At 43.5% G+C, this 68359-nt stretch overlaps 1 protein-coding gene across 3 annotated transcripts; it reads left to right on the plus strand.

Annotated features, from left to right (window-relative positions):
• Window positions 1-28421: 28421 nt before the first annotated feature.
• NR4A3 (nuclear receptor subfamily 4 group A member 3) lies at window positions 28422-57512 on the plus strand. 3 transcript variants are annotated; one of them, XM_061364702.1, is made up of 8 exons: window positions 28422-28555; window positions 31021-31179; window positions 33663-34549; window positions 36758-36887; window positions 37845-38017; window positions 43373-43572; window positions 44773-44951; window positions 54417-57512. In XM_061364702.1, the coding sequence occupies exons 3-8, from the start codon at window positions 33665-33667 to the stop codon at window positions 54677-54679; spliced, it is 1830 nt and encodes a 609-aa protein (XP_061220686.1). In that variant the 5' UTR covers window positions 28422-28555; window positions 31021-31179; window positions 33663-33664; the 3' UTR covers window positions 54680-57512. The 3 variants fall into 3 exon arrangements, with proteins under 3 accessions (XP_061220686.1, XP_061220684.1, XP_061220683.1); XM_061364700.1 differs by lacking the exon at window positions 28422-28555 and adding an exon at window positions 29637-29993; XM_061364699.1 differs by lacking the exon at window positions 28422-28555 and adding an exon at window positions 31906-31984 and having other exon boundaries at window positions 30680-31179.
• The last annotated feature ends 10847 nt before the right edge of the window (window positions 57513-68359 follow it).

A 68359-nucleotide genomic window follows, 5' to 3' on the forward strand; every position in this document is an offset into this window, starting at 1 on the left:
TGTGGTTTTACCAATTCTACAATACATGTCATTAACATCTTTCAAAAACCTAACTTTGTAAAACTCTCCTGGATGGAGACAGGAGATAGGAAAAGGTACCATCTTCTAATGTCTCCTTGATCACTACAACCACTTAAATCTGATCATGGACATACCTTTAGGTATCTCCTGTTCAGAAACAAAACAAAGCAAAGCTGCTCCTGGAGTTAGTATTAGAATTCATTTTGCTGCTTCTCTAAGAGTTATTATCATATCCCAGACTTGCTCTCTACTACGTTTCCTTGCACATTAGAAATTTTCCCCATGTAGTCCTAAAATGTGATAAGGAGCACACTAGAAAATTACCTGTTTGAGAAAGCTGGGGACAAATCACATACTGAGAAGCTAAATAGTTGTGTATGTTTTGAAATGTCAGAAAGTCTTATTTTTTCTTAACAGAGTTTTAGTTTCCTATCCTTTTCCTGTCCTTGGCACTTCTGTTTCCACCTTCCTGCCTTTTCCTGTACTCCCCAGGATGAATGACATTTCTTTGAAGACACAGGAAGGAAAACTGTCAGCAAGAAGCAAAAACAATGCGAAGTACTGGCCCCATATTCTGTGAATTGTCAATGCTTTCAAAGAATGTCTAATTGTTGAAAACTACCCCATCAGAGATCCTGAACACCCTTAGAACAGCCTCCTTCCTTAGCACAGCGTAGAAGCCCCGTAAATACTGCTTTTGGAATTTTGCCATATATGTATGTTTCTTCCCTTACCAGACCCATCATCACAAATCAAAACTACACCTGCTGGTAGCTCCTCATTCCCTCAAAATCTCCTTCAGCTTGCACAGAGCATGACACTATAAACTCTATCTATACCTAGCCATATTAATCTCACCATCATACTATTTGTATTTTTTCCTCACCTGTCAAATACATACAGTTTCTTCTTTATTGTTTCCTGTCTAATCTTTCATTTATGGCTGAAAGAGTTAATTTAAATATGTGATACAAAGACAGCAATAGTCTTTATTGTGCTAATACATTTCATGAACGGATTTCCTTTGAAGCAAGATGTTGTGATTCAAAATAGTCTCTATACTGAAATGCTTCTGAAATCACTTTCTATCCCTGAGGAGGTCTAACCTTTTCTGCAAGTGTTATGCAGTGTGTATACATATATATATATATATATATATATATATGTATGTATGACCAAGATGGTTTTTGCACTGTACTCTGAAAAGCAAAAGATTACATATATTAATTAATCCAATAGTATATAGAAATAAGAAAAATCAGCTGTAAGCTACAGTCATGCTAAAGTACACCATCCTCTTAGTCATGAGTCTTGATGTGCCAAGCCACTCCATTTGCTGATGCTAAACAAGTAAATCTACAATCACATTTAAGCAGACATGAAGTTTGTCTTTTCAGAATACTCACGTTGCCTGCAGGCTCCTGTACAGATGTTGCAATAAGTCTGTTGGATATTAAAACTAGTTCAAGTCATAAAATACTTTTCACTTCCTTTTCTGAGTATCCCTTTGCAAATTTCAAGCCAGAAATAAAACCAATGCACAGTCAACAAAGGATTAAGACACCTTTTGTACTCTTCAGCAAAAGTAAACACAAATATCTGTCCTATTTATTCTAGTATATTTACTATGAGTAATCTACACCATTAAAATATATATATTTTGACTTAACATTTTTAATTATCTTTACCTATCTAAAGCAACATTACTGAGAAACCACATAAACACTTCCCTACACAGGGAAGCCATGTAACAATTTCAATAAGCGGTGTGATGCTTTTAGCAAAAGTCTCAGGTGAATACAGAACTCCTAGCACAGCGATACTAATCTGGGTATTAAAATTCATTATACTGCCACAGCCTATTGCTAAAACACAAAATCATGCTATTAATAATTAGGTTTGGAGAAGGGAAAGTTGCATTTTTTTTTCCCATACTAATATAAATTGAAGCAGTGAGAACAAGCTTTTCTGCATACATGTATCCTCTTTCAGAACTAGTTGTGTGGGTTGAAGTTGCTCCTCATAACCCATTAGCTGCAGGTTACTGCTTGCAGAGCCCTGCTAACAAAAGAGACTGTATGAGCCCTCCCGCATTCACACTAGCCCAGTCTGCAAGGTTACCAGATGTCTTAATCAAACCTTCTAGTTGGGGCTGTAGTGGATAAAGTAAGCACACACTTCCATTACAAGATTTACCAGGGTGACACCCTCCAGCAGCAAGATCAGTAAGGAAGAGATTATATATTAACATCCCAACCAGATCAGGTATTTGCAAAGTCAGCAACTGCCACTACAGTCCAAAGCAACTATGACTCAAAACAATGCCTGTTGGGATCCAGCATTTAGCTGTGCTGAGCATCCAAGGCATCCACCCCAGGGTGAACTACTGAGGTCTGAAGACACTGATAACCTTATACTGCCCCAAGGATAGAAACTCCCTTGCCATTAACACACAAATACAAATAAATCAGTATTTGCTTCACTGATGGAAGCCTGGCTCCTGACTCCAACAGGGGTATGTTGTTATTGTGTCTTCTTAGAAAAAGTAAAATACACACTCACATTCTGTGCTAATGATCTGAAAAATAAGAGGGTATCAGTGAAAGCTTGAGTATTTTGGTCCATTATTCTGCACTGGCATTACGGTACCTCAGTATGAAAGCAGTGTCATATGCAAACAGGTAAGAAATCGTTCAGTTACATCAGAGACCAACCTAAAGGCAAAACTACCATCATCTTTGCTTTACAAGGTTCTCCCAAACTATTTAGTAAATTTTCTTCTCCAGTCAAATGTACAGCCCCTTAGTCTGGTTTGAAACATTAGTCACCCATATGACGTCATTTAAATTCTTTGCTGTGTGTCCACACAAATACAAAATCACTAACACTAAAATGTTGGCTTCAGAAGTAGAAAAGCTCATTGACAAAAAAAAAAATTAGTTGCTCTGATATACCAGTTATACATCTCCGTCATCGGTTTTTAACATCATGCTTCTTCCACTAGTTCCATAATAATATGGCACTCCTTACTGTCAATGGCCAATCTTAGGTAGTTTTTAGAGTATTCTAGAGTATACTGAGGTGCTCTGTTGCAATACTTTGAGTTAAAAGAGGTATTTTTTTATCAAAGCCTGTAGTGATAGAACAAGGCCTGTAGCGACAGGACAAGGGGCAACACCTTCCAACTGAAACTAGGTAGATTAAGAGTGAACATGAGAAAGAAATGTTTTACGATGACGGTGGTGAGAGGTTGCCCAAATTGTGGATGTGCCATCCCTGGAAGTGTTCAAGGACAAGCTGGATGGGGCTTTGAGCAACCCGATCTAGCTGATGGCAGAAGGGTTGGACTAGATGGTCTTTAAAGGTTATTTCCAACTCAAACTGCTCTATGGTTCTGCAATTCCATGATTCTATGAAAACCGGAACACTTTCCTTGACATATTCCCATGACTTTGTCCAGAACATGAAAGTCTTCTTGCACAGCTCTGCTGAGGAAGAAGACAATTATTTTACCTTATTTTTTTATTCTAAGTGGCAATCACAATAATGAATGCATCATTGTAACCAAAACTTATTTGATAGTACTGACACAGGCACTGAGTCACAGTTGTAGGTCATGCTCTGAATACTTCCCTTGAACAAATGGCCAATGGTACTCAATGAACCTCAGGTCACTCCTTAGCTCAAAATCATCAGCTGGAAAGGTGCACTTAGGATTGCAGAGAGGACAGAGGACTGAATCTGTTCCATTAAGACTGAGGTCCCAAACCTTCATGTTCCTCCAAAATTTAGATGTGCTCGTAAGAAACAAGAAACAGTCATCATTGTATAGCTTAGGTCTACAGTGTCATGGGAACTCACAAAATAACTGATATAGTCACCCTACACACTATACTTAAAAATCTCCAGTTAATAACTGAATGGAATTTTAATAGTAAATAAATACGCAGGCTGCTAAGCTTTAACAATTACACAGGGTTGAAGGTCAACAATTTTCCAATGCTATTGGAATAGCAAATATATAAAAATAGATTTGGCTTCATGATAAAACAATTCTGTATTTATAAAATTAGCACTGCATTGAAACATCCTTCTTTCCACAACATCATAAATGTACTTACCATTCCATTCAGGCATGTGAAAAGGACTTTCTGATGATTCCTCCAAATTCCTCCCTTGTCCTTCCAGTGTTTCGTTTTCTATGTTCTACATTAAGTTGTGACAAAATGTGTGTATGCACCACTGTTATTAAAACATGAGATATTAACTGATGGAAGACTGCTGCTTCCCAGAGCACTGTTTTCCTGAGATCAGTTAGCAGGTATCTCAGAGATTGCCTTCATCCAAACTAAAAGGATTCTTCAAACTCTTTAAACTTTTCCTACACTGTTAAGGGTGAAAATAAAGACATTTTGCCATTAGACCAATGTATGCACATCCTCAGGAAAAAAAGGACTTGCCTCAGTCTAAAACTCTTTTACTGCCATTATTAATGCTACAACACGGTACTGATTTCCTCCTTTTAATTGTTTATTTGGTGAATTGAAACAATGATTTCTAGTGGCTGAATATATTTTATACATGATCATAGACATATAGTGTCATATAACACAGTAGAGACATAGATTTCTATTGGAGAAATTCAGTGTCGAACAAATGTCCTTGATTGTTGGCACAGAGAGTTATTTGTTCACTATTTCCTCTTCCTTTTTTCCAAAGCTTTACTTAATTATACTTCAGGAAGGCTGTTAAAAAAGTTCACTTTTACTTCGAAAAGTATCTCCATGGAAAAATAGATTAGCTTCTCATTAGCTTTATTTTATTACATTTCAAATCCAGAACCATAATTTTCTATTCCAGCATATGGGTATCACAGCAAACAATAAACGCATTACTGTAGCATAATGAATTACTGTTCGGCATCTGAGCAACAGTAACTGACCCCATGAGTGCTTTCACCAAAATCAGACCCATTATTTTCAACACTGATGAGTATGTACATCAGGTTCTCCTCAGAACCATCACAAAGCATTGTGTTTTTCCAAAATATGAATTCCCTGTAAGAGGGCAACCTAGATTCTGCATTTCTACCTGAATTATCAACAAAACCATGTACTAAGCTTCATTTCATGTATTAACTGAAAACCACTGAAGACTGTCTTCAGTACCACTCAAGGCCTGACAGAAAAATTACGTGGTTGCATCAACGCCTAACATGTCCTGCAAATTCTTTACTGTGGAGACAGCATAAAAATGCATGATGAATGTCATCTGATCCTCCCACCTCAGGCTGCAGTGAAATGGCTCATCCTCATCACACATAGACAGAAATCACTTGATATGAGGGTCTCTGGAGACCCAGCAAGTATGGAAACAAAGGATGCCAGGCTTAGAGCACCATTCTTTGAAGGAAGAGGGAAGTTTTGCTACAAACAGGTGTTTATTACAGCTAAGTGGCAAGTTTATCTTACAGTATGGGCTATTTTTAGGTATTTTTAAAATTTTATTATCCAGGAAGAAAACTACTTTAGAAGTGCTGCCAGCACTTCCAGGATTGCACTGAATTAAAACAATGTGGAGCAATACAGCCTCAAGTACAGCACAGATCCATATAATCCTATCTTACTGTGTGCTCGCCTCTGCCTCTGGCAAAGTCCATGGAAGGAGAATGCTTCTGCTACACTTTGATTCTAGTTTTCTTTGTAAACTGCCCATCTAATTCCAGATTAAATTACAGATTCAGGACAGTGACTAAGGCTGTACAAAATCAAGACAAGAACAAATTTAGTGGGGAGCTCCACCTAGCTGGCAAAATTTCTCTATTTGGCCCAGTTTAATTTCACATACAGCGAGAGAAGCTACTTCACGGGGCAAGCTCTTTCCATACAAAGCTCCCTACAGAAACCACAGAGCCAAATGGGTATCCCTCCAAATGCACTGGCAGGACATCACACTAGCGATGAATGCATTGGAGTCCTGAAACCGAAGGTTCCCCTTCCAGAGGTTCTGTTTAGGAGAGTGTCAGGGAAAACCAATTCTGCTGGCACATTCCTCCACCTTTCTTCCCTCCTTAATTGGGAAGAAGGAAAAAAAAATACTCAAAAACCAAAACAAAAAACCCTCACAAAAAAGCCCACCAAAAACATAGAGGAGCAAGAAGATCAAAGAAAGAGAAAGTGTTAGACATGGATGCTAGGTGCACATATCCAAATGCACGTTGCATCTTCGATCCTTTGCCTCTGTAGAGAACTCAACTTCATAGTCCTTTGTGCTTCAGATTTCCAAAAAAAAGAGTGGTAGAGTTGCATGTGAAGGATCCACAAAGACAACTTCCACTAAATAAATCCATTTTACAGGTAAGCTCAGAATGCCATAAGGTTAATACGCATTCTCCTTCCTTGACAGGCTGACTATCAGAATAAGCTCTATGAAAAGGGACCTGGGTCTTTCACAAGCTCTCTTGTGGATTTGTTTGTTGGTCTGGATTGTAAGGAGCTTTTGCACTGTTTTAATTACAGCATAACACAGTTATTGACAGAAGTCATTGCTCTCAGGGATGAAGTTGTTTATGAGGCCAGTGGAATTTGAATGCTAGGACAGAAACCTGAAGTCAGTTGAATCCTGTATTACAGCAGGTCAAGACAAAACCAAAACGTAAAGGAACTTTTCCCCAAGTCACAGAACTACTGTGTCTGCCACGTAACCTGCCATTTCAGTCCATTTTGGCTCCTGGAAATGTCAGACACTGAACAAGAAAACTTTTTAACTGCTTGAAGAGGGATCCTGGGACCTAAAGACCAGCATGTCTGACCTCTCTACCAACCAAACCTGTAAAAGCTACTAAATGAAGAGAACTGTCTAATTTCTTAGGAGAGGAACATTTCCTTCGTTGTAATAATGAAGACTTGGTGACTCAGGGAGTGATATTTGAGCAGAACACCAGCTTTCTCACCAGTTCATAACTTCCTTCGCACTGCAAGAAGGCAGGCTTATGTGGATCCCACTGGTCCAGCATAATTAAATTTGGTCAAATATATGCTAAACAGTTTCTTGAAAGAACTCTGGTCAATGCATGAATAAATGTGCAGAGCAAGCTATTGTCAGAGTCTATAAATTGTTAGTTTCCATGAAGAGAACAGGTTTTAAGGGGGTTATTTTATATACATAAAGAGTCTACATAAGTTTCAAATTCTGGAGCCTTCCCTCCTAACCACCTCCCACCCCACCCCCCTCCCCCCCAGCATTAGTGGACACAAGGACCACAGAACCATGAAGACAACTCTCATAGACTTAAATTTGCTCTTTGTTCCACTGGTGCACATTTCTTCTGGGCCTTCAAAATAAAAAGTTAAAAGTCAGTCATCTAACTGTAAAATGAGCACTTGCAGCCCTCAGCAAAGACCAAACTACAGGAGGTAAAAGTAGCACTATGAGCACAGCAAAAATAAATTCAGTCCAGTAACCTGAAGAAAGAAATTACTCAAACCAGCACACATATACAAATTATTTTATTATTATTATTACTTTTAAGAGTTAAGTATCACTTTTCATTGTTCATGAATTGTAAAAAGCGGTACACTTGCATGGAGCACCTTTGTTCCTTGTATGGACTATTCCCCTAGTTATCTAATCACTGCTTTTTTTGAGGATGGGAATTGGAGCAGCAGTACTCAGAACTTTGTCATAGGCAGAAGTTTTAACCACAGAATTTCTATTATTGCCTTCAGTCTGATTCAGGAAACATTTTCCACAGGACAACTTCTTGGTATTTCCTAAGAGATGCTGAGAAGACTGGCACTAGAAAACACGTATTTCGGTATTACCTCACTTGCTTTGTACAGGGTGTTATTTAAAAAAGTATAAAAAAAGACAAACAAAAAATCCCAAACAAACATTGGAAGGAACAGTTTTCTTTCACTTCCAGTGTGATTCAGTCTTGAAGAGGTAATAACCAGCAACTGTATACATTTCTTATTATTAGACTGTGGCGCAGCAAATGCACCTGGTGTACTGCACAGACAGGTATTCACTGCCTTGGTAGTTATGTTTTTCTCCAAGTCCATAAAGTTAACAAATTCAGAAAGTTCAGAAAAAAAAACTTTTTCTTTCCTGTCTTGCTTTTTAAAGTCTTCAGGGACAAAAATAAGTACTCTCCACCCCAGGACTCATTCGCACGGCTGTTACGATTAGCTGCAATTCCACAGACAGAAGTGGCTCCTGTAAAGTGTTCAGGAGAACTGGTAAGGGAGCTTTGGCCGCAGTATCACCAGAACACAGACAATACCCAACTCTTGATCTTCACTAGCTTGAATTTAGACAGCACCATCTCCTGTGTCTCTAAATGTCTTCAAGAAATTGGTGGTTGGCTGAAAAATCTCTAAGAAACTCAGTGAGGGGGGAAGGCTTTGCAGTGAGGCATGAGATTGAAAAACAATCTTTGACGTTACTAAAACATTCGTCGACTACGTGCCCTCGGATCACCCCACGGATCATCTTCCACAGCCTACTGAAAGCATACAAACATTTTTATATTATAACCACCCATCAAATTAGCATGTGGCAGGCAACAGCGCAGGCCATGGTCTTCTGTATGATTTTACACCAAATTTCAATTATTTCCATCTTTTTATATTCAGGAACAAAGCCTTCCTTCTTTTCCTCAACTGTTACATGCACACACCATGTCCTGTCAACAAGATGCCTCATCTGCTAAAAGCCACACTGCGAATCACCGCAGTGACTACTGTCAGGGCTGAGACTGTAAGGCACACTCCCCGTGTCACGCCATCGTATCACTGTGGTCCCTGACCGTGGTCCACATGGACTACTTCAGGAGAAGCACAGCACCATCCCCCTTTAGCTACAGGCATTTTAAGGTCCTTGTGAACCAGAAGCAGCATCACCACCTTGGTGTTTAGTAATCCTTGGTGGCCCTCTGTCCCCCTAATTTGTCAATCACTGCTTTAACCTGTTTATTCAAACTACCTGCAGGAACAAATGTCACAATGTAATTACTTGCTTGCATTGTTTTTCCTTTAAAAGTACCTCTTCTTGTTGTTTTTAAACTTGCACCCTGAAGACCTCATCTTCCTTCACTGTTTAATACTAAAGCATTATTTGCTCCATGCCTTGCTGTCCATCACTTACCCATCTGCATAGAGCCATCATATTCAACCCCTCTCCCCTAAAAATCTATTATTTATGGTGAAAAACTTTTCAGCCCGTGTATGAAAACCATTATAATGATCCTTGTTCCTTTACTTGAGTTTCTTCCAAATTCTCCTCTATCTTCCTTTCGATAAGGTGACCCAAAATCCATGCAGTTTTCAAGAAATGCATGGATTCATGTAACAGCCTGGTAAGTCTTGGGGTGGTTTTTTTGTTTGGTTTTTCTTTTTGCTCTTTTGACCCCTTCCTAACATTGTTCTGCTTGCTTTTTTTGACCTCCATTGGGTGTCAAGCTGACATTTCCACAAACTATTCACAATGACTCCAGGATCCCTCTCGAGTGATAACAGGTAATTTAGAGCACATCACTGTGTATGTATAATGAGTTGTTTTTCTCCATGTGCATTATTTTGCACTTATCAATTCTGAATTTCATCTGCCATTTTCTCACTCAGTCAGGCAGAACTGCAACATTTTCTGCACTGCTTTACAGCCAGCTTGAGTTTTGATTTCTCCGAAAGCTTTGTCATACCCTCCATTCTCCTCAGACTGCTTTTAAACATGAAAATACAGAGACAGCTGCACAGTGTCAGATCAGTGATCTCCCTAACCAAGCATTCTGTGCAACAGTGACAAAAAAAGAGATACTTAGGCAGCAGCATCGGAACACATCCCTGGAAGAGTCTTCACTCTCAGCCATTCCTGAGTTTCCACGCTGCGTCTTTACAGCTACTCTCTATGGCTTGCTTTTCCATGCGGCTGTCTCCTTGGACCCAGGCAAGTTTCTAGTATTTGTCATGTCCCCAGGCGAGGAATTTCAAAGCTTAGCGATACACTGTGCAAAGAACCACCTCCTCTTGTTCTGAACCTGACACCCACCAGCTTCCTTTGGCACCACAGCCACTCGGTCTCTAGTCACCCTCTAATGACACCCATGATTCCGCGGACTTCTGTTGTTGAAGACTGAGCCATTTGTTAGCTATTTCAGAACAGATTTACAGTTTCTTTAGGCTCAGGCCCAAAATATAACTATCGAGCAAAAGGACTACAACAGCCAGATGGGCCATCAACGTTGTCCAATACTTTTCCTGGAAAAAAATTACAGTGGGTATTTTCTCCCTGCTATTTGATCACCTTACTCCCATTCAAACGCAAGCTGTAACAGATCAGTGAGGTTCTTGTACCAAGAACAGCTGCAACACTCCTGCAATAGTTCATAAATTTTACTGTTGCATTTCAACAATCAATAACATGTCTGTAAATTGGAAAAAAAACAAAAACAAACAACCTACATTAAGAATAGATGTGCAGAGGAAGGAGGGAAGGGGAGGGAAAAAAAAAGAAGCTAAAGTTTTAGAAGCTTTAGAAACATTCTTCTGTGTTGCTTTTCCGCTTGGCTTTCTGTTGTCTCCTCTTTGGGATTTTTCCTCACCCAGAAAACAAGCCTAAGCAGCATTTCTACTGCTGGCCATCAGAGTGAAAGTTCTGAGGACAGAAGTCATGAGGCAGTCCTGTGCAAAAACTGCACAGGAGTAGTGAACAACATCTACACCAGTTCTTCTGTACTTTTACATAATTATATTTGGGCTTTGTAAGAAGAAATGAGATCATCCCTGTCGATACCTTAGGGATTTCTTGCCCCACCCCCCACCTTGGTCATTGTGGAAAATCAAGATCGAAGCAAGTGAATTTTACACTTAATTCTGAGGACAGGGAGGTTTATAGTCATTCTGATGTGTTCCAGGAATGAATCCCTCAGTTGTGGGCTAGCTGCAGAAGCAGTTTGTCTCTCCCATTCATTCCCCATTTTGCCAACAATGCCATTGTTCCAGTGGAATGCAGCTGTCATGAGCAGCCGTGACTGCAGAAGGTGTTCCCTCAGGCAGCTTGGGCCTTCGCCATCAAGCATTGTAAAGTCTAAGACCAAAACCAAAACCTTGAACTCATCTTGGTACTCAGCGGGGTTACAGTGCAATGAGCAGAGCTTCAGGGTGCTATGCTTTCAGCAGCCTGTATTACGGAGGAGATGAATTGCTCTATTTTGCGTCAGCTTTGCAAATCTATACCATATGACTGGCTACTAAAAGTCAGTAGCCAACTAGAGCACAAGGATTTGCAGCTTCTAAAGTTATTGTGAAATTAAGGGGGGAGGGAGTGGTTCAGTATTTATACAGGCGAGAGGCACAATCTGAATTCAGGAAACTGTTTAAATATAAATAAATCTGTACAATTATGCATCCATGACTCTACTGAATCCCACATGCTGTTCAGCCAAGAATTTATTTTAGCTTAATGCTTAACTCCTTCTTCAGTTTTAAGAAACAATTAGGACAGTTTTCAAGAAGAAAACATTCACTGCTCATGTAAAGATGCGAGCTTGCGTGTATGCTTTCACATTTGCTATTATTGTATCAGGATGCACGAACTGATTTTTCTACAAGGGCAATTCAAACCTCACTCGGAAGCAGAGGTTAACAATGTTTTGTCTACATTGACGAATTTTGCAAAAACAATCTCTAAATCAGTCTTTCTTAAAAATTGCAGCACTTCAGTATGACATTTTCATGCTTTCCTCTGATTCTTAAAACTCTCCCATTGCACTTTCTCCAGCCTCTATGACCTGTAAAAGATCTTCAATATTACCAAGACGTCTTACCTTGCATTCCTCCCATTTTATCAGTCCAAGTTCTAGCAACAACTGCCAAATCATTTACCTTGTTCAACCACCCTGCTCCTACCCATCTCCACCAATAACTGGCCCAATGTCCAGATGATCACAGCCAAGAACAATCACTTATCCCTCTATCACCCATTTTTTTTAGCTTTTCCCATTGTTGACCAAGGAGATTCAAAAGAAATTAAAGCACTGCAGATAGTTGTACTGGTTATTCCTACCTTTCATTACTTTTGTAACACTTCTTCCACAACTAAAGCACAGGCAGTGCTAATTAAGCACATCATGCACTTTTTTTAGTATCAAAGTAACTGAAAGAAAGCAATAAACTCATCCAAGTACATTTCTGTAATGAAATTTCTGAAAAGCATGCAATACCTTATCACTTTGACCCACGGAATTACAAGGGCTAGCATTATAATTACCAGTGTCCCTCCCACAAAGACCATGTTGCCACTCCTCACATACTTCCAAATACCTCCAGTCACCTTGGGGAATGCAAAATGGAAGGCAGTCACCAGTCCTCCATGACTACTTGACACTCTATGACTCTAGAGGCCTTAGGAATATTAAAGACAGACTCTTTCCCTCAAAGAAATAAGAGAGATCATGTCTCAGACTTGCATCTCCTTCCCAGTGCAAGTCTTGGCTTTGCCATGGAACACTGAGCAAGATGCGGATCAATTAAGCAGGAAAGAGAAGTTCTACTTACTAGTAGAAGACACCATCATAAGGAAAGGCATGCACAAATCTCATCATACATAAGTAGCTCTGTCTCGGTTACATGCCAGATCCCACAGCAAAACTTCTTTCTAGTTTCTATTCATGACTGAAGTTAGTTCTGAATGACAAAGTCAATAGCAGAAGAGTGCATAATGAAAACCAAATGTCAAAAAATGTTTAGAAAAAGGCTGAAAGCAGCACAAGAAAAAGCCACATGCTTTAGACATTAACAGGTTTCATTAGCACTTCTTCCACAAGACAACCAGCTTGGGGGAAAACAAGTAAATACAAGTTTTATTAAAACCCTAGAAAGCTAGCAAATCAGTCCTTATTTTTAATACAAAAATAACCAAACAAAACTAGTCAACTAGGGAAGTGTGAAACAGAAACTCCAGAACTGGCCTATTGTGGAAGGAAGGAGACCCAAACCAGAGGCTGGAAACTCTAGAGTATAAGGCAGAAGAGATATTATAGTGAAAAGAACAGAAGGCAGAGAAACCAAGAAGGGCATTTTTAAGTGTGATCACAGACGTAAGCTGAAGGTTGACATTAACAAACCACATTATCTTGTGCTCTTCTGCTTACAATGTCCCACTCAAACCATGAAGTTATGCTGGTTTTGCTTCTTATGAAAAGAAAAAGAAGGCAACAAAGAAAACAACCTAAAGCTTTTTTTTAGAACACAGAACCCCTGCACACAGCATCATTACAATCATATTCAAGAACTGTACCAAGCCACATTTTTTACTTCTTCAAAACCAGATTTTAATATAATCATGTGAGTTGTTATATTCCATCCAAACATGTTTTTCTAACTTAATTTTCTTCACTTCAACAAATTAAACATTTTTGGAAAAGCAGCAATGTGAATTTGCTCAAGATAAACGGTAGCAAAGCTGCTCCTAGACAACATCACAGAACTAATAGAATGGGTTTTTTGCTCTTATTCAGAAAAGACATGCTGAATTCTGTAAAACAGACTGGAATGATTTCACTGACGAAAGTCTCCCAACTCTACTTGAAGTTAGAGAGCAAACCTTTAAAAAAGATATTCCAAAGAAGGCATGATTTTTTTTGTGAAGTACTAAATGTACAATATTGTCACATTAATATCAGATTTTCTTGTGATCCAAGTGTTATTTTTATCATTTGCAATGACAGAAACACCATCAATTAGCTTGATCATAGACTGCAGAAGACGTTTTGAACACAGACAGCACCACTGCAGAGGACGTTTATTCCCAGCACTGAGAATTGAGAGAATTAAGCCTGGGGAAACAACTATAAAGGAGACTAGGTTTTTTGCTTCATTACCGTACTCTCAAAGCCATTATGGCTTTGTGCCATATTCATTTTCTCTGCTTTAACTTGCCTTCTATTCAAACAAGTCATCACTACACTGGTAGAATTACTACCCATGCACGTGAACTACAGAAGTCATTTTTTGTTTTAGGTTGGGACCCATCAAGATGACCTCTACTTCCACCTCTACTTCCCACCTTTTCCAACCTCCTTCATTCAAAGCCTTGGGATCCAGCATTGAGAAGTGACACAGTGTTAAAGTCAGCTTTCCTCAGCCTACTGTTGAGTGTCTCTTTTTTCCACAGGAAGAGAATTCACTGCATAGCTAAGTGCTTTTGCTATCAAAAAACTTTAAATGTCCAACAAGTAAAGCACTTGATCCCTGCAGGAGGCCTTTAGGCATTAAATGACAAAAGGCTCCTTAACAAAAAGCTCAAGATCAGTTTAATGGAAGCTTGTTAACAATTTTTTTGGTGAAATACGTCTAAAGATCTCAATTTGCCCACCAGTGACACTGTACAATAGCTCTCCCAAAGTTGTCTTTGAAATATCACAGGGTGGAAATATGAAATCAGCTTCCCCTGGAAAGGCAGTTCTGTGACTCAACTCCACAACTTTGAGAAAGACAAGTTAGACTGAGAGCTTGTTCATAAGAAAATCCTTTCATCCTTTTCACCTGCCTCTGAACAGCTGCAAATGGCTTGGAGTTCATATTTTGTGAATGACTAGGTAAAGATACCAGCCATCCCACTGATAATGTTGCAGATAATCTATCCTACTGCAACAGTGAAAAATATCAGAGGAAATCTGTCACAGGTAACCAAGCTGCTCTTAGTTAAAGCTCACCTGTGCAGCCATTGTGATTTCTAGGAAAAACTCTTCAGCAAACTACAAACCTTACAGATAAAGCAACTGCAGAACCACTGAGTTTCTCTCAAAGAATGAAGTTACTGAAGAAGCAAGCCATCCTCCTTGAGAACTGAAGCTGGCATTACCATCAAATCTGAACTCCCCAGAAAGCTGACAGTCTCTACGATATTCCAGAAGACCACGTACATCAGAGAAAGGTATACCTCCAAAAACCTGCAAGATTCTGAAATGCTCCAACATCTCCGAGAAATTATTATGTCCAATATGCCCTAGAAAGATGACAAAACATTAGGATTGACAAGTATCATGATTCATCCCACCGCTAGTTGTAAAATTTTCAATTTATCTGACAACAGAAATGAACTTGTCTGCTCTACCAGGGCTAAAAACTTACAACTCCCCAAATGCGCAGAACTCAGTGGAAACTTTGAATCACTGAACTGGTTAATTCTCTTAATGGGAGAAGATTTGTTTGGTGTAATTCGTTTGATATAAAGCACAAGGTGAGTGTAGCACCAAATAATTTATAACCTATAATTTAAGCAAACCAATCAAGTTTTAGATGTTGACCTACAAAATTAAGCACAAAAATACCACACTAGAAAACCTATTAAAGTGGCTGGATTTCCCAAAAGCCCAAGCACTGGAAGATTTACATTAATTATGGTTACATTAGTTAATGCTATTTACATTTACTTTGTTACTCCTTTGCAAAGACTTTTTGGAAGAAAAACACACATTGGTGCAAACAAATAAGAGGCATGAGATGACCAGTAACTGTGTGATCCCCTAACTAGAAAGTTTAAAACTAAAGCTAGGTAATAATTTAGTTATAATATTATTTAGCAAAAGTTTAAGTAGTAGAATTAGATTGATTTTTCTAGAATTGTTTCCCAACAGGTTGTTCAGCCAGTCAAGCAGGCCTATCTTTGAACTTAGTCCTATAAATTTAGGATGCAAGCGAGATGCCCAAACACCAGAGGCAAACACGCTTCCCCCCTTTCATCAAAAGGGGTTACTCAGCCATCTAACACTGCTGTGAACAGACCCATAGCTACTGACATCTAGACTGGCCCAAGCATTTGTCTACCCACTTAAACCCCAGGGACACCATGTAATCACAAGAAAGTTGTCTCGTGCCTAAAGCAACAGGCAGGTATCTTAGCGATGTGTCCCATTACTAACTAAGCCCGAATGCCTGCCAGTATCAGAGGAGCAATAATAAGAACCTTCCTTAGTGTACTACAGGCAGAATCAGTGCAGTTGATCCAGCTGCTCACTTATCCAACATCAGCTCAAGAGCTGTGGGGGCGGTAGCTCTGGCAGAGGAAAAGGCAGCAAGCCACTGGGGGAAGACTTGCATCTTCAGCCAGCACAGCTGCTTGCAAAATGAACTATCTTGCTACACCCCTTGCCCTGAGGGGCCTAACACACACTGATGACATTGAGACCAGCCATAACAGCCACTTCTACAGGAGACTGGTTGATACAGCACCTGCCCAAGCTCCCCTCTTTGACCTAAAGGGATCCAAGAGCATTGCCTACTTCCCAGGAGATGGTTGCAGCTCAGCCAAGCCCATGAGACACCCATTGTGCAGTAGGGAATACATTACCTGTATATCTAACAAGAAAATAAAGTACATATGTATTCCCTGAAATTCCATCTGGCATCTCTCTGTCAGACTAGAAGGATGTTATCGTTTCTGCTGCATGCTCCATCTCTACTCCAGACAGACTCATACCAACTGTAGAGCAACTACTGCATCACTAACTCACAATCAACACGAAAACAAACAATAACCTAAAACACAAGGCTGCACACTGCCAGTCAGGCTTTGCTACACAGCCAGGCGAGAGTGAGAGAATACCACACCACCTGCTGCTGGAATGCACTTCACCCTCCCAGGAAGAGAGGTGTCCTTTGGTGTTCAGCTCCCCTGCTCAGAGGAGCCGAGGCGCGGGCACCGGGACGGGGCTGACCCTTTCCATCTCTAACAAAGAACCCCACGCACCCCGCGGGCACACCCTTCCACGGCGCCGCGCCTATCGCCCCGGCCTGACCCAGAACCCTGTTACAAGTGCGCAATTACGACGTACACAACGAGCCGTGCCGCATTACTGCCTCACTAAGAGGAGGGAAGCAGGCTCTACGTGTAAGCAAGCACCGACTGAGCAGGCCCGCCCTCCCTACCCCCTCACAGCCGGAGAGGGCTCCCCTCCGCAGCACCAGCCCCCCGCGGCACCGCCCAGCAGCCACTCGAGGAAACGAGGCAGCGGTCACCAGGGCAATGGGGGCCGGCAGCTCCCCGGGGAAGCTCCGAGAAGCAACGGCGGCGGCAACTGCACCGCCACGGCCCGCGCCCACCCCTGGCACCCGCCACCGGAAGTTTATTTATAGATTGGCCGGATACGTGCTGACGTCACGGAGAGCACCGCCCCCGTGCGTCAGCGTAAGGCGTACGTAATGGGAACGTGACACACGCACGGCGCGGGCTATTTATAGCCGGTAGAAGGCGGAGGTGGGGGAAGGAGGTGCGCGCGCCGTTTGTTTGACATCCGCACGCGCTGCGGGGGGGCGGGGCCACGGCCACGCCGGACAGGCCACGCCCCCTTTCCCCTTCAACCTCCCACCCCCCTATAGCGGAGAGTGGGGGAAGCCGGGCAGAGCGCGATGGGGGCGGTGCGGGGCTGTGGCCGGGGCGCCGGGCGGGGGATTCCCGCTCCTCATCCACCCCCACAGCGGGAAAAACCCCACGGAAAATAAACGCGTACGAGCCGGTTTCCGGGAAGTCGAGTGTCCGCCCGGGGCTGGCGGTGCCGCTGTGCCACAGAGTCCCGGCCCGGCCCGCTTCTCCCGTACAGTGCGTGGGCCCCGGCGGCAGCTTCTAAACACCTCTCCCCTTTTCTCCCTTGGTATCCCACCCCGGCGGGCCCACCCCTGAGGGCAGAGCGGGCCTGTGCCGCGGCAGGTGCCGGGCCGCCGAGCCGGGGCTGTGTGGGTAGCGGTGTCTGCCGCTTAGCGCCGCGATAAGTCCCGTCCCCTGTAGTCCCGAAAGTTGCGCAGAGGCTCCGCTGAGTTTCCCCTCCCGCTCTGCGGACGGGAGCCTCCGTGTCCCCAGGAGACCTCTCTGCGCTAGAGCCCGGGTCACGGCGGTGGTGTCGGCGGGGAGGTGCCAGGGGTGCCCCGGCGGTCCCGGCAGCGCGCGGGGACACCTGTTGGCGCCGCGTCCGCCGTCACGCGGCGCTCAGCTGGGCGGGCGCGCGGCGCCGTCACGGGACCGGGCGCGCGTGCAGCAGCCCGCCGTCACCTGCCCGCGGGGCCGCCGGCACCGGGAGTGGGGGGGGCAGGGAACGCGGGGGGGAGGAGGGGGACGCTCCCTCCTGAGGTCGTGTCATTGTGTGTCGGCCCCCCCCATCCCCAGGGTGAAATGGTGAGCGCCGGGAAACGCCGCGATAAAGGGAAAGTCTCTGCTAAACTGGGGTTAAAAGGGGGTTAAAGCCAACCCGTATCATGCTGGGGAGGGGGGGAGCCCGCACCCTCTCACTCACCCGTTCACCCGACGCGGCTTCGGTGCCGGCTGTGGGAGCGAGTGGGTCTCTGTTAGGTAGCTGGGGCAGTGAGGTTTCGACCCCTAAAAGCTCCTCTCGCACGCTTATCAAGGCGGATGAAAAATGAACAGGGTTTAATGGATGTGCCAAAGAGCCTGCGGGAAACGTGGAACCCTCCAGAAATGTTGGTCATACGGCAAAGCCATTAAAAGGCCGGCTGAAGAGGTGGAAAGGAAGTGATCCTGCAGTGACATAATTTTTAATAAAGGCCTATCCGCGGTACCGATTCGGGTCCTTGTAATTAGAAAATGCCATGCTTGGGAAAGGTATCCTGAAGGGTAAAAAATGTGGAGTTCAGCGGTGTTATCCATCTATTGAAAACAGGATAGTATTTGTCTTCATTTAAGAGCAGCAGCATGGAAAATGAAGGGAATTGCCTAAACTCTTGAGGGTACAAATAGTGCAAATGCTAGTTACTATTTCATAACAACAAAAAAATTATACAACAGGGAAACAGCATAATAAAAGATTTCTCATTCAAGACAGATGGCAGGAAAGTTATTTCCCCCCCATTGCATATGGGATAATCGGTGGGGAATTTTGGTAGGGTGAAAGCACCAGAGCTCTGCAACTCAGCACTTGAAAGCTTTGATGAAGGAAAGAGAAGATGGGAATGAAATTTGTGTTTAAAATGTCCCAGAACTTCTAATTATGCATTAGTTTCCATTGCCAAATTTAACTGCAATATGACAAAACTCTTGCCTCATCATTCCCAACAAATCTCTTAAGAAAAAAAAACTACAAACGTATCCTAGTAAAAAACCCAGAGGAGACTGTTCAAACACGAATTCCCTTGCTGCACAACGTTCCAGTTCCCGTCCTGCAAAGCAGAGTATTGAGGTCAGCCAACACTGTGCAGAAGGATGCTGACTTTAGTCTTTGCAAAGGCACTTGCTGGTGTTTTCTGTCAGTGTCACGGGAATTAGAGGGAATGGATTAAGACTCCGCTTTTCTGAAAACGGGGAGGTCCCTTTACTAGAAAAGCACATGCACCTCCTGCGGCGAGCAGCTCCGCTGGTTTTCAGTTCCACCCCGGGGCTTCCTCTTTGCTTCTGCAAAGCCCGAGCATCCAGGGGAGGGTAACTTAAGCAAGCAAGAGATGAGGCGTGGAATCTCTCTTCCCTGTCGATTCTCCCCCTCGTCTCTATCACTGAAACACGTATTCTGTCTGTGATTCTGGATCTCTCTCTACTCTAGGTGCCCCAGAAACAGCAATGATTGTTTTCTAAAGCTGGATTTAGATGGTTTTGACATTCACTTCTTGATGCTTCAAAATTTTGCTATTTGAACCACATCACCGCCTCTCGTAGCACTCCACCTGTAAGTTTTTGTGTAGCGTGTAATTGCGATCAGATGAGCCTGTCAAGTTCCTTGGCTCCTTGAAACAGAAGGGAGCAAAGTCAGGAATTCAGCTTCTCTTTCAGTTTGACTTTCAAGATCAACTTTCCAAGACACATTTCAAAGCTCAAATGCTTTCCTGAAGAGTGTGAGGCAATAGCATTCTCTTTTGCCTTTCTAACAGCTTTTCCTGCAGAAATGGGAGCAGGCTTCTCCTCTGTGGTAAAAGAGGAACAGCCCAGCTTCCCTTATGTTCTGGTTACAGCTGGGATAGAGTTAATTTTCTTCCTAGTAGCTGGTACAGTGCTGTGGTTTGGATTTAGGATGAGAACAATGTTGATAACACACCAGTTTTTCAGTTGTTGCTGAGCAGCACTTACACCAAGTCAAGGAGTTTTCTGCTCCTCACCCCTCTACCAGTGGCTGGGGGTGCACAAGGACCTGGGACGGGACACAGCCATGACAGCTGACCCCATCTGACCAAAGGGATATTCCACACCATATGGTGTCATGTTCAATATATAAACTGGGGGGAAAGCTGGCCAGGCACCACTGCTCAGGATCTGATTGGGCACCGATCAGTGAGTGGTGAGCAATTCCATTGTGCATCACTAGTTTTGTATATTATAATTACTATTATTATTATTATTAATATTATCATCATAATCCCTTCTGTTTCTGTCAGATTAAACTGTCTTTGTCTCAACCCACCTACTTTTTTCCCCCAGTTCTTTCCTCCATCCCACTGGGGCGGCAGGGGGAGTGAGCGAGCGGCTGCATGGTGTTTAGCTACCTGCCGGGTTAAACCGTAACAGCTAAGCTGGTTTAACAGCAGCACACCTGAACTCAGCGCACTTTGCTCCTTCTGTCTGTAAGTTTGTTTTGGCACTGCTCACTCCTGCCATCTCCAGAGGGCTGCACAGAGGAGCATGCATAACGCAGCTCCAGGTATGACATTTCCAGCCCACTACGGGCACTGGCAGTCATGACTTGGTAGTTTCACTCAAGTTTGGCTTTCAAGATGATTTTCACAACCCCAAAGGCTAGACTCTGAACTCACTGGAGCTAGTGCCGTAAGTTCAGGCCTAGACAGCGTACTCCACATAGACCAGAGAATACCTTGTCTCTCATATACAGTGCGGGGGGACAGAAACGGAACTAACTTGACTCCATCAGCTCACTGTAACAGTGCATCTCAGCTGATTCAGAGGTGCCAGAAGGCTTAGACGTAATTGAAGAAAGCTGATGCTTAAACTCTCTTAACATGTGACGTGATATTAGAGCCCACTTCTGATCTTCAAGATGTGACAAGCTTGAAAGAAACAGACCAGATCTTCTCAGGTAAATTATTCCTTTATTTCTACAAGAAAAAAAGGAATCATTGCCATTGAGGGGTCCAAGGCCTTGTGCATTATCATAGAATCATAGAATAGTTAGGGTTGGAAAGGACCTTAAGATCATCTAGTTCCAACCCCCCTGCCATGGGCAGGGACACCTAGCTCTAAACCATATTACCCAAGGCCTCGTTCAACCTAGCCTTGAACACTGCCAAGGATGGAGCATTCACAACCTCCCTGGACAACCTATTCCAGTGCCTCACCACCCTAACATGAAAGAATTTCCTCCTTATATCCAATCTAAACTTCCCCTGTTTAAGTTTTAACCCATTACCCCTTGTCCTACCACTACAGTCCCTAATGAAGAGTCCAGGAAGACATAAACAATAATACTCATTAGTTTTCATTTCTGTGCCTTTACTTTTTAAATCCCCTGTTGTAACTTTACAGATGGGGGGAAAAACACAGGCAGAGGTAAATGGAGCAGTGCAAAGCACAAGCCAGGACAGAGAGGAAGCAACAAGCAAAACCTGATGGTTGGTTGCCTTGGCACTTACCACTGTCCTCTCCTCAAACCCCTCCAGCCTACCCCAGCTGAGAAGCTTTTGGAAATGGATGGTTCGGACAGCACAGTAACGGGAAGGGAGAGAAACAGGGAAATAGTAGGAAGAAAAGAAAAAGCAGTCCAAGAAGAGGTGAGAGGGACAATAAATGAAACGCAATGCCTGGTAACATCAGTTAATGGTCTGGAGATCATTAAGAGTAAAACAAACAGGGTAACCGGAAAGATGAGGTAATAAGAACAGATGGAATTTAAAAGGTTCTGCTCATAGAAAGATGTTAGGAAAAGTAAATAAATAACAAGTTGATGCTTTTGAGGAGCTATCGTCTGTCAACACGAACAGAAAGTAGTAGTCTGCCAGAATGGCAGTGCCTTGATGACTATCTGGAATAAATTATTATTTTCTTTACAATGATAGAGTTGCATTTCTGAAGTACTCCATGTGGTAAGTAAAGAGACTCCTTAGGAACAGAGATTGACAATCCAGTCAAGGATTAAACTGAGAAATGAAGGGCTTAGAAGGAAGCCATGGGAAAAGAACTTAGAAAATAATAATGATAATTGCTATTATTTTATTAATTATACGGTAGAGGAGAAAAATATTAACTTTTGGGGTTTTTAAACCAGCCCCACGGCCTCGATTCTTCATTAAAATCCATCTCTCTATAATAAATATTAGACTCTTCAAGATCTTTGCCCAGGATAAGATGAGCTTGAGCTTTTCTTTTCCCTTTACCTGATTTTTCCTTAAGTGGACACAATGAAATAAGATTGTCCTTCTGAAAGATTCGAGGCCAATGCAAAATGTAGTTCTTTTGTATCCATGATAAATCCAGTTTAAAGCTGCTTCATTATTGCATAATTAATGTACTTAAATTAAGATACCTCTGAATGCTCCTTCATCTCCTTATTTAATAATCTGCTGTGGTTGCATGTCTGAACCTTGTCTGGTCCTGGCTTCTCCCATTCCTAATCAGCTCTTACGTGGGCAGCATGAATTATACTCTCAACAGCCCCTCCACTTAATATGATCACAGTTTGGTCTGTGGGTTTCTCTGAAAGGCGGTCGCTCCTTTGGTTAACATGCAACCTCCTTTACTTTGGATCTCCACAAGCAAGAAAGAATCGCCTATTGTCTTACAAACTAGGCAAAGTGAACAGGCTGAGTCAGTCCAGGAATATTCAAGCCTCCCCATCTGTGGTATTGCAGAATTCCAGGGCAATTCCACCAGTTGGTGGAGCTTCTGTCTGGGAAAACAGAGCTATTGTGAACAAAGCATACTGTACATATTTCTAACATTCATAAAAGACTGGGTTTGAATTATTTGAATCTTTCTCAAAATTTCTTCCTTTGGGGCAAAAATTTCCAATGCATGGCCTCGATCCAATTATAGTCATTTGGAAAATCTGAGCATAAACCACCCGACCATTTCTTTAACTAGTTGGGAAAAGAAAATATAAACTTTTGGCTGTAAAAATCTGACGGCAGGCTAGATTAAACTGGGACTTAATTTAGTCAAGACTAGGACTCAGTTTTGGCAGGGTGTACTCTGCCAAACACACCACCAAAGGTTAAGCTAGGCCTTCCCTTCTTTCCCACTGTGACCTCGGTATGACTATGTCATCTTTCAAACCGAGGAGATGGGATGAGTTCCTCTTTCAGTCTGGAAACACAGAGGTGATGAATTGGGTGTCTTGACTACGTATTTTAGCACGTTGCCTCACATAAAGAGACTTGCTGGCCCAACCACTAAATCCAACAAGGTTTTAGGTGACCAAATGAAAAACTGCAGTGTTTTTTTTTAGTGCCCCGGAAAGAAATCCAGAAATCCCGGTTACTCATCCAATTCTTTGCGTGCTCGTGAGAAAAGCACACAAAACAGACTACCTGCAACAAGCTGATGGGCCACATTCCAAATCCCACCCCTCTGGAGCAAGGATATGTAGCTTAGTGCTGCAGGAAGTCTTAGGGTATCAGGACCCTATCTTGAAACTCCTCACCTATGAGCTTTTCCAAAGACACAGCTGGAAGGTGGGTGCTACCTTCTGTTGACTCTGTAGCTTTGTCAATTACAGCACTCCCTAGAAAACAGAAGATCTGGGATTCAGCTCCTTTTTCTGCTTAAGCAGACTCAAATTCATGCCGACTGCTATCCAAGACAATGGCCTCATCACCAGCTTACTGGTTGTGTAGGAAGGTACGGAAGGGAAAGGGAGCTTTTACTATACGAATGATGCTCAACGGGAAGGGAGTAATCAGGCAAGAAAGTAAGTTCAGGTAAGGCCATGGCAGTATTTTTATACTGTAGGTGTTTAACATAAAATAACACAAGCCATCCTTGGAGCAGGAATGGATAAGCAGATCTCCTCCATCCCAGCAGACAGCCTGAAGCACTAGACTTCAGTGCTTGACACAAGCCTGAAAGCAGTTTCACCACTTCAAACAGGCGGGTGAGATGCCACCCAGAATGATGCAGCGATTACAGCAATCTCCTGGGAGGTGGGGAATGTAGGTTGACTCTCCCCATCCCCACCCTTGCCCCCCTGCCCCAGACAAAACTATGTGAATATGGGTGTCTTATATTCTGTGTGCAGGTGCTGAAACTACCATGCTATTGTGTATGGTGCACCAACTGACTCCTCTTCTGGGGGTTTCCTAGAAGGCAGCATTTAGGCAGAGAAACAGTTGGTTTCTACATCTTAGAGGAAGACAGGTGTCATGATTTAAACCTATTTGTAAGGAATACAGTGGGATATTCTTTGAGTAGGAGGTTGGACTAGGTGACCATCCAAAGAGCATTTCTATTGCACTGTTGAATTGTGGTGCCTTCAGATAGTTGGCAGCTGGTCAGGGTTTCTGGACTGCATTTTTTGACTTAGGAGTTTGAATTCTGCAGTAAAAGCCTAAAACCAATGACATTTTCATTGCCTTGGTCACAGAAATTTGCAACCTAAAGACTGGCCTGGACTGCACAAGCTCTGGTCATGGAGAAGTCAACTGCAAATTCTGATAAGGAGTTATCATTGGATTATTTGGCCATAAATGCAAACATACGGGTGAGCACTGGAAGTCAACCCCTTAGCCAGCCTCTCCACACCCAGTGCCCCTGCATAACCTTCAGCCTTCCCAACTCTGGCATCACTCAGCAAAGTGTCCCTGCCTTTCCAGCCTTTCGGAGCTTCATCTCCCAAGGCTTCCTTCAAATTGCTACAGTCTCCCTCCCCTCATTGCACAGCATCCAGTACCTGGTTTAATTATCCCGAGTTATCCAATAAGCCCCAGGCATCACTCCTGCCCCACCACCAGCAGCGAATTCATCCAACATGTACACACGACTCAGACAATTAGCCTCATGTTGTTCCTGCCTCCGTATCTCGCCCTCCGCCCCGGTGTTTATCCTTAGACTGGGAGCTCCTCTCACGAAGGACTTCCTTTTGGCCGCTTGGGAAACGCGGAGCGTTTAGTGAGTGACCTCTCATTTCATAAATAACTGCAGAATAGCCGACCGTGCTCTTCTCCCTGGAGGAAACTGCTGCCTTCGGGCGGGCGGGCGGCAGCGAGTGCCCAGCTCCCCGCACAGCACCCACACCTCCCCGAAGCGCGTAGCGCTCTCAACGCCACTTTCTAACCATTTTCTCCAAATATCCCGTTTCCTGTGGAGGGGCTCTTTAAATAGCACCTCCAAGAGTATTTTAAAGGCTTTCAAAACACTCTTGCCGCCGGTTTTGGGTTTGGGGTGGGTTGGGTTTTTTTTAGCCTTCTTGCATGACGATATTTTCACGTCGTGGGAGACAGGAACAGCTCAAGGAAGCTGCGAAGTTGCACGGAGTACCCGCGGGGAGGGAGGGAAGAGGGGGAGAAGGGACACACACGATACGGTTTCTAGGACTGTCCACGCGGTACCCAAACTTTGTGCACACACTTTGCGCTCTCAGTGCGGGGCTGCGAGTTTTGTGGTGGCGGTGGGACTTCATACCCGGGTGGGAGATCCCCCTCGGAGGGGGCGACCCGGGTGGCGGGGTGCCTTTCCCAGTAGAGAGGCCGAGATGCAAAGGAGAAATTACAGCATGGAAAGAGGAGTATTTTTACCGGGGCCGGTGGCCGGGGTGAGCTGCGGGCGGAAAGTGCCACCCTTTCTCCTCCCCTGCCCTCGGCCGCCCACAGCGGCAGCGGCATCAAAGGGAATCTCCCTCCTCGCGGCGTGTCAGCACTGGGGATGAGCGCACCGGCCCGTCATGGCATTTTCACTTCTCCCGGCGCTTACTCAACAGGCCGGGAGGGAGGGGGGAGGATAGAGTGGGAAAGGGGGGGTAAGTTTGGAGGTGGGGGGGGGGGGGGCACGGGGAGGCCTCCCAAACAGAGCCGCTTCTGCCATGAGGTCACCGCCGCGCTATGCGCGCTCGCCGCCGCCCCTGCTCCGCTCCGTTGCGTCAGGCAGGGGGTATCCCCGCCGCGGCCGAGCGGGGCATCCCCGCCGCGGAAACACCCTGTGCTTCCACGAGTGTCCCGCAGCCGGCGGGGCGGGGGGAGCCTGGCTGCAGACTCACCGTCACCGCCGGCCCCCGCAGCGGGCGTTTGGTCGCCGCTCGGCAATGTCAAGTGTTTCGCCACGGGGAGGGCAGCGATGGGACTGGGAGCGAAAGCAGCGCACGCTGCACTTAGAGAATTGTCCCGACCCGGTGCAGGGGGAGCCCAGACCCCGAGCTCTGCCCCGAGTGACTTTTGGGGTTCATCCCTTTATGTGGGGGGAAGCCGGGGACGTCGCCCCCCCTCCAGCTGCCGGGCCCCTCCGGAGGGAGAGTTGCGGCGGGCAGCCGGGGTCCCCGCGTCTCCGTACGCCACCCCCTGCGCAGAGGAAGCCTGGCGCGGGCGGGGCCATGGCCCCACGACAATGGGACTTCGCCGGCGCTATAAATACCCGCCCGCATCTATATTTGGTTTGGCCGGATCACAACCCGGGAGGGGGGGGAGGGGAACACAAAAATAGCCCCTCGCGCGCGCGCGCGCGCGCCCCGCCACCGCTGCCGCTCAATGAGCTCCGGCTCCGCCCCCTCCCCCGCGCGATCCCGATCGCCCCGCACGGGGCCCGGCGGCTATATTTAGCAACGCCGCTTGCGTCAATGACGCGGCTGCCGTGCGTCAGCCCGCTACGCCCCGCCCCTCGGAACGGGGCCCGCCGCGTCCTGTGCGTGGATTGGCCGCGGCGGCACGAGGATGGCGTTCCGCGGTGACGTGGAGGCGCTGATTGGCCCCGCCGGGGGCTGGCTGCGTCCGGAGGGGGAAGTGTCGCCGCGCGGGGAGCCCGGCGGACGGCGGGTTCCCCCGCGGGGGGAGCGGGGGCCTGGCAGCGGCGGCGGCCCGGGAGGGAGGCCCCGGCGAACGCGGGGGGGCACACGGGACAGCGTGCACCGGCGCGGAAAGGGGATTCCGAGTCCGGACGTGGACTCCGCGCCGCGCCGCCAGAGTGCAGCCCGGCCTCATGTCCCCGCCGCCCTGGGCGGGAGCGCGGTCTGCGGCGGTGGTGGTGACAGGCTGCGGCGGGACCCGAGCGAGAACAGCCGGAGCGCCGCTGCCTCCTCCAGTCCCGTCACCTCAGGGCGCACGGCGTGCGCAGCCTCGGCTGCAGCCCCGCAGGCTCCCGGCCCCCGCCGGTAGACCTCGGTTGGCGGAGCCCTTCTGTAAGTAGCACAAGCACAGAAATGTCAGTAACGGCCGCGGTGGCAATCGCAAACGGCCCGGCTGCAGAAGTAAACACGGCACCGGGCACGGCGGCGGGCGCCTGCTGCCCGCGGAGGCGGCGGCGAGAAGACCCAGTCGATGCACACAGACAGACACAGACACACAGACAGAGACAGACACACAGACGCGCGCAGGCGGGAGCCTAGGCTTTGTCAGGACCGCTCGCAGCGGCGCCGTCCCCAACCTGCTCTCTGCTCCTGCGCACTGGGGAGTTCCAAAAGGAAAGAAGGGGGTAAAAAGGAAAAAGGGGAAAAAGGGAGGAAAAAGGGTAGGAGGAGGAAAAATTTTAAAAAAGAGAGAAAAAAATAAAATGAGAAAAAAGTAAAAAAATAAAAATGGAAAAAGAGAAAAAATCAAAAGAAAAAAATAAACCTTTAATAATTCATCCTGAAAGTACTACTAATTAAGCAAGCAAAGCTCTTTTTCCTTTGAACCACTCCAGTAAAGAGTTGATGCGTTTGCGAAACAACACAACTCGATCTTTGTACTAATAACAATAAAATATAATAATAATCTTATAATGTAAATCTGTCTTGTGCTGCCGCGGCCGGTCGGCCTCCCTCTCCCGCTGCCGGCGGTGCGGAGAGTAGCGGAGCGGCCGCCTCACCCCGTGCACGGCTCGGTTCGGCTCTGCACGGCTCGGCCGTGCACGGCGCGGCGCGGTGCGGCGGGAGCGCGGCGCACACACTGGGGCGGGAAGGGGGGGGGTCAGTAGCGTCAGGCTCCCATGGCGTCACTATTGACGTTTCGCATTCCAGCCGCTCTATGGAGAGGCCGCTAGGGCTCCTCTCACATAAATGACGTTCAGAGAGAGGGAGCGGGAGAGCAGCGCAGAGAGGCGCCTCCGTCCCCTCTCTCCGCCAGGCACACGCGCACCCCGGGGCGCTCGCACCGGGGACGCGGGCGCAGGTCCCGGCCCGGCTCCCGCCGCGCACACACAAAGACACATCTCGGCGGCGGCGGCTCGGTATCCCTCGCCTGCCCGCCCGTTCCCTCCCTCACTCTGTCTGCCCGCGGACGGGCTCCTGGCTCCTCAGGCTTTTGCAATCCTTTTCCATGCCTCGGGATAACGCACCGTCCGGACCTGCAGCCACCGGGAGTCGCGGGAGTTTTGTGTCTCGGGTCCTGCCGCTGGACAGTGCCTACATGCGCCTTTAAGGAAGAGGGCACTTACAAACTAGATGTAAAGACGGAACCTCCACAGCAACCGAGTACGTATACAAATGAGCGGGAGCGGCTGCGGGAGAGGGACAAAGTTGCGCCTCCGGGGAAGATGCTCGGGAGATGCCGGCGGCGAACGGTGCGGCTCCGCCGTGCCGGGCTCTGCCTGAAACTTTTCCCTCTCCTCCTTCTCCTTCCCCCTCCCTTCCTCACTCCTTCCCCGTGGATGCTCGCTTTGCCGCCCGGCTTCCGAGCCTCCCCGCGGGCTCAGCAACCCGCGCCGTGCCCGGGGCACCGCCGGTCACCGCACACGGGGAGGACCGTTGCCGAGAGGCGCGGGAGCTGGAGCCGGTGGTACTGAGGTATTTCTGCTACTTGTTGTCATGGAAATGATGCTGCCGGCGGCGGCGGCGGCGGGGAGTTTATAGCGCCGGTGATGAATGGCAGTAATTTGTCTCCTTCCTTTAGCCGCGCTTGGGAACTAGGTTGCTTTGTTTGCCCAAGTTCGAGCTGTCTAATAGGGACGGCGGGGCAGGTTGGTCTGACCTCACTTCGGGAGAGAGCAGCTCCCCTCGGCAGCCCGAAGGAGCTCGCCCGAGAGGTAATTGCTGGAATGTGACATATTGTATTGAAATGAGACAGGAGCTTTGCTCGGCACGTCTGCCCGGTATCTGCTCCTCGGAAATGTGCACTTTTCCCTTCGGAGGTCACAAACGGTAACGAGGGGCTGCAGTACCCCGGCACGAGTGGCACCAGGCGGGGAGGCTGGGCTGTCCCGCTCCCTGCCCCGCTCCCTGCCCGCTCCTACCCCGCTCCCTGCCCCCGCCGCGTCGCTCGTTTTTCCCTTCTTGCCTTAATAGCTGCGAAAGAAGTTTCAGTCTTGGAAAGAGGAGAGAAAGCGCTGCCGCTGCGTTGCGATTTTATGTCGAGGGACGGTTGTCGGGACGGCATTATCGCGATACTCTGTCCCAGGCTGGGATGCGGCTCACCTTTGTGCAGCTAGTTAATAACGCTGCTGTTTAACTCGCAATTTGGGGAGAGGATGGATTCCGTGCTAGGCTATTTCCCAGGGACAGAGTGGAAAACGGTGCTTTCTGTAGGGGGGGTGGTGGGGATGGTGGGGGGGTGGTGTGTCGGAATCGGATTTTTTTTCTCCAGGGAAAAAAAAAAGTTTGGGAATGAATCGCTAACTTTTATCCAAGCCGCTTCACTCGATTACATTCTTCGCCCTATTTTTCTCTCCTCCGTGGAGACCGTTGTATGCTGGAGTCAAGCCCCGGTATAAAAACAATGGACTAAACCAGACCAGACGGTTTCTTCGGAGGTGAATCTCACGCGAGGTCGTGGATATTTGCTGGAGTGACCGTGCGGCTCGGGGCGATCTCCCCAGCCTCCTAAAATCATGAAAATCGCGAGCTAACCGGCGGTGGAAATGGAGCTCGAAACTTTTTAATTCAATGGAGCTTCCCCCTCCGCGGTCCCTCCCGGGTAAATGAAGGTTTCGAAACTCGCCTGAAGAAGTCACAGTCACAATGGAGTGTTTCACGCTTTCCTCCTCGTATTACAGGGCGGGGAGGGGTGTCACTCGGGGCTGAATGTAAAGTGCACGGAGGAAGAAAAGAGCTTTGACAAGGGTAGTTATTTCCTCCTAATTTACAGCCCTTACGGCTCTGCGCTCCTGGCTCGGGCGGCCGCGGTCCGGGGGGTGCTGCGTGGTTAAAAGCGCAGCGAGTGTCTCTAGGTAACCGGGGGGAGAGGAGCCCTAGGGCGCTCCGCGCAGCGCGGGAAGCCGCTTCGCAGGAGTTCGGGAGGGAGCAAAACCCTCGGGAGATAAAAAGGGATGAGTTGATAGTCAATTAGCATCCCAGGAGCCGGCGGGGAGTCAAAGGCGAGGGGCGCGGGGAAGGCAGGAAACACCCCCAGAACAGGCAAGGAGCGGGAGAAGGAGCCGCCGGGAGCGGCTCCCGTGGACAGGGACCGGTGCCGCCGAGCATCCCCCGAGCTGCCGCGGAGCCCCCGGCCGCGCTGGCAGCGCCGGGACAGACCGGCCTCTGCCAACAGCACAGCGGGGCGTCTCGCGGGGCAGAGCGGGACCCGGGGATGCCGCAGGCCGGCCGCGCTGGTGGGGTAACCCTCAGGTGCGGCCGGTACCTTGTGTAGAAACTTCCAACTAGAAACAGAAAGTTCCTGCGGGGAAGCGGACGCACGGGGATGCCGCCCCGCTTGCTGCGGTCAGCCCGCCTGTGCTCTCCTCTTTCCTTCCCCAGGCTCCTTGTCCGGTGAACAAACCGGCGGCTCCGCTGTCCCATCCTGGTGCTTTTGTGTGATGAGGGCGCGGGAGCTGGTAGAAACACGCTCCTTGTCCGGCTCCCCCTTTCCCACCCGTGAAGGAGGAAGGCGAGGCGGGTGGTGTGTGCGTGTGTATGGGGTCCCCTCGATGCGCCCCGTGTCCCCCCTAAGCTCATCGGGCACGGCCGCCTCTGACTCTGCCTTCTGCTCCTCCCGCCGCGCACAGAGCCTGGGTCGGAAGAGCGCCCCCCGCCGAGGCCAGGCCCCGCACCCGCCACCGCAGAGAGGTCCCAGCCGGCGCCCACCCCACCGCCGCCGCCGCCCGCCGCCGCCGCCTCCGTCCGCACGTCCAGCCCCACCATTCAGCGCGCAAGATACCCGCCAGGTAAGCTGCGCTCCGCGGACCAGCGCCTCCCGGGAGAATAAGGGTGTGTGTGTGTGTGTGTGTGTGTGTGAACGAGAGCTTTGCCGCTGCTCCTACCCTTCCCAAATCCCTTTGGCATCATCAGTCCCGACGTCCCGTCCAGGGGCCGCGGGGTGTTTAAATCCCCCAGAGGATTTTGGGATTGCTTGGCCTTAAATTGGGCATCCCTTACTTCAAGCTCTCGCAAAGACAGCAGAATAATAAGGTAGAGCTGTGAATGTCCTTACCCTGATTGTTTCTCTTTTTTTTTTTCCTTTTGCCCATTCATTTGGGCTTTGATGACAGGTTGCTCTACAATGCGCCTCCTGTGGGGTGCTCTGTTTTTAATATTGTTGGATAAAGAAGAAAAAATATATCCCAGCTTATTTACTTTGCAGGGTAATTAATATCCGTGCCCCAAGTGGAAAAGTAGGGGTTATAATCAGTGTGCTGGCAAAAGGGCGAGGGAGGAGGAGCCCTGCAGAGCCAGGAGAGACCAGACCTTTAGGTTAGGGATATTTTTTCTGTCTTCGGGCCGGACTTATTTTAGGCTTCTGTTTTCTTACTCCACTTTGCACAGGATTCAGTGACATAACCCTGTTATGCTCAGACAAAAAAAAAATGCCAAAAAAACCCATGATGGTCTCTTTGCCTGAACTCCTGCTCATTTTCTGAGCTAGCAAAAAAAAGCCTTTATTTCCTTCACAGGGTTGTACATCAACACGTCCACGGGTGACATTATGTGTCAACTCATTCAGTTGTGGTCCTCAGTCAGTTCGCACTGGAGGTTTGTGGAAGGAATTTCTCCCCTTTTTCATTTGATCACTACATGTTAACATATGGCCCTTAAATAACAAACAATAGTATGAGGACTTGCCATGAAACGTGTGTGTGTGGAATGGCATGGGCAGAAATTGATGGGAAAGAGCAGAAAGGTAGAGAAAGCACAGAATTAACGTTGGGAGGCAAGGCTTATGAAAGGGCTGTCCTGCTTTTTCCTTTAAGCATTTATATTTACAAGCAGGAGGTACTTAGTTTCAGAAAACAGCACTTCCCCCCCCCCCCTCAGTTTTTAATGTTTTCTCAAGAAGAAGGAAGATCCAAATGGCTTTTGACAGTATGATAATTGAAATCTGGTGCTTAGTTTAAATATGTTTATCTGCAAAGGGGGCAGGAAATAATTAGCAGTTGCTTTAACACAAATTATTTGGATTCCTGCATGCCAGGCTCAACTGAATATTTTAAAATTATAAGTGAAGGGAGTTCTTAAAATACTGAGGAAAACCTCATTATTTTCAAGGCAGCTTTTTTTTAGTATTTTTTTCTCAATTGCTTTTGGAACATAAATTACCATTAAGGAGAGATGAACTGCACTTAATTTTGATATGCATTTTCCCCATATTTACTTCCCCCCCTCTTTATAAGAAAGTTTGTATTAATTGAAACATTGTATTCCTCTGCTGCAGAACCAAAACACATCACACACATTTAGTTTGAGCTGCAAATATTGGGCTAGAAACTCACAGTGTTTAGTTAGGCAAACCTCAAACGGATTGCAGAATTGGTTCCATTATTTCCTGAGAGCAGCAAAGGAAATAGCAGACTAGTAGGAAATGAAAAAGAAAAGAATAAAAACCAAATCTTTATCACCAGGCAGCATGTTGCTTTGACCATCCCAGCTATCAGTGAACCACATTAGCTTTTAAGACTAATGGATAAACCCAATTATGTTAGCAGCCTCAACCTTGCTTTCCCATAAAAACAGAAATATCACACACTACTTCTTTTGCATTTTTGCAAATTCAAGGGTATGTTGCACCCCCCACTTTCTTTAGGAGAGTGTTCTATCATAGATAAGCCTTAAAACTACTGGTCAGACAGCAGCCTTGAATTATTAGCTGACCAGAAATACGCTTCAAAGTCCCAGAGTTGAGTAAGCAAAACTGATGTTTGCAAGTCCTAAGTAGCAAACGCTGTGATTCAAGCCATTCTCTGCCATGTGCTGCAGATGCTGTTTCTTTAAAATAAAATGCAGTTTTTTGTATTATGCATTTGATAGTCTCATTTACCTTTCATGAAAATTTTACGGCATGGTTGCATACAGGGACAGGTTTAGAGGCATAAACTGTTTTCGTTCTGCTTATGTAATTCTCATTGACACCTATGTATATTAAGGAGCAGATGTAGGGCAGCTTGAGATGGATTCCTCTTTCCCTGTCACTGGTATAAATCTGAGTTGCTCCCGTGACTAGACGAGAGCAGGCTCCATAATACCTAATGGTTAGTCGACCCCTGATGCATATTTCTTGCTGAAAGGCAAAGACACGAGGCTAACATATGTCCCATGTCCAAGAGAGACTGGGAGTCGGGTGTCTAACTGAGCTCCATGAAAGGTGGGAAAGCTTCTAGGAAAGAAGTTCCTGAGGGCCTGGGCTTGTTGTTAATGTCCCCCTTTGCCCTTGCAGATATGCCCTGTGTGCAAGCGCAGTATAGTCCTTCACCACCCGGTTCGAATTATGCAGCTCAGACCTATGCGTATGGCTCGGAGTACAGCTCAGAGATCATGAACCCTGACTATGCCAAGCTGACCATGGACCTGAGCAGTACTGAAATCACTGCCACTGCCACCACCTCCCTGCCCAGCTTCAGCACCTTTATGGAGGGTTACTCTGGCAGCTACGAGCTCAAGCCTTCCTGCCTCTACCAAATGCAATCTGCCTCCTCTGGCCAGAGGCCCCTCATAAAGATGGAAGACACCCGTCTCTCCCCCTATCAGCCCTCACTGCCACCCTCCACAGATGAGGGGATGCCAAGCACTTCCATGTACTTCAAGCAGTCTCCGCCCTCCACTCCCACCACGCCTGGCTTCCCCTCTCACCAGAGCCTGTGGGATGAGCCGCCGCTGCAGCCCCCACAGACCTGCCTGCCACCCGGCCACCTGATGGACACTGCTCCCATGAAGACCGTGCCTCCACGCTTCCCCCTCTTCCACTTCAAGCACTCCCCTCCGCACACGCCAGCTGCGGCTGCCCACATGTGCTATGATCCTGCCTCCCTGAGCCTGCCCCTGGGCTCCGACAGACCCGCTGCCAGCCAGGCACCCATGGAGGGCCATTCCTATGGGCTTCACCTGGCCAAAAGACCAGCCACCTTAGCCTTCTCACCGCTCGGCCTCAACGCAGCCACCTCCAGCCTGATGGGTGAGAGCAGTGGCAGCGGCAGCAGCGGCCTCCCATCTCCACCCAGCAGGAGCTCCTCGTCCGGGGAAGGCACCTGCGCGGTCTGTGGGGATAACGCCGCCTGCCAGCACTACGGTGTACGGACGTGCGAGGGCTGCAAGGGCTTCTTCAAGGTGAGAGCTCTGCTCTTTGCTCCCTACCCCACTTACCCCAGCCTCTCCTCCCTCCCCATGTGCATGCTTCTGGTCCTCACCCCAGGGCTCAGGAGCATCCTGTGTTAAGAGCTCAGAGCCCCCCAGCTGGGCAGGGTGTACACCCATCCAGCTATTGACGAAGGCCAAAGCAAGCCCTCTGTAAGATAAAAGCATCAGCCAGTCTTGGCTGAGAAAGGGCCAGAGCAGTGAGTTGGGCAAACCACATGTCCAGTCTGCCAGCATCCCTCAGCGGAGCACGGGTCAGCCCTGTCTGAGCTATAAATTGCATTTACCCAATAGCGAAACTCACACGGAATGCATCCGACCTGAGTTTTGTTTATCAGTCGTTCCAACTAAACATCGTTTTTAAGCAAAAAAAGACACCCTGAAATCGTGAAGTCCACTTGATATTTTAGTTGATGGCACTGGTGCCATTTGTTGCACTGGGGCAGTTGGGGTGAGGAGGGCTGTGGGGCTGGCTTCAGGGGGAAACCCCTTTCACATGAGAGGCCAACCCAAGCACTTCTAGTTTTATTCGGTTGCTGCCTCGTCATTACTTTTCAGTTTAGGAGCCCAGTGAGTCCTCACTAGTGGAAAGCTGCTTGCAGAGCAGTGACTAAGCACTGCACAGGGTCCCGGTGCCTGCTCTGTATCCAAGAAAGCTTTGCAGCTGAATAGCAACACAAATAACTTACACGGGGCAGTTTCCCAGTGGAAACTTTGTGTTTGTATTTTTAAGAATTGGATACTCTCTTTTTGCTCGTAGATTTGGGTGCCGTGTAATTTGTTTTCAACAGGCTGAGTTCAGATTCCAGCGTTATTTTCAGAAATAGCTTGTTTAAAGTGAGGAACTTGGGACAGACTTTCGTTAAGGATGGTTCTGGGCAACAGGCTTAAGGTTTGATTTGGTATATTCCTGCCCACAAAGATAGCAGTCATGCCCCTGTTCTGGTAATAGCTACGATGGGAAACAAAACCAGTCCAAAAATAGTTGCGGGGAGGGCTTACAGCATTTTTGTTTAATTGTAGACGGAGCTGCCAGTGTTACTTAATAATAATCCTTTCACAGCATGGTAAAATACTCATCTCCCATGAAACTCATTTGTATTTAAATGTAACTGGAAAAGGGGACACAAATAACCTGGAAACAGCAGCTCTTATGGGCCCGGTCCTGACCCTGTGGCAATCAATAGTATATCCTTGATTGGGAACAGTATCTCCAGCTTATTCTGCAAAATTAATAAGTTTTCAGCTCCAAAGTGCAATGATAAGTATTTGCTGTGGCTCTTGCATTTAGTACATTGAGGCTGCTAGTTGAAAAGAAACACAAATTATGAAATAACATTTATCCATTAATTTAATTGAGGTGAAAAAATTAATACTGAATGCTGAGTTGATAAATCTATTCCTGTTCTGATGTCTGTCCTCTTAAAGTCTTTTTTCTTGGTACCAAGTTATTTATTGATGTATCTTTGATTTTAAGGACGGGAAACCATACTACATTTTTGCATCAGTATTTGTTACATTCTCTCAAAGCTTACCAGGTTTTTACAAATTTTAGATTTATTGTATAGTCTTAAGATCATTTTAGTGTCAGTTAAATGTATATACAGAACAATTCTGCCTGGTTTGTTGTTTTTTTTTTTTCCCAGGTCAGGTTAGCTTTCCCAGAATATTGAACTAACCATATTTTGTGGGGGTTTCTGGTATTTGTATTTTCTCCCCAGTGATTTTAATGGCTAACCAAACCAGTTATTGTGGTATTTGACTAACAATAGTGATACCAAAAGAAATACATTGCAGATCATTTTGATTTTATTTTAATAAGGTCAGCAATAATCAAGGGAATGAACCAAGTAGAAAATTGTTCCCAAAGGGATATTAAAAGCGGAGATAATCTAATCCCCAAAGGTAGATGTGATGACCTGGTAATTTCAGATATGATTTTATCATTCAAAGTTGCCTGTCTCCAGAGACTTGCTTCAGAACAATCCTAGATGATTTTCATTGTCAGCAGCTAACACTAATAAAATTGTTTTTCCTGCAGGCTAGTGTGTTAGGAAATTAATTTTATCTAATTATATGAATTGCACTGTCGCTTTTCATGTTGTAATTAAAACACATTTTGTCAGGTTCTAAGTTGCTCAAGAAATGACGGTTTGCTGGTTTTGTGTTGCGTTTCTGCAGAGAACAGTTCAGAAAAATGCAAAATATGTTTGTCTGGCAAACAAAAACTGTCCGGTGGACAAGAGACGTCGTAACAGATGCCAATACTGCCGGTTTCAGAAGTGTCTCAGTGTCGGCATGGTTAAAGAAGGTAAGGACTATTGCTTTTATCATCCCGGACACTGAAATACTGCGTTCAATGAACCTGTGTTTGAGTCTGTGTGGATATAGGTGTCTTTACAGGGAATTTTATAGTGATGGGATTCATAGCTTAACCCCCAGGTGTGTTTATTTGTGTAATAATGGATTGATTTTCTTCTTTTCACCCATATTATCATATTTAGACTTTAGACCCAAGAGTTCAAGAACAGCAAGGTCACAAAAGGATAATTTGACACTGGCCAAAACGTCTCCTTTATTAACTTTGAACATTGCTCGATAATGCTGTTGGCTTCCCCCTGTTATCTCACCAGGGGCTGCACTGGCTTGTGTGCATTTTGACATAGGATTTTGTCTCATTCCCATAAGCTGATTGTAAATTTGCAATTAATTTAAATGGAAACAGGATCAACTCATTAGTCCCAATTCTGCAAATATTTAAGTATGTGAGTAATACTGTATGAGCAGTCCCTTTGCAAATACTAACATGGATAATATAACCTATATAGCGTGGCCATATTCCTTCAAATGCTTTAAGAAAGCTAAAATGACTTTGAATGAACAACTGTGCCTTTTAAAAGGTGCACCAGTAGTAAGAACAATAGAATTTGTGTTTCACGTTCAGTTTTCTTTCAGCAGCAGAGTGTCTGTGTGTGTGCATGGGCACGCATACACGGGCACACAGACGTGCTGCAAACAAAGCATGAACAGTAGGAACACAGCTGGGCTTTAAGTAAGCAGCTACATTACTGCTTACAACCACAGGTCTGACGCAGTTTTGGTATCGTTTGTGTTCTTTTGCAATCAAAGGCATCAAGAGCATGTGCTGAAACTGGAGAATGCTCTTACTTTTGCTGGGCTGATGACCATAAGAAAAGCAGGTGTTCATTCTGATCCAGCATTACCGGGATCTTCACAACTGATTCCTGCTTTTTATGTTGTTACCTAGTTGTCCGTACCGACAGCCTGAAAGGGAGAAGAGGTCGGCTGCCTTCCAAACCAAAGAGCCCCTTACAGCAAGAACCTTCTCAGCCCTCCCCACCTTCTCCTCCCATCAGCATGATGAACGCCCTTGTACGAGCTTTAACCGACTCCACGCCCAGGGAGCTTGACTATTCAAGAGTATGTTTCACTTTTCTTTGCTTCTTTGTTTTCCACATAGAAATGACTCACAGGCTGCGTTTCTACCTACCAGCTGGTTTGCTAAAATGAGACTAAATGTGAAATTTGGATTAGGGTAGAAATTTGTCCAGCCAGCCATGTCTTTTCATGGTAGGTGGGTGATGAGGGGAAAGGAGGTGCAGTAGAAATTCCTGTTAGGAACTATCCATCCTGAGGATCTTAGACACAAAATTACCTGCTGTATATTCAATGGGTGCCTGAAAGCAAAACCACATGGATAAACAGAGAGTTCTTCTTGGAAAAGGCTGTGCCAAAACACTAGCAATCACAATACGATCGATTAATTCACCAAACTAGGAGCAGTGCTCACATGTCCAGTATCTTAATTTCCAGGTTCTGAAGGCTAAAATCTAACAGCACTTCCCTAATATTGAGATATAAGGGTTGTGCAAAGTAGCACTGGATGGATAGGGCCATTTCTATTGAAATCAATAGAATTTTGCCATTGTTCAAATGGGGCCAGGGTCTGGCCTTGAATAGCCCATCATGAGTATTTCTTCAGGAAAATCCACATTTGTAAAACAAGCCTTTTAAGAGAAAAATTCTAAAAAACTGCCTCAGCAAAGCTTTACCAGAGATTATACATTTTTGAACCTTGTTCTTTTATGTATCATAGTCACCGTTTAAATATTCATGGAATATCTTGAAGGCTTAAAATACTGTTCTGTAGTTATTAAAATACAGCATTGAAATGGCTTGTTAAATACATTTTTAGGCAGGTAGATATAGGAAAAGAAAGAAAATCCAGCTGAGGAAAAACAGGATAAAATTCCTTCCCCTTAATGAAAAATTATTAAATCTAAGACTTTAAAAAATACAGCTGTATTCAGGCAACATCCACATTGGCCGTTTATCACTTGTTGCTAAGTAATATTCAATACTAAAATGTATTTGTTTATAATTATATAAAAACTACATTATTCTATTTTAGACTGTACTTGCATATATAATTTAACAATTTTAAGCATGTTGTAACATATTTTCTTCTTGCTAATCTGTAAATACACAACCATATAATTTCCCTAATTATTATTAAGAATCTAGCTATGCAGTATCTGACAACCTTTTAGAGGGAGAATGCATTAGCCATATTTAGACATATTTTAACTTAACCAGGTTGTCTCAGGGGGTCATTCTGTAAATACCGAGGTATGTGATGAGCTGTGCTCTTTGACAGAAATCTGCTGAGTTCCACAGAATTACAAGCATATAATAGCCCAGGCCATGAAAGCAGTATCTGACCTTATGTATTTATTCATTTGTAGGCATAAAGATCTTTTGCATTTACAAAGAACTGAATGAAAACTGTGTGGTTTTATGTGACTTTCTTCTTTGTCCTTCAGTAATTATTTCTCTTTTAATGAAAACAGACCTGATTATTGAACAATCCTGTTGGACATTACAGGAAGCATATGATTGACAGTAAATTAATTTAGGCTTGGTAGCTAAAAGGTTAAGCATGATTGTTTGTTAGGACATAGTAATATCTAGATTTTTCTTTACAATAAAATATATAATTGTTGTGCTCAGCAGTACTGAAAAGAGGAAAATATGCTTAAAGAAATTAATATGGTTTTTATAAACTTTATACTTCCAGAGGAAAGTTAAGGGAGACCAGAAACAAGTGCTGCGTAAAAACTGAAATTAACTGAATGAAATATTCTGTAAGCACACTGCAATGATAAAAAACCCCTTTGAAGCATAATCCTGTACCCGTAAAGGCAAACTTCTGGCATGTCCAGCTACGCCGTACCCCTGCTGAGCACCACAAATGGGTAGATCTGGAAATTTGGCTTTGGAGTCAGTCCTAACACTTCTGCAGACGTGACCTTAATGTTTAGCATGGTCTTCATGTTTACAAGCCGTAAAGTCTTTACCGTCTTAAAAGCACTGATAAGAGCTTTGGAGAGGAACTCCTTCCCTCCAAAAACTCCTACACACTCTTAAAGAATAACCCTAAGAGCCAAACCCCAAAATAAATTTACATAAGCCATGAATTTTAAACCAAAACAGATTGGAAATGGTTCTGTTCAGAACATGGCTACTTATTTTTCAGCGCTGGTTTTAACTTACCAATCCACAGCAAAGGTATATTTAGGTCCTTGGTTTCAAAAAAGCAATTGCCAGGAAGAGAATTTGGTTTCTGAACGCCTTAAAGGCCAAGGGCCGCAGTCCGGTCTCACACCTGTTTTACTGGTGCAATTCCCCGAGTTTACACTTCTGAGTAAGTGAGATGAGAAGCAGACCCTCTATCTTCTTGTCCTTATTCTTGCAGATTAGCCACTGACTTAAATAGAAGCATTGCCTTTTTGGAGGGGGAGTGCAACATTTAGGTAATAATACCCCTTCCTTCCCCAGCCACAAAATTAGGCAAAGAGTGGGGCTTTCATACAAACAAGCATAGCTTCTCCTCTGCTATTGTTGGGGTTTTGCAGCTGTAGCAGTTGGTGAAGGTCAGATGAAAGCAGGCAAAGGGTAGAGCTAGGTTGTGCTGTAGGGCTCCCCAACATCAGGCTTTCGGTATCTCTTTAGATACACCATACAGTTTAATGTTGCCTGCTACACATGCAACCCTTTCCTTGAGCAACAGTCAGGTTTCATTTAATTCCCAAAGGATGCCTGAGCAAGGGAGTAAGGCAGAGCTTTGTCTTCTGGCTTTCTCACAGCGTGCTTCCAGTTTGCATAGCGCAGGTTAAGAAATGCAGATTTTGTTCCCTTCCCTACCGTGGCCTCCTGACCAAGGGCAGGCTTGCCATCTGTCTTGGTCAAAAGTTAGGTCAAATTTCACCTCTTCTCAATGAAATAATCATGGAAAACCCCACTGGTTTTGGTGCATAAACCAGAACCACACATATTGTTTATGGTTACTTTTATACTGCTAAGTCAGTAACAAGTAAATAATATTTTATTTTAGCTATTCTTTGTAAGTGCAAACTCTTTGTAGTGAGCAGTGATGTATTAAAGCAGCTAAAAATTATACGATTCCATATAACTTTTTACTTTTCTTCTAAAATCGTTCTCATGGGATAAACTGTAACAACAAATACAGGTTATAATTCTTTTAGATGTATTCAATTTAATTAAGTGCCCCATGTGGCATATACCATACTGTACCATTTGCAGTTATGTGACATAATGCTGCATCCAGTTTCATTAGAAAACATGAAAACTTTGTCTTACTTTTGCCAAAGGTGTGTTTCATAAATATTTGGGACAAATTAATAACTGACGTAATTACACTGACTTGTGATAAGTTATATTTGGAATGAACTTAGGGTAGTATTTTTTTTCCTTTGCTTTTCCTTCCTCTTCACTGCTCAAAGGATCAAGCATGTTTCTTGCCTTAGCAATACCTATGGCAAAGCAGGAGTTTCCTTCAGCCTGTTTGGTTTCCCTGTGCTGAAAGGAGGACATAATTCATCTCCTGCATAGCAAAGCACATCTCCCAGAGCCAGGATGCACACTGGCTTGGCTTGCTCCACAGCTTCATTTTGACAGGGTCCAGAACATGCAAGGTGTCTGAAAAAACATATATTCTTTTTCTACCCACTAATCACCCTAGCACATATTGCTGAGGTCCAGTGCCAGCAGTAGTTAGTTCACGCTGCTCAACTGCTCCATTCAGATGGGGGAGTGAAAATGTAAATGATGCAGCATAAAGATTATTGCTCCACTCTGTATTTTGGGCTCTACCTGCTTCATTGTGACATGATTCTTCAGAGTAGCTGGGGCAGAATTTGTCTCTGCGTGAATTTCGTAAAGAGGGATTACATGTTTCACTAGCAGACTAGAGATGTGACCTGGAGCTTACCATGACAAACTCATGCAGTTAGCATTGGGCAAGCAGAACAGAGTCATTCAGAGCTAGCACCGGTACTCCAGATACAGCCAGAGGTCTCTAGGATTTCTCTGGTTCTCCAATCAGTCAGCAACTCTGACGCTGTGTACTTCACCCCTTATCTATTAACAGCAACCAGCTGCAAATAGAATGGGCAGAGAGCAGGACACCCACCTGAGAAGTTCTGCTTGCTGTCCCCCTCTCTTTTTCCTGCACAGAGGTGACTTTTGGGTTGCAGATAGCAATTTGGGTGATATCTGCAGCTCCAGTGGCATGCCTCTAATAAGGTCCCGTCCCATCATTCCCCTCCCCCCCCCCGCCCCGGCTGCCAGCCCACTGGTAATGATAGGAAAGAGAGCTGTGTCTTCCTGCTTCCACTCTGGCTTGGGGATTTGCTAGGAAGACCTTTAGGCTGATGGTCTCGAGCTCTAGCTGCATGTGGCAAGTTGTTGCCAGAGGGTGTGCACAGTTCTTTCAGCCATGGAGACCACTCAGCCTTTCCTTGACTGAATCCCGGAGAGAGAATGGGTATGAAATCTCTTCCAGAAATAACCCACCAGATGTATGATGGCGAGGAAGCTGTTACAATAAATGCCAAATTACCCAGTTCCTGTTCAGAAAACCAGCAGCACAGAGCTGGAGTAAGCCATGAAAGCTCATGTGCTATTTTCTGCCAAGAGAGAGAACAGCAGCAGGGGAGTGACAGGGATCCACTGGTGGGGAAGCAGGAGAGAGCAGGGAGGGAGCTGTCAGGGGGTCACGGGGAAGCTGAGCAAACTGGGTCTGTCAAATGGTTGTCTAGAAGAGTTACGGCCACATAAGCAGGATAATAGGTTCTCCTGAACCTTAAATGCTTCTATTTGAAGGAGAAGAGGTGATACGGGGCAGCTTTTTTACTTTGAACCAATTCTGTATTCAAATGAAGCAATGCTGCATGTGTCAGATAAAACATGATTTATCTTACGTGTCTCTATTGCTGTCAGATAAAATGCAATTGCAGAGGTTTTGGAAGAAATCTGTGTTTTGGACATACTGAGAGAAATTGATCAATGGGAAAAGTGTTTAACTGTAGCAAGTTAAATACTATTCCTCTTCTAGTGTGATGGAAATTATCCTACCCACCAGGTTTCTGTTTACTAATAGCATACAGGTACTTGTGAAATGTGATGATAATTATTATATTTTATTTATATATATATTAAAATATATTGTTTATATATAGTAATTTATAATTAAACATTTTCTGTACACGTGGAAATATTTTTGAAATGTACATCTAAATAGCAACATGCCTGTAGGTAGCCAAATAGGTAGATAGATATAGCCCTACTTTTTATGCCTTTGATAATAATACCAGCTTTGCCACAGAAGAAGATGTTGTTGGGCAAGTAATGAAGTATGTTTCACAGAATGCCCTTAAATGCACATAACGTTGCTTTCTGTGGCTTTCATTTTAGTACTGTTCCACTGATCAGGCTGCTGCAGGCACAGATGCAGAACATGTACAACAGTTCTATAACCTTCTGACTGCCTCCATTGACATAACTAGAGGCTGGGCAGAAAAAATCCCAGGATTTACTGACCTCCCAAAAGAAGATCAGACATTACTCATAGAATCAGCTTTTTTGGAGCTGTTTGTACTAAGACTCTCCATCAGGTAACTATTTATTTCATTTCCTTTTAAGATGATGTGAAAAATCATCCGTCTAAATATTTTTAAGGAATAAATGTGGTGCTATCTTTGAACACTGTCAGTGGTACCGAAAAAAAAACCCCACAGAACATCAGCAATGTCTGCATCCAAAGGATATGGTGTTTAATTTGTTTTACATTGCAGAACCCCCCCCCAAAAAAAGGTGATATAAAAAGAGAACATAGGTCTTGTTAATGTGCTTCTTTTTATTTGATATACCCCATCCTCTTCTTCCATAGTAATCAAAATTGATCCTCAGGTACTATTTGCTTCATACTCATCAGCATAAACTATAGAAAAGCACCTTCAGTATGAAAGCTTTTTCTTTTTCCCCTTCTTTTGTGCATGCACATCTTTGTCATCCGGTTTTGAAAGGGATGAAGAAGATTTAAAATCTTGTTCAGATTGCTTTTCTACTTAATACCAAGTCATTTAATAGAGTGAGATGCTATTTGTCAGTGTAGCACTAGTTAAGACACTTTACCTAAAACACTTTCAGGGACTGGGAAAATTCCAGGCTGGTGATTTGAATTATGCCCTGTTTCCTTAGGTTGAAAATGACCTTTGCATGCATTTTTTAACAGGGGTATTGGGAATGGGGAGGAGAAGGAGAGGAGAGCTTGGCTGTAGTATCTATCTTACACACACATTTTCATATAAAAGAGTTTATGGTGTGGTGTGTATTGTGGTCCATTATTGCATGTATTTTCCATTGGTTTTTATCAGTTTTTACTGTCTGAAAAATGCAGATGAGACAACGTAAATGCTGAGAGGTGCAGAATCTCTTCTTCCTCCATTTTTTATTAGTTTTACATTTCAAAATGTACTTGCTTAGTATTCCTTTGGTTCAAACCTACAGTATTTAATGGAAAATGTCTTCTCTGTTTATGCCTTTGGGCAGGACCAAAATCTTAACTAATTAGACAGTCTACACCACATGCTACAGCTAACCTCAGGCTTATAACCCTACCAAGTAAGCAATCACAGAAGCTTGTTTGTTGTACTTTGGCCCCAAGGGAGAAGCATATTGTAAACGTGAATGCCCACATATGTCTCAGGATAATATGCCTTGGATTTTAAATGACAGACACTTCAATACTGGTTATGCATTTTGCTGTGAAGTAGAAGATGTATTTATAATTTTTTCAATTATTTTTATTTGAGGTCTGATACTGCTGAGGATAAGTTTGTATTCTGCAATGGACTCGTGCTTCATAGACTTCAGTGCCTTCGTGGATTTGGGGAGTGGCTCGACTCTATTAAAGACTTTTCCTTAAACTTAAAGAGCCTTAACCTTGATATCCCAGCCTTAGCAAGTTTATCAGCTCTAACTATGATTACAGGTAAGTGCTGCTTTGTCAATAGAAAGCTTCAGACCATAGTGCTATGCTTTAATGTAGATTCAAGCAATTTCAGTTAATTTAGCTGTATTCAGGGTAAAGTGAGTATGATTTTTAAGCATTGGAATGACCATACTGAAATTGTGGACTAACATTAGGCTATCAGATGCCTGTATTAAAATGTAATCTAACTCTATTTCCTCATGGTTTTGTTGTTTTCTTAGAATAGCCTCTAAAAAGCAGAGTGCTTCCAAGCAAATTGTGTGTAACTCCTATAAATATGTTCAAAATACATGCTGAGTACCAAGAAAAGCCTAATAAAATGACCAGAGATAGGTCTTCTGTGTAGGAATACTAATATTAAGGTAGCTTGAGAATTAGTATAGCTCATGTCTCAGCAAGATAGCCAGACCAGATAGTTGGCAGCTTCACAAGGGCAGACGGGCTGCTTTCATTAGCCCAGCTACTGTAGGCAGTCCATGTACTGCTTTCTTAGGAGAGAAAATTGGAGACTAGTAAGGAAAAAAAATCCTCTTTCACAGTTGCACAAAAGCTTTTGGGTGTGCTTGTGCTCACATCACCCCTTCTGCCTGCTGGGATGAACAGCAGCAAGCAACTAATGACAAAATCTGCCAAATCTGTCCAGTAAGTACAAAAAAGGGGGAGTGTAACCTTACAAAGTCTAATTGTCTCATTCCTGAAACAACAAAGCCCCTTGAAGTGCACACTGCATACCTTGGGCTTCTTGCAATTGAAGAAGCGTGGCTAATGGAAACAGGGAAGGTCAGGAGTAGGGGTGTCTGACAACCACACAGTGGAAGTCAGAGAAGCTGTCATCTCTGCAGAGCCTCACACTCATTTCAGAAGAGCTGGTAGTATAAAGGTGCAACTGTGTCACCAGTGTGAGACACGGCTCCAGTGTGCCTCGGATGCTGTAGCCCCACTGGGGTGGATATTGATTTCCTTTTGCAGTTCAGGCATCCGCCAGTTTACAGGCATTGGCCTCAACAGTATCAGCTGCAGTCTTCATTTTACCTAGGATGATGTGATGGGATAAAACGCTCAATGGCAAATATAAAAACTAAAATTAGCCAATTCCTGCTGATATCTGCTGGGGCCAAGGTTTTGGATTCAGAGTTTGGTGATACGTTTCCTTTCTACATTTTGATGAAGGGTTAGGGTAAACGTGTAATGTGTGTTTTAAGAGAAGTATTTTCTTCAATAATTTCTGTTCATTTCTTCTGCAGTTGAAAATGGTCCCTTAAGGTCCAGATTCTTGTTTCTTTGATAAAATGCTTAAGTCCAGAATAACTCCTTGCAGTTGCTTTGTTGGGTATGAATAATTTTCAAAATGAGTGATACGTTAAAGTGAGAAAGAACATTGCCAACATATTTTGTACTCCTATATAGAAACATCCATTGACATGTGTTCATGAATACTTACATATATGTATTATAAATGCAGTTATATATGTGTATTTCTATACAAACCCACATATATATATAATAGGTTTGTGTATGCACTTAGGTATCTACAAATCAAGAACAGGTGCTGTGTCTCTCCGTATATATTTATAAACAGGCATATATGCTCACATATATGTAGCATATATAATTGAGTTAGATTATTTATTATATTGTAGATATGTCTTTTTTAGACAGGCACAGATAGCTTATTCTTGATTATTTTCCTGGAGACTGAGAGGATGCGGGTCAATGAACAAAGAATGTAGAACAAGCTGTTGGACAGGAAGAAAAGCTATTCTCCTTACAAACCCCTGCCCTGTTTTAACAGGATAATTCTTTGTTCAGTTAGACACTGGTTACTTGCCCTTAAATGAAGTGTCAAAGTTGTCCAGTGGCTGCCTCAGGTTACCCTAAGATATTTAACAGAAATAGCTTTTAATGGGTAACACCCCACATTTCTTCCTTTCCTTGATAATAACCCTCTCAGGAGTTGGCTGTATTGTGCTGGTCTTCTCAAATTTCTAATCAAATGGAAGTAACTGTTGCCTTTAAAATGAGTCTATTTCTGTCCATAAAAGCTTTAAGGTTTTCTGAATTTATCAAGCTTTTCTTGTTGGTTTTTTTTTTTTTCACCTGTATGACATGGTGCCTAAAATGAATGTAATTTTCTGCTCATTCTTTTATTTCATGAGGCCAGTATATCTTTGCTGATTTGTGCTCTTAAAGACAGAGTATACTTACAGGCCATCTAAATTAGACTGAAGCTCCTGTGTCTAGTGATTTATATTCACAGGTTTCAGACCTCCAAGAGCAGCTAGCTAGCTAGCTTAGGGACTTAGCCAGAAATTTGCTCATCTGAAAATGGATGCTATTCTATAATGAGGAGCAGTATCAAAAAGACCCCCAGCAACCTGAAAGAGGAAATCAGGTAATTATGGCACAAAATGCTGGTGGGCATAGTTCTTTGGATATGTTCTCAGTGATAGTATATTGAAGTATATTAGAAAAGCCTTGAGATTTGCTCTGTTGTGCCATCCCATGAGAAATGGCTTCTTGTCTTCTCCCTGTGGTTTGAGTATGACAAGCCATCTGCTGGTTTTCAGCAAGTCCCACTAAAAGAGAAAAAAATAATAATGATGAATTTTGGAAACCGAAATTAGTTGAACATTTTAAGCATTGTTTTGAGGCTTGGCTTAGATTTAGGTGGGTTAGCTACCATACTTTATCTCTGGTGAAGGTACTCTTCTCTCCTGTAATGGACTGTTGAAGGCAAACTCTGGTTCAAGCCCTTTTTGTGAGTCAGAGCATGAGAGAATTACCTTTTCCAGGAACATAGAGTATCTGACTATTGAGTCACTGATTTTTGTGTTAAGACCATTTGACGTATTTCACGGGCTACAGAATAGCTGTTGTATATGTATATGTGGGGACAAGCTGGTGCTCAGAGGGACACCCAAGGCCCAGTCACTGGTCTGATTTCAACAAAAAATGAATCCTACCATGAATCTCCCATGTCCCAGATGGATATTTATGTCATTGGGCTGCAAGATAGGAAGGAGCAGGAAAATTCTGTTTCATGAGTCTAGTTGTTTGATTTTATTAGCAACACTGGAAAACCAAAATGCTGGACTAAGCAAGATTTTCCTTATTATTGCATAAATTGCTCCAGTTCTATTTTGTATTAGTCAACTTTTAATGACTTAATGGCTCAATCAAAAAAAAAAGAAAAAAGACAACAATCGCGTGTTCTATAATAGTCATTGCTTGTTTTAACACTGCGCAGCATCTTAGGTAGCACCAGATTCAAGAGTTGTCCCTCCAGGGAAACAAAAATGCTGCTGGGAATGACCTGTTTGTTCTTCTTGATTTCATGAGTGCTGTCCATAGCCCAAACAAAGTTGTGCTCTTAGAAAACAATCCATCTTGTATACTGGTCATTAATAGCATTGCTGAAAGAGAAAACTGGAGAAGTTGCTACTCTCTTTTGCATGTTCTCTCTCAGTCCTGCTAGGGTGTCAGTGAGAGCTAACATCTCTCTCCCAGTGAAGGAAGAGGGAATGAATGTAAACACTAGTGTTGGGGACCAAAAGACATTCCACTGTTCCGAGTGTCCCAAGGTGATGAAGGCTGTTCTCTCATTTAGGGATATCAAACCAGCTCCCCAGTAACAGTCCCAGTAGTTCCAAAACCCTTTAACTAACTCTGCTGACTTGTTTGGAGCAGCTAAGCTCCATGTCCTATTCCAATCACAGCTGCAGATCACAGCAGAGGATGCATGGTTACAGGCATATATGACCATTCACTCTGTTGAGTAATTTTGAAGAGAATGACAGGAGACCTAGTATCATAATACTTGCTAATTCACTGCTTGCTTTAAGTAAAACTAAAGTATACACAACCTAAAACAAACAGGAAAAGATTTTGTAATATTTTGCATTGTATAATCCACTAGGAAGTCCATATATTTGTGCATTTTCTGTTTATTTTATGTTTCCTGGGAATTTGCAGCATGTTGCCTAGAAGAAAAAGCATCATGTTGGGTTGCTGCTGAATTTCCAAGTCCTTTCAGATAGGGCATCAACTTGAAAGAGTGCCCAGAATGGAAGAAGTGAAATCTGGTTTATTGTGGGTGGCTTGCAAACAGTTAAACTCTGCAATGCCCCAATATGTCTTTTTTTATTTAAAATACTCCTTTAGGATCTTCCTCTCTCTGTCTCTCTTCTCTTTTTTTACTTCCTTCAGCTGGTTAAGAAGGGCTGGACATAACTTCCTCCAGAGCACATCAGCGGCACTCTCAGCCAGATGAAAGTAGTTAGGAAAAAACACATGACACTTTCCCCACATCCCCATGAAAGCAAGAAATGGGTTCTGTCCTGTTCTTTGTCTTTTGGGTTACTTATTCTGTTGGGATGTAGAATCTAAAGAGCTAAAGAAGAGTGCCAAACCGTGGAAAGAAAATGCTGGTCTTCTTAGGACAAGGTCTGTCCTTACTTCCACATGGATGATTTCTTTCAATTTAGTGTTCTGTATGGATCACAAGTGTTCCCGCAAAACCACTCCATGAAGGATTAAATAGTGTTGGTGATGACGCTTTGCAGAGTAGGCCAGATGTTAGCCTATTCTTGAAAATGCTTCCTTAACTTCCCAAATGACCATTCCTAATGATGTGGTTTACAGTTTTCCTAACAGGGTGTAAGTACAAAGACTGAGAGTCCAATGCAGATCATCTCAAGGGCACACTCTAATTTAGCCTCAAATTTCTGCCTGCTCTAAAACTGCTAGTGTTTTCTTTCTCTCTCTTGTTAATTTGCTTTTCCTCTCGGCCTCTTCCTTTCTCTATCCACATCAAAATATTATTGTTTTGCCCACTTGACACTCTCAGTGGGATGCTGCTGAGTACAGAGCATTCAAACCCTCGTTCAGCCAAAGTTTTTCAGCATATGTTTCATTTTAAATGTGTTACAGACCAGCCCAGAACCACTGTATATATTGGGCTTATTCACACTCTTAATGCTTTGTTAGACTGGCACCAGAACATTGAAGAATATTGTGAGGTTTCAATTAATTATGAGTTTGTGTTTGTCTTCCTGCTGTTGGGCTTTCTGTTCCAGTTTACAAACACAATTTTTAGCACCATCAGTCATACCAAGAAAAAGTAGTGAGTCCCGTCTGGCTAAAACAGGTCTGGCTGCTGCAGTTCCCTTCTGAACATGAATTCGTTCAACTTCCCTGTGGAAGGGAGGCTCACCTACTCTTCAGCAGCAGTTATCCTTCAGTCCTGTTTCCAGGAGCCTCTGGAGTGGGTGCTTCTTGTGCTGGGTCTACATACAAGCAGGTGGCAGACTGGAGGAGTGTAGGAGAGCCAGATATAAAAAAAAACCCCAAACCACCCTCCAGATTGCATTGTCTGCCTTCCCCCTGCCACTTTGCTGAGGGAAATACTGTCAGCACCAAAGTGAAGCACTCACTCCTCCTTCTGCACTCCCACCCTTTTGCTGAGGCAAGAACTCTTTCCTTCTACAGCAACCAGCAGCCTCTGTGTTACGCTGTGGTTTTCTTAAAGGAGGGAGCAATCTAATGGTGTCCTGTGTGGTCATTCAGCTCATCTGACTTTTAAGTACCTTGCACAACTGACACAGGGCACTTCCAGAAGATTAGTCATCCACTTAAAATTGTAATCGTCTTCTAAAAATGCCCAGACTTCCACTCCACTTCCAGTTCCCAGCTACGGCACCCTTGTGAAGTGCCTGAGAGTGATGCAGGATGAACATGGGTCAGATTGCAGCAGGAAAGGAGACTGCTGGATCTGATGAGTTGCAATCTTGCTGTGTAACAGAGTGTGCATGGGACAACCAGAAAGGCAAGTGAGCCTTGTGTGTGAGTTATAGAAGAGGAAGAGGATTGTGAAGAGGGAAGAGAAAATCAGATACCTGTATTGAAACTGAGACAATCAAGATGCCTATTTTAAATCTGCAGCGTAAATCTGTTGTGTTTCTGATCTGGCTGACACCCCAGAACAAATTAAGGTTCAAACTGACCCACTCTGACAAAGAGCACAGAGGCTCTTTGAGGTACTCAAGGTCTTTGAAATACTTATGCTCTTGGAGAGGTGTTTCTTATTAAGGTAGCGCTCTGTCTGCCCAGCCTTGCATAATCTGCCCTGTGTCAGAGATTAGGGGAAAAAGGACTAGCACAGCTGGCGAGGGGTTTTCCTGCTCTTTTGCTTTCTTCCTGTCAAGTTTTTGCTGATCAGCATAATTATAGCACAGAACTGCATTTTGGTTCCTGGGAAAGGGAAAAAGGTGTAAAAAACTTGCTGTATTCAGTTTGCCAGGATGAGCTGCTACGTTTGCAGAGCTTTAGAGGCAAGACTCCTGATGAATCATTTTGACAGGCTTATGGAGAGCATCTTTGCCATAAATCACCATTTTTCTTGAAAAAATCAATGTTATCCTAAAACACAAGGCTGAGAAATCCTATATTCACTTTACCCATGCCTTTTTAATTATCATTGTAAGAAAGTCTAAATACAATAATATTTACACACTACCTCAATCAGTTAGAGAAAAATCTATCCATTTTGACTAGCTGTCCTTGGGATAAATCTTATCACTCTTGTGTGGATATGAACATCCTGTGGAAGAAGGAGAATGATTAGAGGCCATCAGCTTCAGCATCATTGCACACTTACCACAGGTGCCTCATACTGCTCCCTTGAGTTGAGTAAGGTTAAGTAGACTGTGGGTTTTTCTTTGTGCAAACGGAACTGGCCGTGTGGAAAAGGCGAGAAAATGTGCTTCCTGCTATTTGAGCCCCATTAAATTTAAATCTTTGAGTAAATTAGACCCAGGACTCCCCAAGTCTACCAAAGAGAGGAACTGTTTCTTATACAAGTACATTCCCCAGAAACCTATTGGATACTAACACTAGAGACTGCGTTAACAGTGCCAAGGCATGCAGTGCCCTTTAGTAGCGGAAGGGGTTCTGTGCAGATGGCTTTGACTTTCTAGAGGTTCATGAGGGATGCTTAGGAGTGGGAGACTGGAAACCCCTGAGACCATTCCAGTCATAAGGAATTTCCTTTGTAGAGATTTGCAAGTAGCAAAGGCCATTGCACAGCGACTCATGCAGGAGGGAACAGTTTGGGTTTTCAGAGACTTCTTTAATATTGTAGAACCAGAGAGAGGCTTAAGGATGGAGTATCTCCTAATTCTGAACTTTGTTATGTAAAGTACAGCTATTAATATTATGATCTTTGCACATACTGTGTTTTGCATTGGCATGTTTCATGGCTAGCCACTAAAGACACCTTCTGAACTTGTCAGTGTGAGACAAAGACTGTGTAGTTCTGTCTGGAAATGTTAACAGTGTTTCTGTACGCTCTGGAGCCAGAGATAATTTTCCATACTCTGCAGCAAAGTACACACCTACTGAGGCACTGGTTTAAAAATGTGCTCTGCTAATTTGTAGTCAGATTTTTGGATCCATTCTAGTATTTCAGCTCCCTAGACTTATAAAGATATCTTCATTTACACAGCCAGGAAACAGCCTCAAAACAGATTAAAAGAGGGGAGCTGCTCAAAGAGTGCAAGATTAATTTAATGTCCTGCAGATTCTCTCAGTAGGCTCGTGGTTGAGAGAAAAAAAACCAAACCCTACAGCTTTTCAAGCCTGTATAAAATATTTATTTGCCAAGATTTTTAATGGCAGAATCTGCCTAAGTATTTACTCTCAGTGACCTGTATAGTTAAGGCTTACATGATTACACTACACACCATTTACTGGAAAGGCTTTAAATATTCATTGACTCCTCATGTTTTAATGTAAACAAGGCACTTAGAATACCTAGTGGTTTTAGTTCCTGCAAGGTGAAAAAGATGTCTGAAGCAGATGTTACTGCTTGGATGAGTACTGCTCTGAAGCAACAGGGCAGATTGATGGTACTTAAATGATAGAGCTTCTGGACAGAGATGTACACGTCTCTGATTCTGATCCCAAACCAGTATTCTTCAGGAGAGAGCTTTGCCTAAGTAAATAAAGTTGAAAGAAGTGTAAAATGGGTGAATATCAGTGGAAAAGCAGACCTTCCCCTTTCTGATTGCCTTCATTGAACCCCATCTGTTTTTATTGGTTTGTCACAAACATCTCGCTAAAGCAGGTAGCAAAGGGGAGCCAATGAGGAGTTTATACACGCATCTGGGCAAGGCACCACTGTGTGCCTGCTTCTGGAATGAAAGGGAACTGCTTCTGGAAGTAAAGGAAACTGAACTCTTTTCACTGTTCATTAGAGAATTATTGCTTGCTTCTCCTGGAGTAGAGGAACAAGATTTAGGGGCACTATAGGGCCCATGGCTGCCAGGGACTGGGGATATGGCCAGGGATGGCAGACAACTTCAAATGCATCAAACACGAGAACTGCCACAATTACTCCTTGTCTGCTGCTCTCACTGTTTTTGTACATTAAGTTGATTAAAATTGATTTAACCTGCGTTTTCTTTGACAGCCCTATCTGGTATAATTTTATTTCATATGTGAATTATGACTTTGTTATGAAGCCAATTCCTACTTAACTGTGAATTTCAAAGTCAAAGTCAAATCAAAGCATCACAAAATTAATTGAGATTATTGGTCTGAAATGTTATATTGATTTATCTACTAAATCTGGATAGCAAACAACACAAAATTCTTTCCCTGTGTAGCAGTAAAGAGACTGCTTTCAATCAAGCAGAAATCTGATTCATTCTACTTATGCTTAAAGAGTCATTGTAGTATTTTAAACTGGTACTTTAAAAAGGTACCCAGCTACCTTTCCTTTCAGGAATGCTGATTTTTGTGATGGATAATACAGCAGCCTTTTCTCTTTAGGAATTGCTCACTCAAAACAAAATAGTTAACTTCCAGGCTTCTTTTATCTTAGACCTTTTAAAGATGAATAAACTAAAAAGCAATGCCTGATCAAAATAACAAAGGGTGGTAAGGTGCCTTTAGTTTCTTATAAGAGTGTCTGCAAATTCCTGATGGAATTCTAGGCTGGGCACTGATGGAGCTGGCTGAGGATATCGATCGCCACTTGAATTCACTGAATAAATAATGGTTGCCATAGTTATTGAGCATTCACAACTGGTGGGGAAGCACGGAAATCTCCAAAACACCTCCTGTGATAGTTTTGCTGGAAAATCACCCAATTAATTCTGTCTCATATCATGAAAATAATGCAAGATACACAGGATGCTTGGACTGCTTGTACTAGAATTTAAATTGTATTTGAGCATCTCTGCCACCTATTTTAGCAGCTAAAGAGAAAACGGCACTTGCAATCTCTTATTTCATGTGACAGAAAGATTAAAGGACATCATATAACCCCATCTGTTCTGAGAAATATTATACTTTCAAAGCACTTTTTGCTTTGAGTGCCAGAGTATAGATTTGGGTTACACCAAAGAAAATGAGTTCTCGATTTTTGGTAGGGGTGCTGATGTGTTTTCTCCTCTGTCTTTGTAGAACGGCATGGATTAAAAGAACCAAAGAAAGTGGAAGAGCTATGCAACAAGATCACAAGCAGTTTGAAAGATCACTTAACTTTCAGTTGCCAAAACAAAGGACAACCGCTCGAGTCCGCAGAGCCGAAGGTACTGGGTGTTCTGGCTGACTTGCGTTCTCTCTGCACACTGGGACTGCAGCGCATCTTTTACCTGAAACTGGAAGATTTGGTGCCAGCTCCTTCCATTATCGACAGGCTGTTTCTGGACACCTTACCCTTCTGAGTCTAGCCACCCTCCGGAAAGGCAAATGCCCACCAGAGCAGGCAAACAGATCGTGACTTACAGCTAACATTTCTGCCCTCACTTAACAGAAAAGCAGCTCCGAGTCTAAATTGAGGTCTTTTCTGGCGCTTTGTCCTTACAACCTGAGGCCTGAAACTTACTGGCTTACTGTTTTGGGGTTGTGTTCTTTGTTTTCTTTCGTGTGATTTGGGTTTTTTAAATGGCTAATATGGCACTTTTGGACAATGCTATCCCAGCAGCAGTAAAAGGTTAACATGACTGTTTTAAATCTGTTGTTTAACACCTCATGGTGTATGAGGAGTAATTGTAGAAGCTGTATTTGAAAACAAGAACAGCGAATAGTTGTTTGCCAGGGTAGTATGTGTTTTGTGAGAATACCTTTAGCATACTTCCTGCATCAAGGGCACACACATCAGCACAATCGAAACAAAAATTCACTTTTTTAGCAAAGTACATTCAATTGAACATTTCATACAAATCAAATATAGCAAAATGACAATGGCTGTTAGCTCCCATGTTCAAGTGCAATTTTTTAAAGTGCTGTCTTACTAAGTCTCGTTTATTAACTAATTTATTTTACTATCAAAACAAACGGAAGAAATCAAGTGAGAAAATTTACATGCACTAACTTACCTGACAGAGTTTTCCAAACTTGATTCCATGTAGCGTGACTTATTGACAAATGTATGTGGAAGACACGGGAGCAATTGTGGCTCAGTTGTTCCTTAGCTAAGGGAATCCGAGTAAGTAGTGACTGGAGCATACAGGGTCAGCATCAGGGATAGTTCAGTTTTAGACTTCTAACACAAGTGACTAGTTAGTAAACAGACAGAAGATGGTTTTCAAGAACAAGCAAGTCTTGTAAAATAGTATGAATGTAAGTGCTAGGAAGGATATAGTGGGCTGCGTTTAAACATTCCGTGTTCGTACTCCTTTTTGTATGTTTATACTGTTGATGCCATATTAATATGAAATAATTTGTTGCATAGTGTCTTTATTTGTATAAATGTTTGTATGCATGGTATATTGTAATGGCTTTGCCTGTATTTATTGCAATGACTGCCAGCTCATGGGAGCCCTGTTACACATGATAACTAAATGGGTGTTCACACTGACTCAGATACACCAGTTGGAAAACTATATACATATATATAATGTGTATATATATATATGTATATACCTATATTTGTGTGCGTGTGTGTGCGCGTGTCTTTTTATTAACCATTTGTACATAAAATATCTGTCCAATCACAAGCAGAGTTATTTTACAATTTATTTGCAGTGACTTCTAAGGCAGTACTGTTTAGCACTTTGATATTAAAATCTTGCTCATGTTTTGCTAAATTCAAATACTATTTAAAAAGTTTAGTTCTAAAAAAACTTTATATGCACTGTATTAAGTCGAAATTTTGTTGGTCATTTTGCTAAGGAAATTTTTGAATGTCAACCTGATGTCACTGTATCTTTTGTTAGCTTTAAACATTCTAGCTTTTGTCTTTTTTTAAACTATGCTGTTTATATGGAAAATTAAATTATACAATCAAACAGATGCCAAATGAATTGCCTAATTGCTGCAAAGGATAACCCAGATATCGAGTCACTGTATGGTTTTCAGATAGTAATCTGGTATTTTATCACTTACTATGTTTGGATGTGCTTTTATGAAAAAATTATTCTTATATCAAGATTTATAGTAGTGTCAATAGGGAAACAGACTTCTAATCACTATAGTTAATATTTCCGGTTTACCTGCAGATAATATTTGGAAAAGTATTGCTTTTTGTATTGACTTTTAAGCTTATGTGCAAACATAATAGCATAATTAAATATCAGAGAAGCTAATGTTTCTTGTAGGTTGCTGTAACAAGCCTGACCAGCAAGACAAATATATTTTGACTGAATTTGCTTTTGTATATACTAAATATATATATATACATATATATATATACACTCACACACATGTGCGCATACAAAAACATACCCACGCAAAATCCAAAAGTATGTTCACTTTTGTCTCCTTGTGTAAGACACAAGGTCCCTTGAGAAATGACTTTTATCTAGGGACAAATCCTGCCGGGTGCTGAGCACCAGCCATAGGAGGGCTCGCAGGCACTACTTGCGAGTGGGCCCTTTCACAGAGAATTTTCAGGCAAATCAGCATAGTACAGTAAAACTGCTTTTTTGTTGAGCAAGGTTTATTTATTAGGTGGGATGTGAGTGGGAGGTAGCAGGTCCAGAGCCCCATGTGAGACTTCACGTAGCCGGTGTCCTCCAGTCTTCCATAGATAGTCTTAACTGTGATACTCTCCCAAGTCATGTCATCTGTGGAGTTGTCCTTCATGTCCACTTCAATACACAGATTCATCCTAGAGTACAACCAGCGACAGGTCACAGCGCTAAAAGAAAGCGTTAATGCAGACTAAATCTACTTCTTTTCTTAGAGCTCTCTCAGTGTGAACATGCCTTTGTCTAGGCAGAATTCAGGAATATATCAGGTGTTAAGGGAGAGTGCCTTGCTTTTATTTCAGACAACAGTGTTTCAAGAGTTTCTTCACTCCGCTGACCGCAGTACCTTTTTCTTTTCCTTTTTTTTCTTCTTTTTTTTTTTTTTTTTTTTTTTTTTTTTTTTGTGGTGTTAACCTGTGGGTTGAAAGAAATGCTCTTGTACATATACAATGTAAATTAAAATTATTAAATTGAATAACGTTTTTTCAGAGGCCCCATGTGTGTTGAATAAGTATGCTTAATTCTGTTAACATCTGATGTGAATTTTTTATCATTTATAAAACATTAAAAAAAATTGTCTACTTGAGTCTTGAAAGTGGAAAAATTGGTGAAGCATGCTTAAGAACACTGGCAATTTAATGGCTAGTCTTTTGATTAAAGCAGCTTTTATACAAATACAATAAGACTCTGCAGTATCTGGTTATGCAATCTCTATTAGATACTGAGAGCTGGACCATGGCTGTCCCAGAGGCTGAGCTACACAGAGACCAGAGCAGAGGGACTACCTGCCCCTCACTGTGTTTCCCCTGCCTGCCAGGAAGGGATTGTAATTAACTCACAGATGATGATGGCCACAAGGGAGGGAGGGGATGGCTATAGGGCTTGTGGTCCCATAGTATGTCTGGCTAGAAAGAGCTCAAAGCTCTGATCCCATCTTTTCCCCTTTTGTGTCAATAAATCCTGGTAAGACAACGCTTCAGCAGGCACCTGCATCATTCTCTTTAAATGTGCATCCAATTGCTTTCCTTACTGTGCCTTTGCTTTGAAGGAGGGATCGCTTATCCCCTGCCAGACAAAGCTGTTTGGCTACAAATGCTTTTTTAACAAATGCAGTTTTGAGAGGCATCTGCCACTGTTCTGAGTATGGCCAGAAGTACCATAGTACTGACGGCTATGACATACCTCCGCAAGAGCTGTTCTGCAGGAGCTGCTCAGCTGGAGATTACATCAAATGATGTGCTCTGGTGGGCTGCAGGATCGGCAAGCTCCCTCTTTGGAAATGTGACAAAACGAAAGGTTGCTCAAACCCTTGCAAATTATTTATTGCTCTTTTTTCTATGCCTTATTTTTTAAATTAAACTACGAATCTTAAAATTGTTAAAGATCATGGCAATGAGTTTTGCATAATAGTCCCCTGCTCGGCAAAATATGCAGATCTTGTAACTAACCCGCACCAGGTTCTGAATATTCACCCTACATGACAAAGCTTATCCTCACTAAACTCACAAGTGTCTTAACTTGCAATTACTTCAGGGGCCAAAAGTTGTGTCCTTAGGCATGAGAACAGGACTGTGTCCTGTTCTCGATCACCTGCTCTTGTGTCCTTATGCGTGCCTTTTGTACTCTTAAACCACATCAGTGGCAGAGTCCTTGCAAAGGGATGTGATGCCTGGTGATGGATTCTGACAGTGGGAGGTTGGGCTGAGTTAGGATTACAATAATGTGTTCTTCCAGTAGGACCATCCTTGGATGGGAGATTGGCACCAACACACCCCAAAGTGAGCAAATTTAACTAGAGGTGAGTCAAATCTTTTCCTACATCTTTCCTACTTTACACATTCAGGTTCATTTGTCCAATACGCAAAGTTAACATTTCAGTTCTGCTGCAGAGAGAATGGAGAGAGAGAGAGAGAGGTTTAATTGTATAAAATTAAGCATGGCTCTGACAAAAATTGGCAACTCCCTCTATGGACAATATGAAACATGTCTTTTGATTAATTATTTGTATTATAGCAACACCTAGAGGCCACAACAGAGATCAGGACCCCATTTTGCTAGCTACCCTAACGGGTACCCCCAGTCCCAACCCACCCACCCAGGAGAAGCTCCAGCCCAAATAGACAAAAGAGAAATAAAGAGGAGCAACAGAGTAATAAAGGGTGTAGAGTGCTATGCCCAAGGGCATGCAGCATTTCAGTCTCACAGTTAGGAGTACAAGTTTTTGTTTACTGAGCTAGTGTCCAGTGAATGCTCTCATTTTGTTTTCCTTTGCTTTCCCTGGGCAATTTATGCTGCCACTGTATCAAATTTTATGGAATAACAATAAAAACATTGAAAATTTCAAACTAACCCATGTATTCAAAGTGATCTTGTTTATTCTGTACCTATAAATCATCCATGAGACTATCCAAAATCCTGGTCAGTCATATGTTTGGAACTAAGCTGTGATGCAGGATTTATAAAAGAGATATTTAGCTGTTCTTTATGAAATGAATGAAAGAGACCATTAGGAATATTGTGAGATACAGATTAAACAATGATTACTAATGGGTAAAAAAGATTAACTTTTAAAAATGACAAAATACTGATGCAGTAATTGAGTAAATGGGGAGTCAATTAATCAAATTCTTAGCAGCAGGTGACATATTTGAGAATTGTATTCCAGACCTATGTTTGTGAGAATTACCAATACAATGATTTGTCAAATAAAAGAAAAAGCAGCTTATTTACCATATGGAAACACTTTTTTTTTTTTTCTCTGCTTTCTTTTTGAACATTAAATGCCTTTACTTGTACATCCATAATATGGAAAGTTCTGGCTGCATTTGGTTACAAAAGAAGTTTGAATACATGAAGCTGTGACACAGCTGTGAAAGTTGTGTGATATCAAGATGGTAAATGCTCCATCCCTGGCCAGGCTGGACAGAGCCTTGGGTGGCATGGTTTAGTGTGAGGAGTCCCTGCCCATGGCAGGGGGATTGGAACTTGATGATCTTAAGGTCCTTTCCAACCCTAACTATTCTATGATTCTATGATTTTGACTTAAACACATGAAAGCAAGGACTTTCTTTAAAGAGAAGGGGATTCCAACTGTAAATAAGTATTATGTATATGACAAGATACTTATGTGTGTATAATGGAAATACTTACTGTCAAGTACAGTATTCTGAAGTCATAGAAGAGAGAAGACCACAGGAAAATAAACGCAATTTTCCCCTATTGTTTAATATTTTCATAGGATCACGAAGCATCTAGGCAGGAAAAGACCTCTGAGGTCACCAAGCCTACCTGTTAACCTACCACTGGCAACTCAACCACTGAACTATGTCCTTAAATACCACATCTACATGTCTTTTAAATAACTTTAGGGATGGTGACTCCACCACCTCCCTGCGCAGCCTGTTCCTATGCTTTGACGACCCTTTCAGTGAAGAAATTTTTCCTAATACCCAATCTAAACCTCCCCTGATGCAGCTTGAGGCCCTTTACTCTCATCCTATCACCTGTTACTTGGGAAAAGAGGCCAACCCCCACCTCACTACAGCCTCATTTCAGTCAGTTGTAGAGAGTGATAAGGTCCTCCCTGAGCCTCTTTTTCTAAAGACTAAACACCCCTGATTCCCTCAGCCGTTCCTCATCAGACTTGTGCTCCAGGCCCTTCACCAGCTTTGTTGCTCTTTGTTCAACATGCTCCAGCTCCTCAATGTCCCTCTTGTAGTGAGAGGCCCAGAACTGAACACAGTGTTTGAGGTGCAGCCGCACCAGTGCCCAGTACAGGGGGATGATCACTGCCCTGGCCCTGCTGGCCACACTGTTGCTGACACAGGCCAGGATGCTGTTGGCCTTCCTGGCTGCCTGGGCACAAGCTGGCTCATGTTCAGCAGCCATCAAACAGCACTCCCAGGTCCTTTTCCACAGAGCAGGTTTCCAGCCACTCTTCCCCGGGTCTGTAGCATTGCATGGGGTTGTTGTGGCCCAAATGCAGGACCCAGCATTGAGCCTTGTTGAACCTCATACCACTGGCTGCAGTCTATGGATCCAGCCTGTCCTGATCCCTCTGTGAAGCCTTCCTCCCCTCAAGCACATCAACATTCCTGCCCGACTTGGTGTCATCTGCAAATTTGCTGAGGGTGCACTCGAATCCCTCATCCCTCATCGTCAGTGAAGATATCAAACAGAACTGGCCCCCGTACCAAGCCCTGGAGAACACCACTTGTGATTGGCCACCAACTGGATTTAACTCCATTCACCACCACTCTTTGGGTCAGACCATCCAGACAGTTTTTTACCCAGTGAACAGTACCCTTGTCCAAGCCATGAGCAGCCAGTTTCTCCAGGGGAACACTGTGGGAAACTGTGTCAAAGGCTTTACTAATGTCCAGGTAAATAACATCTACAGCCTTTCCACCAGTTACTATGTGGGTCACCTTGTCATATAATTACAGGTCAAACAGGATTTGCCTTTCAGAAACCCACGCTCACTGGGCCTGATCATCTCGTTGTCCTGCACATGCTGTGTTGGCACTCAAGATGATCTGCTCCATTTTAGATTGTTTATCATCATCTCATTGTCCAGTACATGCTGCATGTTGGCACTCAAGATGATCTGCTCCATTTTAGATTGTTTATCAATTTTTCTTAAAAGAGCAGAGGAGTCTGAGCTTGTTTAGGTGAAATTTTGTCTCAAATAAATAAACAATCAATCAAGAAAAGAGACATTTTAAGCAGCTGAAATATCTCAAGTAACCCCAAGTCTTTAACCTGATAAGTAATGCATTAAAAAACTCCCTCCACAATAACTTCCACTGTGGTCTGTGATTAAGCACTACTGTAGAATGAAAGCGAATTACAGAGATGGCTTGATACTGGGGGAAATTTCAAACATAGTAGATAGAAAACAGAAATTAATTTACCTTTCATGGGGTCTTATTATTTATCTTGCTGTGTTTCCTAATTAATTGACGATATTGATGTTTACACAGGCATTTGCTCCTTTCCAACTTCGCTTGATCCTGTGAAGAAGTCAGAATGCTGCATTTGTAGTATCACATTTATTGCCATGGCAACAGTCAGGGATTTCACAAACACTAATTAGGGTTGGCAACTTGGAATATTGTCACTATGGCCCCATACAATTTCCCCTCTTTTATCCATTTCTCATTATACCTTACTTTAATGATTGACTTCAGTATGGGTACAGGTTTTTCCCCATGTCCTCAGGATTCACTTAATGCCTTCTCTGGTTTACAACTACCTTTCTACACCTCCGCGCACACCCGGTTAAGAAGTAACTGCAGTCCTTACCTGCATTTGTGTTAAGCTCCATTTCTCACACCTAAAATTAATCCAAGTTTCAGTACAACCAGCTGGTTTCTACGCCAGCATGTGCAAAAGTAGTAAGGAAATGTACAGAGGCTTCACAGCATCTTCCCAGGCAAGCTACTTTTTAAAGGTAGATGCTAAATCTTGCTCAAGGCAGAGTACAAGCCTTCTGTTCGTGGAAGATTAACGCCCAAAGATCATGTAAAATATCTTAATTCTTAAAAGCATTTATAGACATTTAATTTACTATGCAATAATATGGAGAGCTGGGCCTTCGTGAACCTCATGAAGTTCAACAAAGCCAAGTGCAAGGACTTGCACCTGAGTCAGGGCTGACTGAAGAGTCTATTCTGCCCCTCTATTTTGCTATTAGAACCCACCTGGAGTACTGCATTCAGATCTGGGGCCCCGTCATAAGAAGGACTTGGGCCTTTTGGAGCAAGTCCAGAGGAGGGCCACAAAGATGATCAGAGGTCTGGAGCACCTCCCCTATGAGGAGAGGCTGAGAAAACTGGGGTTGTTGAATCTAGAGAAGAGAAAGCTCTGAGGCAAACCTTTTTGTGGCCTTCCAGTATTTTAAGGGGCCTTAAGAAAACATGAGAGAGAGTCTTCATCAGGGGGTGTAGTAATAGGACATGGGGTAATGGTTTTAACCTGAAAGAGGTTGATTAAACATTAAATGAAGTTCTTTACTGTGAGGGTGGTGAGGCACTGGCAGAGGTTGCCGAGAAGCTATGAGTGCCCCATCCCTGTCAGTGTTTGAGGCCAGATTGGACAGGACTTTGAGAACCTGGTCTAGTGGAAGGTTCCCTGCCCCTGGCAGGGGGCTGGACAAGATGATCTTCAAAGTCCCCTCCAACCCAATCCATTCTATGATGCCACGATTCTATACTAATCGTGTATTACAGTTATCCAATTGAGTATGTGAGCTAATTTGACCAGAAGCCTTATCAAACCCCATGCTGGCAGTGAATTTTTGAGCTTTTCTAAAAGCAAAATGGATTACTTTGCTAACAAAGAAATAAATTGCATTTATGATGGCATCATCAGCAAGAGGGAGATTTTACTTCATTGGTCATGCTCAGGGTAAGAAAGAGATGTGTCTACTGAGCAAAGCCCCCATTCTGGGACTCACTTGAGAACAAGTCCCAGCTGGCTGTCAAACCACCCACCCAGTAACGATATTCAAATAAAAACAAGCAGAGAAAATATGCCCTTATTTGGAAAAGAAGACAACACAAATGAGACTGGTTAGATTACATTTATATTCCAGGCCACTGTAAATATCTAGAAAAGAAGAGAAAAATAATAGAACCACCTGGACCATCTTCAATAGGTTACAGGTGAAATCGTATCATGTTTCTAATTTAGGAAGGATTTCTTCATTATTAACAGAAAACTAGTATTTTAATAATAAATTCTGAGCCTGATCACCATCTTCCTTCCCTACATGATGGGGACACAAAGATCCTCTTAAATGATGGGAAAATATCTCATGAATTATTAAGGAATTGAGGGTTTACTTGACAGTAAATTACTGAATCTTTTTAGGAGATTATAATTGAAACCAGGGTAGAATTACTATACTTGATAAAGAAAGCTCATTGAAATAAACAGTATAATGTACTAAAAAAAGCAAAGTAATGATTTAGACTAGACATTACAGGCAAAAGTGAAAGACTGGAAAAAGCTTTTTATTCCAACGGATGCTGAGACAAAGCTAACATAAACATCTAAGGAAAGCCTTTACTGAAAAAAACCCTGTTGCCTCAGAAGTGTACATTTTGCCTTCCTTTTTTTCGAGGAAAGGCTGAACCGTGCCAGCTTGCCCAGTTTCTGACAATACTTCCCGCTGCAGTTCACTGGGAGGATCAGTTTTGAAACCTACTCCTAATGCTTTTGAGAAATCTGAACCCAGAGCCCTCCAGCCTTTGGGACTTCATTTTCATTACTTAACTTTGTTCCCCCTATCCTTAATTTCCAAAGGCATAATCAAACTCATGGCAGGGCTCTTCGTAAGCTTTGTGAACTGGGCCACAGTCAAAAATTTCCACACTGAGTAATTTTATTACATGAAGTTTCCCGCCTGCTGTACAGAGCTGTGCAATATTCAGCACGGACATCTGCTTTTCATCTGGTTTCTAAAGGAAAGCCTGGTGGATTGCTGCCCCTTTGAAATTAAGGAGTCAGGGAACAAATTTAAGTCGCGAAAATAAAATGGCAAAGCTGGAGGGCTCTGGGTTCGAATTTTACAGAAGTATGGATGCTCTGTTTTAAACTGATCTCTTGAGGGAAGCGCAATGGAAAGTATTTCCATTGATTGGGCAAGCTGACAGGGTTCAGTCTTTTGGAAAAAGAATCAGGATCTATCGCACATTCAGACACCAGAATTACATCCACTTCAGACCTAAGTGGTAGCGTTCAGTGAAGGACTTCTCGAGGTAAGTAATACAGGGTGGCTAAACCTGAGAAACTAAACGAAAAACAAACATCATGAATTTCACTGAAATCTTCAAATTGTCTTAGAACACAAGTTTTTTGTACAGAGGCTTGTTTTCCTCCACGCCCCTAAAGCAGCTTCCCTTCCCACGAGACGGAGTTGTAAATGCAACATGAAAAGGCTGCAGGATCACGCTGCTGGCCTCTCGGGGGCAGAAACAATCACGGAAATCTAATAAATATGGTGGGAAACACTATTCGGTGTTAGCATTTTCCATTTTTCCATAGCGTGTTATTCATACAACTCAAGTAAAACACAAGGCCTGGTTTGGTCTGGACTGCCACGTCATTTAGGCTGCAACTTCACAGATGTGACTAGCTGGCATAAGGCAGGACTTCTGCCAGCTGCATCACAACACGTCTGCCTGCTTCTTCCCTCTACAGTGCCTTCCCTTCCTTGGGTCTGTGGCAGGGATTGTGTGGATGGGAGGAGAAACAGAGTAAGAAACTCATCTGGGTTATAACTAACCTGTTTTTTCCAGCTGGGGTAACATCTCTGCTCCAGGTGAGGCACCACCTGGAGTACTGCATCCAGCTCTGAGGTCCCTGGTATAAGAAAGTCATGGACCTATTGGAGCAAGTCCAGAGGAGGTCATAAGATGGTCAGGGGGCTGGAGTACCTCTCCTGTGACGGCAGGCTGAAAGAGTTGGGCTTGTTCAGCCTGGAGAAGAGAAGGTGATGGGGTCACTTGATTGTGGCTTTTTAGCACATAAAGGAGGCTTAGAAGAAAAACAGAGAGAGACTTTTTACTAAGGCCTGTAGTGACAGGACAAGGAGCAACAGTTTTCAACTGAAAGAGGATAAGTTTAGATTGGACATATGAAACTCTTCCCTGTGAGGGTGTGAGACACTGGAATGGGTTGCCCAGAGAAGCTATGGCTGCCCCATCATTGGAAGCGTTCAAGACCAGATGGGGCTTTGAGCAACCTGGTCTAGAAAAAGATGTCCCTGCCCACAGCAGAGTGGTTAGACTAGGTGATCTTTAAAGGTGCCCTCCAGCCCAAACCATTGTGTAGTCCAATCATTCCTTACCGGTCTGCAATGCCATTAATATGTACTTATTTTGACATTTGCTGTTTGGATACTTTGGCCTAAATTTTAGATCTGCCCCATACCCATAATGCCAAACAGAACGAAGAAGAGTCATGGGTAATCTTTTGAATCCTATTGCCATGCACTATTTGCATGGGAGTAGCCTACAGAATTCCCAGTTGAAAAAAAAGGGCACATTGTGCCAAGTCCTCTTCACACACTTAATTGGAGACACCCCCAGACACCTCCTGCTCCAAAGACATTTGTAACTAATGAAGCAGAATGGAGAGAAAAAGTGTTATATTTGCTGTATGGATAGAGGTATTCAGAGATTTGCTCTGTCAAATGGGAACTCTGGAAAAGCTGTGAAGTTAATCCAGATCCCACTGTACTAGCCTTGTGCTTTAAAAAGTAATTCCTTCCTGTTTTATGCCATGAGTCAGCGTACTTTTCCAAAACGGTGCTTTCAGACTAACAATTGTCAAATTGCTTGGGGAGACTCTAACCTGACATATTTAGTACATTCTTCCCACAGCCCTCACAGAAGCCCGCAGATGTCAGCTTCGATCAGGCTCAGCCAGGGCTGCAAAACCCATAGGGCTAGTAGGGCTAGGATGCATCTTAAGGTGGCCTAAAAAGTTAATCCTTCAAAAATTACTGTTTATTCTGCACTTAAGAGAGACACATAAGGCTGCAAAGGGCAGCAGTTCCACAGGCTGCCCTAAAATAACAGCCTAGTTATTAGTCCAATATTGGTTTTAAACCTAGAAATTTATAGATCATAGGAACTCTTTTAGGAGCAGATTACTGCTTTAAGTCTCACACTGCACATACATCGCACCCTGCTGTGAAGAGCTGTCACCATCTAGTCAGCGGAGTCCAAACCAGTCTCATGAACCTAAACGGCATAACATATAAAGCAAAGGATGTTTCTGTAACGGGCTGTATAGTGATTATGATCAGAGTAGGTGGTTAAAGAAAAGAAAACATCATATAAGAGATTTTGTTTCCAGTACTCAGTATTAGAAGAGTAATTCCTATGACTGGACTCTTTAAAAGACCTTAATTCAGTAAGGATAGAAGAGGCAGAAAAAAACACAACCCAAACCAAAAGAAGGGTATCTTGTTAGAAAGCTCCAGACAGTCCATGATCACAGAAGCCTATGATTTTATGGATTAAGACTACATGAGAACTCCTGTGTTAGTTTCAAGTGAGGGTCCATCTAGCCCAACATGCTGATGATGGCCAGGGCAAATAGGAACGGGCACTGAAGGCTGATCTTGACTTTATGAACCCTGGAGCCTATGAGTGTGTTTACCCAGCATCTCATCATGCAGTGATCTCCAACTCTTTTTGATTGTGCACCCCTATCAGTAAAACATTTTTAAGCATGCACCCACAATATATGTATGTTTACTTATTTATAAATTATATACATAATTTTTATATATAGGTATATAAACTATATACATTATCTATGTATATTGTGTGTGTATGTATATGTGTATATATATAAGTATATATATACATAAATACACATGTGCTGATGAAGTTCTCTATTTTTTTCCTGCACCCTAAAGGATCATCCTGCAGAACCCCTGAGGTACATGCACCCCACTTTGGAGATCACTGTTATAGAGGCTGTCCCATCATTTTAGTAGCATTCTAGAAACAGTGAATAATATTTTTTAACACACAACATCTTGCAGGCAATGCAGACACATTAGTTACTGGACCTCATTCAGATGGTAAAGACCTGCTGTATTTGGCTACCAGTAATCACAACGCTCTCACATTTACTTCACGCACATTGAATGCGACACCAGTTAGAAACAGAAAGGGACAAATTGTCCAAGCTTAAAAAAACCCTTGTTGCTTTAACAAGCTAGGAACATTATTTTAATGTGGGAAATATTAATAGGAACTGGAAATTGTTCAAGAACATTCTACTGGGTATATATATATATATAAAAAAAAGTGCCACAAATTTGCAAGCAGAAGAGAACTCATGCTGGGGAAGGAAGAATTTGTGAAATAGAGAAGATGCAGAAATGTTAATCGAACATTAGCAATCAAAGTATAGAGAATGTAAAATAGGATAATAGCAGCAAACTACGAATTTCTAAAAAAGGTACTCTGCTGAAAGCACTTACGTAAGAAAAGATCAATGGGCAACAGTTAGAAGGAATGTACCAAAAATACATTAGAGTAAAAAATTTTTGCACCGATTATTGGTCCATTGCTAGAAACAGGTATAATTTTGAACAAAGGCTCAGAAAAGACATCATTATGTTTCTCCTGATTTCACAAGGAAACAGAAGGATAAATTTGCCCAATAAAATATTGTAGATGGACCAGATAACCTGGCATCCAGAATGAAGTATTATGCAGAGTAGCTGCAATTACACATGTACAAATCAAGCAGCCTAGAGGGAAACAAGAAGCATGGAAAAAAGGCAAAATCTCAAAGACCTTTTAATTGCCAACACATTCCAAATATTAAAAAGAGCAGAGAGATGATCCCGGAAAATGCAGATCTGTTGGTTAAATGCTGAAACTGGATACATAATGAAAAGTT

This window comes from Neopsephotus bourkii, unplaced genomic scaffold (assembly GCF_033783945.1).
Source record: "Neopsephotus bourkii isolate Nb327-2 ecotype Australia unplaced genomic scaffold, CSIRO-AGI_Nbou_v1 NB_1248, whole genome shotgun sequence".
Taxonomy (NCBI): Eukaryota; Metazoa; Chordata; class Aves; order Psittaciformes; family Psittacidae; genus Neopsephotus; species Neopsephotus bourkii.

Coding starts and splice junctions, on each gene's coding strand:
- NR4A3 (XM_061364699.1), top strand. CDS start 30,832: ATGAGGGCGCGGGAGCTGGTAGAAACACGCTCCTTGTCCGGCTCCCCC. Junction 31,985..33,662: donor TCAGTCAGTTCGCACTGGAG/GTTTGTGGAAGG, acceptor TTGCCCTTGCAG/ATATGCCCTGTGTGCAAGCG. Junction 34,550..36,757: donor GCTGCAAGGGCTTCTTCAAG/GTGAGAGCTCTG, acceptor GCGTTTCTGCAG/AGAACAGTTCAGAAAAATGC.